At 36.2% G+C, this 71,667-nt stretch overlaps 7 protein-coding genes across 7 annotated transcripts; 4 read left to right on the top strand and 3 right to left on the bottom strand.

Annotated features, from left to right (window-relative positions):
* The first annotated feature begins 17,787 nt into the window (after nt 1–17,787).
* On the top strand, nt 17,788–21,722 carry LOC108347523 (probable GTP diphosphokinase RSH2, chloroplastic). Its single transcript, XM_017586811.2, has 6 exons — nt 17,788–19,000; nt 19,110–19,295; nt 19,755–20,215; nt 20,598–20,756; nt 20,838–21,189; nt 21,270–21,722. Exons 1-6 carry the CDS (start codon nt 18,320–18,322, stop codon nt 21,579–21,581), a joined length of 2,151 nt encoding a protein of 716 aa, XP_017442300.1. The 5' UTR covers nt 17,788–18,319; the 3' UTR covers nt 21,582–21,722.
* Nucleotides 21,723–26,479: 4,757 nt separating this feature from the next.
* LOC108347311 (uncharacterized) lies at nt 26,480–26,989 on the bottom strand. Its single transcript, XM_017586477.2, has one exon. The coding sequence runs from the start codon at nt 26,945–26,947 to the stop codon at nt 26,561–26,563; it is 387 nt and encodes a 128-aa protein (XP_017441966.1). The 5' UTR covers nt 26,948–26,989; the 3' UTR covers nt 26,480–26,560.
* A 659-nt stretch (nt 26,990–27,648) lies between these two features.
* On the top strand, nt 27,649–36,551 carry LOC108347589 (E3 ubiquitin-protein ligase SPL2). The gene is made up of 6 exons (XM_017586935.2): nt 27,649–28,098; nt 29,843–29,944; nt 34,480–34,653; nt 34,845–34,966; nt 35,431–35,550; nt 35,855–36,551. Exons 1-6 carry the CDS (start codon nt 27,733–27,735, stop codon nt 36,135–36,137), a joined length of 1,167 nt encoding a protein of 388 aa, XP_017442424.1. The 5' UTR covers nt 27,649–27,732; the 3' UTR covers nt 36,138–36,551.
* A 291-nt stretch (nt 36,552–36,842) lies between these two features.
* LOC108347302 (protein NODULATION SIGNALING PATHWAY 1) lies at nt 36,843–39,445 on the bottom strand. The gene has a single exon (XM_052868499.1). The coding sequence runs from the start codon at nt 38,762–38,764 to the stop codon at nt 37,145–37,147; it is 1,620 nt and encodes a 539-aa protein (XP_052724459.1). The 5' UTR covers nt 38,765–39,445; the 3' UTR covers nt 36,843–37,144.
* Nucleotides 39,446–42,291: 2,846 nt separating this feature from the next.
* Nucleotides 42,292–45,369, top strand: LOC108347030 (mitochondrial intermembrane space import and assembly protein 40 homolog). Its single transcript, XM_017586133.2, has 4 exons — nt 42,292–42,543; nt 42,648–42,679; nt 42,767–42,892; nt 45,018–45,369. Exons 1-4 carry the CDS (start codon nt 42,444–42,446, stop codon nt 45,195–45,197), a joined length of 438 nt encoding a protein of 145 aa, XP_017441622.1. The 5' UTR covers nt 42,292–42,443; the 3' UTR covers nt 45,198–45,369.
* Nucleotides 45,370–62,053: 16,684 nt separating this feature from the next.
* Nucleotides 62,054–62,683, bottom strand: LOC108346417 (germin-like protein 1). Its single transcript, XM_017585500.1, has one exon. It carries the CDS (start codon nt 62,681–62,683, stop codon nt 62,054–62,056), a length of 630 nt encoding a protein of 209 aa, XP_017440989.1.
* Nucleotides 62,684–67,015: 4,332 nt separating this feature from the next.
* LOC128194023 (uncharacterized) lies at nt 67,016–69,772 on the top strand. Its single transcript, XM_052868498.1, has 4 exons — nt 67,016–68,938; nt 69,019–69,242; nt 69,320–69,577; nt 69,647–69,772. The coding sequence occupies exons 1-4, from the start codon at nt 67,139–67,141 to the stop codon at nt 69,657–69,659; spliced, it is 2,295 nt and encodes a 764-aa protein (XP_052724458.1). The 5' UTR covers nt 67,016–67,138; the 3' UTR covers nt 69,660–69,772.
* The last annotated feature ends 1,895 nt before the right edge of the window (nt 69,773–71,667 follow it).

The following is a 71,667-nucleotide window of genomic DNA, read 5'->3' as shown; positions in this document are numbered from 1 at the left end:
GAGTTAACGAGTCTTTCACCTTTCTATAATATTCTACTTTCTCATTTTATCAAATGCGGGATTTAGACTCACACTTGGATTCCTACCAGTTTCATGTATTGATATTTTTAAAGGAAGTCATGATGAATATGTATATATTTTTAAAACTTTTTAGAGATAAAAACTTTTATTTATATTGAGTTTATAAGATCATTTATACTGTAGAGTATTTTTGGAGGGAGTACTTTCAAAGACTTTGGTTGAAAATTGATTCTTTTCTGGGTTGTCATGATTTTTTGAATTAATGAGTGATTTTTTTGAGTTTTAAAAAAGAATATAGCATCGTACTTGAATTTTTATATGTATACTTAATTCAAAGTTTCTCATATTTTCATAAAGAAAATGAATGTACTAATAAGTTAACTAATTTAACTTATTCACAACAATATAAGTGATTTCATATTTTACATATAAGTGATTTCATATTTTACCTCAATGTATTTATTAATAGTTTTTTATAATAAATATAGTTTATCAATGTTTAACGAAATATCAATTTTATTATGTTAGATTTGTTCCTTCATACTTTGTATTCTTTTTGTTTTTATTAGTGTTTTAATAATTGACAAGCTTTTCAAATATCATCATAACTAACATGTGAAAATTCATAATAATATCTAACATTATTGTTTTGATTTATTGGATCGAGGTCAACCGTTTTCTAAACTTTGTTTGTCCAACTCTTAACATGTTCAGTTCTAACCTAACCTATACAGTACAATTATCTTATCGAAATTAATACCATTTTACTATAATCTTTATAATAATTATTTAACATAATTTTTTTAATTTTTTTCTCAATATTTTTTGTATTAATTAAAAAAAAATTTATAATATCTTTTATTAAATTGAAATTAATATTATTTAAAAGATAATAATTTGAAAAATGGACATGATAAATAACAAATGCTTTAAAATAGTACTTTTAGGGTGCACATGAATGTCATTTCTCTAACTTTTTCTAGGTGGGGATTATTTTTTATTTTCTTTTTCTCTTCTCATTCTCTGTAAAAGTTTTGCACCTCCTGCAGAAAAATAATTATCCATAGAAGAAACTTTGTTTTCAAACTTTATAAACAACAACTTTATTTGCTTAAATATTGCAATTGTTATCAATTTTTTCACCACTGTACAAAGTTTGCTTCCCACATAAATTTTGTCATCCATTACAAAAATTTCACTTCAAAATTTTGCAAACATTTAGTTAACTGGTTTCTAAATCTCGCATTTGTTAGAATTTTTTTCATCTATCACTCAAATATTGCTTCCAAACTTTCTGAAGTGTTTAATGAATAAACCAATTACATAATTATGAAGTCGCGTTAATCTTGAAAATTAAGTAAAAAAAAAAAAATACTTAACTGAAAGAACCTACAATGAGAAATCTACAATTATCAATAGCCATAACACAAATTTAGTCTTCAAATCTCTCATATATTCCATCTGAAAAAAAAAAACCTATTTTATTATTATTTTCAATCTTCATAAAAAAAAATATTTTTACCTCAGACAAGTGAATACACAACTCATACAATATTCACCAAAATATAAAATGTCACATGAAAAATATTGAGGAACTACATTTAAATAATTATAATAAATTTGAAACTAAAGGTGTTATTAACTTTTTTTTAAATAGAATTTAATGAGATTAGAAGATAATTGGTAGTCAAACATATGAAGAATGTTATAAAAAATTAATTATTTTCATGGAATGGGATTGAGTTATAGTTTCACATGGTTAAATTAAAATATAATTTTAATTAAATTAAATTTAATAAATATCACGAAGCCACTGATCGGCTTCATCTGGTGAGCACTTGCCATCAAACTTGGCGGGATGATGCTGCAAGAAATTTTCCAAACTCCATTCTTGAGTTGGAGCAGCCGAAAAAGAAGGACCGGTGGGAATCCTGCCACTAGTCATCACATCCAAGAACTGTCTTTGGGTGGTATCGGCCGACGCTCTGGCGTTCTCAGCAGACACTCTTGCAGCTTCCAGATTCTGCAAGGCTATGGAATTCTGCTGAACTAGTGTAACATTTTGTTGTTGCAACGCCTGAAGCACAGCATTCAACATCTGATTAGAGTCAGACGGATCGACATCGGAGGGAGGAGGAGATCTTGATGCCATCTTCTGTTCAGAAAGAAAGACTATCAGTCCAACTTAACCAACACAACTCCCAACACGAAACCAGAGTACACAAACATAAACGAATCACACCCACAACCTACAGGTTTCTAAGGAAGAACTGCTCTGATACCATTAATGTAACATCCCATATATATAATAGCCATTATTATATATTAAAGACGTTAACATCCAAATATAGAGAACAGTCGGAGTATGACGTGTAATAAAATGTGAAATTACAGTCATCCAGAAATAAAAGAAAACGGAAATTCAAACTTAAACAGTTGAAAGGATTAAACACTACAAGTGTTCAATCAGGAAATTCTAAGAAGACTACTCCGCAACATCAGCAATCTCCAGCTCTTGCTCCAAGGGAATCTCTTCGACAACGTCTGCTCCCATCCCAAAGGATGATCATTGCCAAAGAAACATACCCAAACAGCACATAACAAGAACAATGCAAGGGTGAGCTAGATATAAAAAGCATATTATACATATAGCATAGGTAATTCCTATAATCATACTTAGATTCGTATGAAAGAACAATTAGAGCATACTTATTAAACCACAATTCACCTACTTGCACAACATGCAAAAAATCATTCAAACATGATAGACTAACATTACAATACTTGTTACTTTATAGACCGACTCGTCCGGACTAGAATGTATGTAGAGCTGGGGCGGGTTGTGCACTTGTGATGGACTCTACTGCTTTGCAAAGCCATTGCCGAGGGGTTTCACCCGACCATACACAAGGTTAGTCCGTTACCGCGGAATAGACCTCCAGTGATAGCGTCTACCCTGGGACCTCCCTCTACTCCCACCACACGCGTCAATCCTCTCTAAGTGAGAATGAAAGACCGTTGGAGTGTAGGGATAACCCCCCATATGGAAGCCTCTTACATTCATTCTATACATTAACTGATCCCACCGAGAGATCTAAATTTCCGATTTAATCCCACCATTTAAAACTCATGATATTTCTTTTGGAACCATGTGCCTCATAAACCACCATATTATCCCAACAATTCCAACATATTTCATACATTCACATAATTCATGTCATAGATAATATTCCAAACATTGGTACACATAATTCAATCCAAAAGCAAAGGAAATTAAAATTCAACATATTTGTAAAATACTATTTGGACGAGCACTATTCACTGGACACTATTTGGACGAACGCTCACTCACTGTTTGGACGAACGCTCAACTTGCAACTCAAGGACGAACGCTCACTATTCGGGCGAACGCCAACTATTTGGACGAACGCTCAACTTGCAACTCAAGGACGAACGCTCACTCTTTATTTGGACGAACGCTCAACTTGCAACTCAAGGACGAACGCTCACTCACTATTTGGACGAACGCTCAACTTGCAACTCAAGGACGAACGCTCACTCACTATTTGGACGAACGCTCAACTTGCAACTCAAGGACGAACGCTCACTCACTATTTGGACGAACGCTCAACTTGCAACTCAAGGACGAACGCTCACTCACTATTTGGACGAACGCTCACTTTGCAACTCAAGGACGAACGCTCACTCAGATCAAATAACCGAACGTATATAGGCAAACCGAACATACGAATACTGTTTGGACGAACGTTCATTCAGTCAGAAATAACGTACATAGATAAAGAAACTCAATATGTAAACAGTGTTTTGGACGAACGCACATACAGCCAATACTAAGAGACCGATCGCTCACCATTACTTTTACATCAAAACCGAACGTTTAATATAACTATTTCAAAAGACCGAACGCTATTCTTAAATTGAAGGACGAGCGCTATACTATGATAGAAGGACGAACGCCAATGCTGAACACAAAACCGAACGCTCTTAATAATGGGACGAACGTCCCATTTTCACTCCAACAATTTGGACGCACGCGTAAATCTGCAGAATTATGCAGATTTGCAGGTTTTTCCAGAAACCCAGAAAAATCCCAATTTTCATCCCCTTCTACCCAGATTTTCTTCAACAACATAATTTTACTACCAGGCATACAGATTCATGCATAAAAAGTCATTCTAAGTACGAAATTTGTTCATCAACAACATTATATCATAAATCTCAGTACACACATACATGGTTCATACAATCCAAAGAAAAGGATCTAGCTCCCCTTACCTCTTGAAGACTTCCTTAGCAAAAGCTTTGAATATCCCTCCCACGGTCTCCTTGCAAAACTAGAGCTCTCAACCTCTCCTTTCAGATTTTGTAGCCTAAAACTCTATTTTCTCTTCTCTGCAGTTTTAAAGCCATGCCTCAGCTCCCTTGTTGCTCTTGGACGGTGCAGGTTGAAAGAAAGAGACCCTCTGAGTGCTGCTCCCCATTAGCAATAAAAAAAAGAAACCCACTTCAGATATTGGGGCGGCTGGTGCTTCTAAATATGATGACTGCCGCCCCCCCCCTTCCACTGAGAACGTGCGGCTCTTACATTCTCCCCAACAACAAAATTTTCGTCCTCGAAAATTAGGACATACCAGAAAACAAGTGAGGATATGACTTCTTCATCTCTTCCTCCTTCTCCCAGGTAGAATCGCCATTTCTACCGTCCCAAATGACTTTGATCAGTCTGGTAGCTTTCCCATCTGGTCGTTTGGATAGCCTCTCGTCTACCTTGACCGGTTGCATCTCTATAGAGAGATCTTCCTTGACTTGTACAGTGTCAGCTTCTAACACATGAGAAGGGTCGGGAACATACCTCCGAAGCTGAGAAACATGAAAGACTGGATGGAGATTAGCTAGCTGGGGCGGCATAGCTATCTCATATGCGACTGGTCCGATGCGTCTAGAAATTTGATATGGTCCAAGGTATCTGGGAGAAAGCTTCTTAGCTCGAATAGCCTTTCCTACTCCAGTAGTAGGCGTCACACGAAGAAACACATGATTACCGGCCTCAAACTCCAAAGGCCTGCGTCTCCTATCAGCATAAGATTTTTGCCTACTCTGTGAGGCTCTCATCCTCTCTTGAATCACTCTCACTTTCTCAGTCGTTTGTTGCACTATTTCTGGCCCAGTCAGCACAAACTCCCCATCTTGGAACCAGCATAAAGGTGTCCTGCAACGCCTCCCATAAAGAGCTTCGAACGGTGCCATTCCAATACTGGTCTGAAAGCTATTATTATATGAGAATTCCACCAATGGCAACACTTCATCCCAGACTCCCATATGATCAAGTATACACGTCCTAAGCAGATCCTCCAATGACTGTATAGTCCGCTCTGACTGACCATCAGTCTGAGGATGGTAAGCAGAACTCATCTGAAGTTTACTGCCCATCTCATTCTGTAAAGTCTGCCAGAAACGAGAAGTGAAGCGGGGGTCTCTGTCCGATATGATGCTGGAAGGCACACCATGCAATCTAACAATTTCCTTGATGTACAACTGAGCTAATTTCTGCATAGACATCTTCAAATTAATTGCCAAGAAGTGAGCACTCTTGGTCAATCTATCAACTATTACCCAGATGGCATCATGCTTTCGGATAGTGTGTGGCAAATGGGTTACGAAATCCATAGCAATGCTGTCCCATTTCCACTCAGGAACATCAGGTTGTTGTAACATACCACCTGGCCTCTGGTGTTCTATCTTAGCCTTTTGACAAGTAAGGCAAGATGAAACAAATCGAGCTACATCACCTTTCATACCCGACCACCAAAAAGATTCCTTAAGATCTTGGTACATTTTAGTCATGCCTGGATGCATGCTAAAGCGACTCCGGTGACCTTCTTCCAATATCAATCTCTTCAGCTCTCCATTATTTGGTACACAGGTTCTTCCTCCGAATCGTAGAAGACCGTCTGTACCCGTGTTAAAGTCTTTTCCTTGCTCAGTACCTATCAAAGCCCTTGACTTCTGAAGCTCGGGGTCTAAGAGTTGCCCTGCTCTGATTCGCTCAAGGAGTCCATTAGATACCACTAATTTGCAGCATCTTATACCATGAGGTTCAAACTCCACATTCAACTTCAAATCACTGAAGCTTTCTACTAACTCTAGTTCTCTTACCATCAAAGCTGAGATATGCACGGTCTTCCTGCTCAAAGCATCAGCAACCACATTGGCCTTCCCTGGATGGTAGAGAAGATCAAAGTCATAGTCTTTCAAGAACTCCATCCACCTTCTTTGTCTCATATTAAGTTCCTTTTGATCAAACAGATACTTCAGGCTCTTGTTATCACTGAACACCTGAAATTGAGCTCCATACAAATAATGTCTCCATATCTTGAGAGCAAACACCACTGCAGCTAATTCCAAATCATGTGTAGGGTAGTTTCTCTCATGAATCTTTAGTTGTCTTGAGGCATACGCAACAACTCTTCTTTCTTGCATCAAGACACATCCTAGTCCCTGATAGGAAGCATCACAGAAAACCTCAAAAGGTTTACCTGTGTCAGGAATGGCCAATACTGGAGCGCTAGTCAATCTCTGCTTCAACTCCTGAAAGCTAGCCTCACAACGGTCTGTCCATGCAAATGGAGTGTCTTTCCTAGTCAGCTGTGTTAAAGAGGTTACAATCTTAGAAAAGTCTTCAATAAAGCGACGATAGTAGCCTGCTAACCCAACAAAGCTTCTAACCTCAGTGACTGACTTCGGTCTTTCCCATTGCAACACGGCTTGAATCTTGGCCGGATCTACAGAAATCCCATCAGCTGAAATAATATGACCAAGGAACTGCACTTCTCTCATCCAGAACTCACATTTTGAGAGCTTGGCAAACAACTTTCTTTCTCGCAATATCCTCAACACTGCTCTAAGATGATCGGCATGTTCTTCTTCACTCTTAGAATATATTAGAATGTCATCTATGAAGACGACAACGAAATTATCTAAGAAAGGTCGAAAAATCCTATTCATGTAATCCATGAATATGGCAGGGGCATTAGTCACACCAAAGGGCATGACCACATACTCATAATGGCCATACCTAGATCTAAAGGCTGTCTTCTGGACATCGTCAGCCTTAACTAATATTTGGTGATAGCCGGACCGTAGATCAATCTTGGAAAACACAACTGCCCCATGTAGCTGATCCATCAAATCATCAATTCTAGGCAACGGATACTTATTCTTGATGGTTAATTTGTTAAGTTGCCTATAATCCACACACAATCTTGAACTGCCATCCTTCTTCTTTACGAGTAATACAGGCGCACCCCAAGGAGAAACACTAGGCCGGATGAACTGCTTCTCCAACAACTCTTCAATCTGCTTTTTCAATTCGGCCAATTCGGCTGGCGCCATGCGATAAGGGGCTATAGAGATAGGCCCTGCTCCAGACACAAGGTCAATGGAAAACTCTACCTCTCTTGGAGGAGGTAAGCCAGGAATCTCCTCAGGAAATACATCTAGAAATTCACTGACTACCGAGAGGTCTACGCTCGAATCTCCTTGCTTCACTTCCATGTGTGATAGTATCAGGAAACAGCATGCACCTTCTATCAGGTCTTGTCTCAACACACCAGGAGTCAGAGGTGTGTAATCCTCTTCATTGGGAAATACTAGCTTTTTCTCTCCACAATCAAGGAGAATACGATTAACAGACAGCCAATCCATCCCTAGGATGACATCCAAACCTTGCAAAGGTAAACAGATCAAGTTTACCTTGTACTGACGCCCCTCAACCACTACTGAACATCTAACACAAACTGTAGATGTCTTCACTATCCCAGAAGTAGGAGTAGATACAGTCAAGTCATACTGTAACTCTCTCACTGGTAACCCCAACTCTCTAGCACAAGTCTCAGACACAAAAGAGTGTGTCGCTCCAGAGTCAAACAATACCATGCAAGATTGACCACCCAAAATACATTTACCGAAAATCAAATCACCTGAGTTAGCTGCTTCTGTCCCTGTCAGTGCATAGACGCGTCCAGTGGCCTGAGGTCTGATGCCACCTCTGTGCTGAAATCTCCCTGCATGCTGCGGCTGGGAAGTAGCTCTTCTACCCATAGGGCAATCACGTTCATAGTGGCCCTCCTTGTGGCATCGGTTGCACCTCCGAAAATTAGTCCTATGGGGACATGAAGACAAGTAGTGCGGACCGCCACATTCATAGCATCTCACGTTACTCAAAGATGACGACTGGCTTGGCTGAACAGAAGGCTGAGAAGATCTTCCGGAACTACGAGAAGAAGAAGATCTGGAGTACGGTGTCATCCTGGAACTGGACCCGCCTCTAGACATGGCTGGTCCCCCAACCCTCAGTGGCTGGACCTGACGACTCGGGTATCCCTCAGCTTCTCTCTTCGTCTTCTCCATATCCCTAGCCATCTCCACAAGAGCTGGAAACTCCCTCAGACGGTGACCTCTCACCAGGAGCTTGATGTCACCGCGCAACCCGTTTTCAAACTTGCGGCATTGCCACTCTTCATCCACTTTCATGGTGTTAAATCTAAGAAGATGTTTGAAACGATCAGTATACTCAGATACCGACATATTTCCCTGCACTAGCTCCAAAAATTCCACTTCCTTAGCATATCTAAGAGTGTCAGGGAAGTATTCCTTATAGAACTTCTTCTTAAATAAGTCCCATGTGATAGGGGTTCCAGTTCCCTCTAAGATCATCCGTGCACTGCTCCACCAGTGGCTTGCCCCTCCAGTCAATAGATACTCAGTATAGGACAACCTGTTTTCATCAGGACACCTCTTGGCGTTGTAGACTCTCTCCATATCACGAAGCCACTGATCGGCTTCATCTGGTGAGCACTTGCCATCAAACTTGGCGGGATGATGCTGCAAGAAATTTTCCAAACTCCATTCTTGAGTTGGAGCAGCCGAAAAAGAAGGACCGGTGGGAATCCTGCCACTAGTCATCACATCCAAGAACTGTCTTTGGGTGGTATCGGCCGACGCTCTGGCGTTCTCAGCAGACACTCTTGCAGCTTCCAGATTCTGCAAGGCTATGGAATTCTGCTGAACTAGTGTAACATTTTGTTGTTGCAACGCCTGAAGCACAGCATTCAACATCTGATTAGAGTCAGACGGATCGACATCGGAGGGAGGAGGAGATCTTGATGCCATCTTCTGTTCAGAAAGAAAGACTATCAGTCCAACTTAACCAACACAACTCCCAACACGAAACCAGAGTACACAAACATAAACGAATCACACCCACAACCTACAGGTTTCTAAGGAAGAACTGCTCTGATACCATTAATGTAACATCCCATATATATAATAGCCATTATTATATATTAAAGACGTTAACATCCAAATATAGAGAACAGTCGGAGTATGACGTGTAATAAAATGTGAAATTACAGTCATCCAGAAATAAAAGAAAACGGAAATTCAAACTTAAACAGTTGAAAGGATTAAACACTACAAGTGTTCAATCAGGAAATTCTAAGAAGACTACTCCGCAACATCAGCAATCTCCAGCTCTTGCTCCAAGGGAATCTCTTCGACAACGTCTGCTCCCATCCCAAAGGATGATCATTGCCAAAGAAACATACCCAAACAGCACATAACAAGAACAATGCAAGGGTGAGCTAGATATAAAAAGCATATTATACATATAGCATAGGTAATTCCTATAATCATACTTAGATTCGTATGAAAGAACAATTAGAGCATACTTATTAAACCACAATTCACCTACTTGCACAACATGCAAAAAATCATTCAAACATGATAGACTAACATTACAATACTTGTTACTTTATAGACCGACTCGTCCGGACTAGAATGTATGTAGAGCTGGGGCGGGTTGTGCACTTGTGATGGACTCTACTGCTTTGCAAAGCCATTGCCGAGGGGTTTCACCCGACCATACACAAGGTTAGTCCGTTACCGCGGAATAGACCTCCAGTGATAGCGTCTACCCTGGGACCTCCCTCTACTCCCACCACACGCGTCAATCCTCTCTAAGTGAGAATGAAAGACCGTTGGAGTGTAGGGATAACCCCCCATATGGAAGCCTCTTACATTCATTCTATACATTAACTGATCCCACCGAGAGATCTAAATTTCCGATTTAATCCCACCATTTAAAACTCATGATATTTCTTTTGGAACCATGTGCCTCATAAACCACCATATTATCCCAACAATTCCAACATATTTCATACATTCACATAATTCATGTCATAGATAATATTCCAAACATTGGTACACATAATTCAATCCAAAAGCAAAGGAAATTAAAATTCAACATATTTGTAAAATACTATTTGGACGAGCACTATTCACTGGACACTATTTGGACGAACGCTCACTCACTGTTTGGACGAACGCTCAACTTGCAACTCAAGGACGAACGCTCACTATTCGGGCGAACGCCAACTATTTGGACGAACGCTCAACTTGCAACTCAAGGACGAACGCTCACTCTTTATTTGGACGAACGCTCAACTTGCAACTCAAGGACGAACGCTCACTCACTATTTGGACGAACGCTCAACTTGCAACTCAAGGACGAACGCTCACTCACTATTTGGACGAACGCTCAACTTGCAACTCAAGGACGAACGCTCACTCACTATTTGGACGAACGCTCACTTTGCAACTCAAGGACGAACGCTCACTCAGATCAAATAACCGAACGTATATAGGCAAACCGAACATACGAATACTGTTTGGACGAACGTTCATTCAGTCAGAAATAACGTACATAGATAAAGAAACTCAATATGTAAACAGTGTTTTGGACGAACGCACATACAGCCAATACTAAGAGACCGATCGCTCACCATTACTTTTACATCAAAACCGAACGTTTAATATAACTATTTCAAAAGACCGAACGCTATTCTTAAATTGAAGGACGAGCGCTATACTATGATAGAAGGACGAACGCCAATGCTGAACACAAAACCGAACGCTCTTAATAATGGGACGAACGTCCCATTTTCACTCCAACAATTTGGACGCACGCGTAAATCTGCAGAATTATGCAGATTTGCAGGTTTTTCCAGAAACCCAGAAAAATCCCAATTTTCATCCCCTTCTACCCAGATTTTCTTCAACAACATAATTTTACTACCAGGCATACAGATTCATGCATAAAAAGTCATTCTAAGTACGAAATTTGTTCATCAACAACATTATATCATAAATCTCAGTACACACATACATGGTTCATACAATCCAAAGAAAAGGATCTAGCTCCCCTTACCTCTTGAAGACTTCCTTAGCAAAAGCTTTGAATATCCCTCCCACGGTCTCCTTGCAAAACTAGAGCTCTCAACCTCTCCTTTCAGATTTTGTAGCCTAAAACTCTATTTTCTCTTCTCTGCAGTTTTAAAGCCATGCCTCAGCTCCCTTGTTGCTCTTGGACGGTGCAGGTTGAAAGAAAGAGACCCTCTGAGTGCTGCTCCCCATTAGCAATAAAAAAAAGAAACCCACTTCAGATATTGGGGCGGCTGGTGCTTCTAAATATGATGACTGCCGCCCCCCCCCCCCCTTCCACTGAGAACGTGCGGCTCTTACAGTCGATCCACTGTATTAATGTTAGATCATAATTGAACCGACGTTTAAGTTATTATTGTTTAAATCATTATTAGGCCAAAAGTTTAGCACACGATTAAAATAATCAAAGATATCTGATTAAAGATATTGATAAAACCGTTGATGAATAACTAACTGAATCTCTAGTTAATTTTGTTATTATTTGGTTTATGAAACACTTATAAATACATGACCAAAAGTCAGGTACGTTCCACTTACATTCTATTTACGTTCTACCTACACTCCATTATGTCCAAATACTCAATAGTAATAACAATTACTTCCCATTCGATCAAGAGTAACACCAATCAAAATCGATGACGAGCGATCCACACTGAAAGCAAGCGGTTCTAATTATCAAAACTAGTGATCAAACAATCTAAACGTTCAAAAATAAGGAAGACACCTTGGAAATGTTAGACTCTCGATCTAACTAGTCCCTACCCAAACAAATATAAAATGTTTTTCAATACAATATTTTATAAAGGAGTATATATTTAATAAAAATATTTAATTTAATTTAATGTATACGAAGTGTTATCGGCTTTTTAAAATAATAGTTGGAATCATCGTATGGAAAGAAAGAAGACAAAACTGAAACATAATCTTATCATATAAAATTCGACCGAGACACTATCTATTTCACTAGTTACTTGTCTGAGTGTGGAAGTTTAATTATGATGTCTGCAACAGTGTGTGGAATTAAGATGCACATATCTACTTGAAATGATACCAAATTGTGGAATACATATATTCTATAAGTGACACCCAAAAAGTTTTATGGATACGCTATGATATATGCTGCATTAAATTAAAACTTTTATTTCATTTTCTCAACAATCATTCAAATCTAACATTCATGTACTACTTTTGCATTTTTTTTATCATAAATATATTAAAATGAAGCAATTTATGATGTTCTGATAGATCAATAAATGGTGCTGAAATTTATTTTTGTGTCTGAAATATGATGGAGAGAATTCTGCAGGTGTTGACGGATTCAGAAGCTCCAGAAGTCAATTCTTGGAGATACAATTATGGAAGTTATCTCTGTATTTTAAATATACAAATGATGATTGAAGAGTAAAATATATATGTAACTAAGTTAAAAAAATAATAATAATAAATAATAATGGTGTTAATTAAAGATTTATAGAGGATAAGTACGAAAATATAATAATGTTAAATGAAGAACTTGGGTGGTAGAAGATAAGAAAGTGGGAAGTGATTGGATGTACGTCTCAATTGCGTAATGCATTGTATTGACTCAAAATTGTCCCCACTTGCCCCTCGACATTGATGAGACTACCAACCTTCAAAGATTTTTTATATTCAATTTTTCACTGTTCTACGTGATTCATGTCCATATAATATATTCCTATCACTTAATACTTTCGTATTATTTATCAATTAACGTTAATTATAGTTTAAATATTTATTTTTTTAATTATTTGCTGAGACGTAACTGTAACTGTAATGAATAAAATTATAAAACGAACCATATTTATAATACTTAATTTTAACAATATCATTTCACGAATTTAAGACTACAACAATTTATCGTAGATTTGATAATAAAATATTCGATAAATTTTTAGAAATAACGAAATAATTTTTTTAAGCTCGGTTCATTTCTAAAGAAAATTTTGTTTACACAAATAGATTAAAATTAAAATTTTCGTTTAGATAAATTGTTAAAAAAAAATATAGAAGTATGTAAAAACGGGGAAGAAGTCAGTTCTAGAAGAGGACACATGACAGTAGATAATGAGATTGGATATTTAAAATAAAATAATTTTAACATAAGAACTATGGACTCAAGATCACTCCATTATCTGAGGAAAACCTTGTCACTCTCTAAAGCTCTTTCTCCCTTTTCTGCCTTCTTTCTTCAATTTATTCTCACTAAGCCATCAGATTGTTGATCAGGTGGTGTTCGAGCATTCCCAGCGTAGAGGGCTCCGTTTTGAACTGATCACTTTCTTCTTTCTCACCGGTAAGTAGTTCTTCCTTTCTCCTTGTTGCTTTGGAACCTAGGGCATGCGACTCTACTGGTTGCATATAACTAGAAACACTTTTCTTCAAATCTTTGTCAAATTCTAGCTCTAAGAGCTGTTTTCTGCCATCAATGTGGTGGTTTGTAGGGTTTGGTTAGGTCCTTGCTGTGTGAGGAACTATAGAGAAGTGTTCTTGTGAGCTGGGCAGTTCAACTCTGAGGTAAGGAGAGCTAGTTGTTTGTTTGAATCTGTTTTATAAGTATGCATGCATATTGAATCCTGAACTGGTGTGCTATTTTGGACTGCATTTTGGTTTTAATTATATTGGATGTTATAGATTGAAACGTGCAGTTGATGAAACTGTAATGGCTTGCTTATGAATTGAATTGGATGAACTTAGTTACTATAAATTGAGCATGTAGAAAGTGTTTGGGGGTAAGATTTCTGTTGTAGTATTAATTAGATGGACAGTTTAGTAATTAGGAAGTATTTTAGGTCATTTGAGAGAAAGTGGGATAGTGATTCTGAGCATATGAGGTCTAGAGTGTTTTTGGAGGGTTAGAACAGCTTAGATAGGCCAAATGGGACTTGCTGGGAACATAAAATTGGTTTGGAATATGTTAAAAATGGTAGAATTGGATTTAAGCCTTTTAGTTGAGGAAATTAGTGTTTTAAGAAGGAAATTTGGGTCTTAATCACTTAATAATCACATTATGAATGTGTAAAACCAATTAGATAAGTTTAATTAGGTTTATATCATCAATTAGAGGTCTTAGAAGTTGGGAAAGATCATTGGAAATGGTAAAAGGGTGTGAGCGTGCATAATTCTGTAGAACCGACATTCTGCCAAGTATGCAGACTTGCTATGCGAACGGTTTAGCATAGCGAGTCCTTGCAAGGGGTGCTCTCTGCCAGGGTCATTCGCTGTGCGAGCTGGTGCGCTTCACGAATGATCAAAGAGTGCTGCTCTCTGCCTGGTGGATTCGCCTCGAATCCTGTCGCTATGCGACTGGTGGTGGCCTGGAGTCACTGCCATTTTAATTAGAAAAGCGAATGGGGCGCAAGGCGAGAAGGTTTGGGGGGTTGGTCTCTGTCTAGACTCTCGCTGTGCGACTTGGTAGTGCTATGCGAGAGACCTAATGTCTGTCACCTATGCGAAGTAATTCGCAAGACGAGTGTGGTGCGCTATGCGAGCCACTCTGGTTTCGCCATGCGAGCAGTGTGCGCTGTGCGAGAAGCCCTAAGTTTAGTTGTTTAATTTCCTTTGGTTTTATGATTGATTAAGTGGTTTGTTACACTGTTTGTGAAGCATGTTTTAATATATATGGCCTTATCTAAAGGAGCTTAAACCTGTATGTTGATTCTAATTAAAAATATATGAGTTGAAAAGGAAAGTGGTATGATCTCAAGGTTGCAAGTATAAGTTTCAAAGTTTAGAATCTCTTGGTGAGATTCTTAGTTCTTTAGAATGAGAGTGAGAGCTCAGTCTTGGGGGTCATCCTGAAACTCCAATGGGCAATCATTCTCAAATAGAGAGGATTGAACCATGTCGTGAGGAGTAGCAGGAGGTCTTAGTCTTGAGGGCTTCCAGTATGTCTCAAGGCCCGGAACAGGCTAACCTCATGAGTGTGGTAGGGTGAAACCTATTGTCAATGGTTTTGCAAAGTAGTAGAGGCCACCACGAGTGCACGACCCGCCATAACTCGACTATCATTCTAAGTCCGGACGAGTCAAGTCTAGTACACAACATGTTAAGATGTATGATTTAGCTTGCTTTGATTGAAATTGAATCTGGTATGTCACACACTGTTATATTATATGTTTTTGTTTACTAGCTCACCCTTCTGCTTGTTGCTGTGTCTACTTGTGTGTGGTGTTTTCTTTTGCAATGATTATCCATCGGATGTGAGTAGAGTTAGATGAGGTGCCTTTGGAGTAGGTTTTAGAGGGAGAAGAGAGTGCTGCTTAGTGTAGTTAAGATGCATATCTACTTTTGTATATTTGGAAATACTCTTTGTACTTAAAGATTTAAATTTATAGCCATTTTATATAACTATAAGTTAAATACTTTATTTTACAGGTTCTTAACTGCTTTATAATATTATATCTGATGACGTCTATATTATATATTTGTCCTAAAATAAAATGTTATAGAGTAAATATTTTTTTTATTATCCTATAAAAGACATAATTTGTAGGAATGTTGAAATAATTATCATATTTATTCTTATCAAAATTCATAATTCTTAATATACATACTTTATACTTTATTAGATTCTAATTTGTTATCCAGATATTTTCATAATTAATTTTAATTATATTTCTTATAATAATAATAATACAATTTTTTTCGTGTTAAAAATTAATTTTAATTTTTTCCTTTAATATTAATTTTTACAATCATATATAATTTTATATAATATTAATTTTTATTAACTAAATTACTTTTTTATTTATTATAATAATTAAATTCTATACTAATTTTTATAATTTTACTTCTAAATAAACTTTTACTCATTTTCATATCCTTTAAAAAAATAATCAATTCACTCTCAAATTTCTTTTTAAATTCTTTAAAAAACATCTTTTAAGTTTGATTCTAGAAAACACTTAACAAGTGCATGTTTTAATTATATAAGCAACACCCATCCGATCTGAATATATGTCGGTGCTGTTTATGCTTCTTTTACTGTAAAATAATTAAATAATGGCGTTCCGTTTTAATTTAACCACCGAACAATTAATATTTAATTTTTTAAACGTACTATTTAAACATTAGTAGCATTAATACTTCCACACGCAACAAAAACTATCACATTATTATAGATTACAATTCTTAATTTTAGAAACAATACGATTTATCTATTTATTAAATTTTCATATACTTTTATACTTTCTTCGGAGTCATTTTGATGTTGGTGTGGAGTATTCATTATTTTCTAAATATTAATATGTGTTGAAAAATATATTGGCAAAACTATTAGTCAAAATTTGGTTCCTAAATTATAACAATGTTTTTTTAACTAACAATATTTTAGTTAAAAAATTTGAACAGAAATTCTATGTAAACCAATAACGTGAAGGTAGCTATGCAGCCATTTTAAAATACGTTGGAAAAGTTTGAAATAGAGTTGAAATTAAACTTTTTAACTAGTAAATCGTAATATCATTTTTAAATTTTAGTACAATATTAATTATCAATTTATCGTTATAAATTATATAATAATAAGTTATAAAGAGTCTATAATATATTTTTTAATTCTCTATGATTCACATTATCTGCAAACTTAACCTCATATGCTATACAAAATAAGGGCACCGTTAAATAATAAAAAAAGACCTTTTATTTTAAATTATACGATAATGTATTAAAATAAAATACTTTATGTATTTTATTTTTTGCTTATAATTTATTTACCTGTGATCTTGATTAATATTTTTTCAAATAAAAATAATAAAGTACTTTGAATAGACAAATGTTTGATGCCTAACAAAACAACACTAAAAAGTCAATCAAATACACATTTTAGCTTGCTTAGGAAATTTGACGGTGAGAGAAATTTAGGTTAGAGAAAAATATATAAATAGACAAAATTTCTAGAGAGAAGGATTTGGCAATAAACATTTCAAAAATAAAACAATAAATGCAAAACACATTTTATAACTAAACACTTTAGAAATTAATGTACACCATAAATACTGGGTATTATGATCACGTTAATTAATTAATAATCTTTGAGTTCCAGATAATAGAGATATTATTGATTTTTTTTCTGAATTAATTATATTTCTGGATAGTCCTACTAGATTGACGCAAAACTAAAATAACGTGTCTAGGAAAAATAAAAAGTGAGAGGAATAAAAGAAAATGAAAATTAAGTCCAGATTTTATTGTGATAAATATAGAGTTTTGACGGTATTTATGGCGTGGATTTCTCTGAACACAATAGCCGTCTAGATTCAATGGGGCCCGCATCAAGCCAAATTGGGCATAGCAGAAATAAATATCTTCTTTTGCAACAATCTCTCTCTGTTTTACCTTAAATCAATCTCTCACTACATTAAAAAACACAAATTAATCTCAAACACACCTTGCCATTACCATAATCTTCTGAGGACACAACCGTCATTTCACCTTTCTCTTCCATAGCTTCTGAGCCATTCCTCTCACATAAACAAACTCAGAGGGTAGTTTCTGCGAAAATCTTCTTCCAAGAACAACAGCTCGCTTTATCTCTCTCTCTCTCCGTCTCTCTCTCCTGCTTCCATTTCCAAACGTATTTGACTCTCTCACCTTCAATCCCAGGGTTATCTCTTGTAAATTCTTATCTATTTAGGGTTCTTTTCTCCACCCTTCCGTAGAAAAGTTCTGTATATAAGCAACACCCATCCCAATACAAAGAAAAGTTTTTAAATTCCTGAATTCTTCAATCGAGCAATTTCCATTTGCAATTCTTTTTTTCCCCTCTCTGTACAGACATAGGGAAAACTATTTCCTCTGTATGAGTCTTGGGTTCTTTCTTTTCTGAAATTGGCATCCCCAGAAAATTCTAATTATCCTCATATTCTTTTCTTCTTAGATTTCCCAAAGGGTACTTAAAAAATTGTGACTTTACCATTTGTTTCCGTGCTTGGGATTGAATTTCTGAAAACCCTAATTGTGATTTCCTAACCTCTTTTCCATGGCGGTTTCAACTATAGCCTTGTACGCGAGTCCGCCGAGCAGCGTGTGTTCCACGCCTCACCCTTGCCAGATCAACGCTCACGCTTCCTACGACTTCGAATTGGGGTCGCGATCTTCGTCGCCGGCGGCTTCGACGGCTCCTCCGTCGACGTCGCAGAAGCCTGTGATGGGCGGACTTTCGTGCCTGTTCTCGTCTCCGGCGGCGGCGATGAAACACGCGGCGTTGTCGTCGAACTTTACCGGTGAGGAGGACGATTTGAAGGAGTTGGGCAGTTCCTTCTCGTATTCTCCAAGCAAGTTTGGTGGGTCTTCTTGGAAGAGGGATCAGAGTCCCGTGTCTGTTTTTCATGGTCCTGTTTCGTGTAGTGGTAGCAGCAGAAGCCCCATTAGTTCTACCTCTGTGAGAAGTATCAGGGGTGGGACTAGTGGGTTGTTTCATGGGTTCGTGAGGAATGCGTTGGGGTCTTGTTTGGATTATGACTTAGATGCGGGTGATTCATCTGCCGCGCTTGTGGATGAGTTGACCTTCAATTTAGAGGATAATTTGGTGGAAGGTGGGTTTCATTTTGAGCCCTATGCTAGAAAGTTGCTGCTGGGGGCGCAGTTGAGACACAAGATCTTCTGCGAGGAGTTTGTCATCAAGGCCTTTTGTGAAGCTGAGAAGGCACACAGAGGGCAGGTACACGGAATTATGGAATGGAGCTTTATTTTGTGTGTTTTGGAGTTGGAAGGTGTGTAAGTGGTTTTGGACTTTTGGTGAATTGATTTTTTGTCTGTGTTTTTTTTAGATGCGGGCTAGTGGGGATCCTTACTTGCAGCATTGTTTGGAGACCGCCGTGTTGCTGGCTTTGATTGGTGCCAATTCCACCGTTGTGGCTGCGGGGCTCTTACATGACACGCTGGATGATGCTTTTCTGACTTACGATTATATATGTGGAGCATTTGGCGCTGGAGTTGCTGATTTAGTCGAAGGGGTGAGGAACTAGTCTCTTGTCGATTGATGAATGCATGTGGTTTAGGATTTTGGGAATTGATGCTTGTGATCTGCAAGATCATTTTAATCAGCACGTAATATTTAAGATATTAATAAACTTTACACTTCAGATCTAGTGTTAGATTCTATGGCCTAGTGTATCATAGGACTTTTTCACAGTTTAATGAACCTTGATCTTGGAGCAAAATATAGTCGTGTTTAGTATACAGATCACGAATGGCAGGTTTATCGTTCTGTAGGTTGGTGTCTTGTAAGTGGCAGTGTAATAACTTCATAACTGTCATTGTTGTGTTTTTGTTGCTGAAATTTTATTTTCAACTTTGTAGGAATGAATTGCCATATTACCCATTCGATGCCCTGGATTCGTGTAATATAGACATATCTGATTTTTTTATAATGGTTGTCTTCAAGATTCTAACTAATTGTTATGGCATTTTAGGTATCTAAACTGAGCCACTTAAGCAAACTGGCTCGAGAAAATAATACAGCTTGCAAGTCAGTTGAAGCGGACCGCTTGCACACTATGTTCCTTGCCATGGCAGATGCAAGAGCTGTCCTCATTAAACTGGCAGATCGGTTGCATAATATGATGACACTAGATGCATTGCCTGTGACCAAGCGGCAGAGGTTTGCAAAGGAGACTTTGGAGATTTTTGCACCATTGGCCAATCGCTTAGGAATCTCTAGCTGGAAAGAACAATTGGAGAATTTGTGTTTTAAGCATCTCAACCCAAGCCAGCACGAGGAGCTTTCTTCAAAGCTTGTGGAGTCGTACGATGATGCAATGATTACTTGTGCGATAGAGAGATTAGAGCAAGCCCTTAAAGATGAAGGCATATCTTATAATGTCATTTCTGGGCGGCACAAGAGCTTGTATAGCGTTTACTGCAAAATGTTGAAGTATGCTTTACCATCCCTTACTTTTTATATAGTTTCTGAATTTTAAATTCTGTTTTTTTTTTCCTGAAATGCAAATACAGTACTAGAAATTTCTTTGTGGGTAGGGGGAGGTAAGATTCCTTGAAGAGTATTATTTACACAAAAAATGGGTGTCATATCAAAGGCAGTTGCTCTTACTGCAAACACACGAAAACATCAGAATGGATGTTGAGTTGTTTACGGGGCATCAACAATGTTGCTATTTTTATGGTGATATTGCTGTGAAAATACTGATGAAGTATCATTGTATAAAACTACTAAGACACAAAGTGTTTTGCCTGACATGGATTGTACTGTTTGTAGTACACTTCAATTTCTCACAATTCCTTCTTTGTCGGTGTAGGAAGAAACTTACCATTGATGATATCCATGACATTTATGGACTGCGCTTGATTGTTGACAAAGAAGAAGACTGTTATAAAGCCTTAACAACTGTCCATCGGTTATGGTCTGAGGTGCCTGGAAAGCTGAAAGATTACATATGTCGCCCCAAGTTCAATGGGTATGTTGTGGTTCTGTAGTTGGGATGTATATTTTCAGTTTACAATCTCATATAGTCTGATTTTGGTTTTATAATTCACAGATACCAATCTCTGCATACTGTGGTGATGGGTGAAGGCAACGTTCCCCTGGAAGTGCAAATTCGAACAAAAGATATGCACTTGCAAGCAGAATTTGGATTTGCAGCTCACTGGAGATACAAAGAAGATGATTGCCAGCATTCGTCATTTGTGCTTCAGATGGTGGAGTGGGCTCGGTGGGTTGTTACCTGGCAGTGCGAAGCAATGAGTGGAGACTGTTCATCTGTTAGATATGCTGATTCAGTGAAGCCTCCATGCAAGTTCCCTTCCCATGCTGCCGATTGCCCATATTCCTATAGGCCCGATTGTGGTCAGAACGGGCCCGTGTTCGTCATCATGATCGAGAATGACAAGGTTTGTGGTCGTAATTTATGTAATACTCAATTTTGTGCAACCAAAGTTGGATTTGTTGGATTGACTGTGTGTGTGTGCAGATGTCTGTTCAAGAATTCAGTGCAAACTCAACGATATTGGATTTGTTGGAGAGAGCTGGGCGTGCAAGCTCTAGGTTGACAACATATAGGTTCCCATTGAAGGAAGAGCTGAGGCCAAGGCTGAATCACAAGCCTGTGAGTGATCCGAAAAGCAAGTTGAAGATGGGAGATGTTATTGAACTTACACCAGCCATACCTGATAAGTATCTTACAGAATACAGGGAAGAAATCCAGCGTATGTATGATCGAGGGCTAACCGTATCAACCATGGGAACTTCTTCTTCAAGTACCATGGTTGGCTCAAGAAGTTGATCCCACCTTCGATTCCCTTTCTATTCATCAAACAAATTTAGCAACAGCTATGTATATATACAAATATTTGTACAGAACAACTGTGTCACTACCATGAACTTGCTAACTCCATTCAATTATGTGCTCAAATGATTTATTTTATGTTCTTGCTCCTCCTGCATTTATTACATCCCTCCTATTTCGATTATAGACTTCTGGTTTTATTTAGTCATCATGAACTCATCTACAAAATGTCAGGCGTTTCTTCCAAGGAACTTGTTAGCAAGAACGAAATAAATCTTCCAGATTTTTTAGACCAGTTTCGAAATGGGAATTGCAGTTTAAAATTTGTTGATTGAAAGATTTAACTTTGACGGTAGCTCAGTCTACGAAAAATTTACCATTTAGACGAAAGACAATGAAAAATTGGATGAAGATTAATTCTTGTATATTATTATTGTGTTTACTAATCAGGACACCGATAAATCAGTTTTCTTGAAATTTTGTTTCAACTTTTTGTTTTCATTATTATTTATTATAGGAATATAAAAATGCATTATTTATATTTTTTTTCTTGTCCTTTATTATTGGATTTCTTTGATGGTGAACAAGTCAACTAGAAAAGAAACCACGTTGTAAATAGCGTACTGAGAGCGGCATGTACAGTAACAGATGCTTTTTAGCATGTATAAATGTCGTATTCGATTTAAATTCTACTGTAATTTTCACAATTTAAGTTTTGTTGAATCTTTCAAGTTATGTTGTTGAAATTGAACTATTTTTTGTAACATTTCAAAAGGCAAAAGGATGTCAAAAACACTTATTGATTAGGGATTAAGTAAATTGGAACCTCTAAAATATGTGATTTGGAATATAAAATTTTGTCACGAATTTATTTTTAAAAATAAAAAAAATATTTAAATTGTTTTTTCCTTTAATTTTTAAATGATATAAGATTAATAGATATGCCAAAATATTTATCAATTATAATAATTAATAGTTTATTTCGGAAACCTGTGTCGAATCAAGTGTGCCAAACTTTACATTATTATAAGGACAACTTTAACAGAAGAACAGCACTTTAAGATATGCAACTAAATATCTAAGTCTTATCATAACATTAATCTTTTTGGCATTGGATTAATAGCACTAGGTCCAGCTATGGTTTTGGACAATGATAGGACTGTGCATGCTTTAATTTTATTTAGTAAATCAAATTAAAAGGTTATAATATTATATTCAAATATAATAAAAACAAAAAATAAGTAAAAATATTTATTTTTCAAAATTGTCTTGTTTTTTAAATCATTTTTAGAAGTATTACGTGTTAAAAAATAGTGTTAAAAAATAGTGTTATTTTCTCTTTAAGTGAAAGATAAACTATATAAAGAGCATCCGTTTTATTTATTTTTATTTCCATAATTTTAAGTAATGGTTTATGCATTTAAAAAAATTAAATATACTTTTCATAATTAAAAACTCGTTAGGTTAGGTCAGATGTAAAAAGTAAAAGTAAACGAAGGTATAAAAACTAAAGACTTATGTAAACTATAAAATAAATACAATAGCAGTGTTTTATGTTCAACGATATCATACACATACCTAAAAGAAAAATTTAAAACATATTTAACCTAAAATTTTTAAACTATTTTTAACATAAAATTCAAGATTTGTAATGAAAACATTATTGTTATTAAATGATTGGAAATTGAGTTGTGTTGTGAATATTTTCCACTATGACGAATGAGGTAAAGATTCCAAAGCTCTACAAACTGAAGAATAAACTAAACCTAACTCCACTTTGACAGTTGTTTCCTTCACCATCATTGAACGCTCCATGTATCAATCTATATCTATTTTGCCTTTGTTTTAAAACAGATATCAATATCCGTTTCACCTTCAATGATTGTTGACATCCGTAAACGAATGTTAAAATCTGTTTACATATTTTATATTATAGTTTATTATTTTTATTTAAAAGAAAAAATCTTCAACGGATGTGGACACATCCATTTTAATAAAATTTTTAAATATATTTTAATTATTATTTAAATAATAATACATAAATTAAATTAATAATAATTATTTTATTAAATAAAATAAAATTAATTTATAAATAATTAAGTAATAATTTAAAAAAAAATTAAATAATATTTATATATTAATTTAAAATATAACAAATTAAAAAATAAAAAACTAAAAAAAACTATAACGAATGTCACTACATCCGTTTTAATAAATTTTTTAAAAATATTTTGATTATTATTTAAATAATAATACATAAATTAAATTAATAATAATTATTTTATTAAATAAAATAAAATTAATTTAAAAATAATTAAATAATAATTTTAAAAAAATTAAATAATATTTATATATTAATTTAAAATATAATAAATTAAAAAACAAAAACTTAAAAAAGAATTGCAACGGATGTCACCACAGTGACACATCCATTTTAATAAAAATTTTAAAAATATTTTAATTATTATTTAAATAATAATACATAAATTAAATTAATAATAATTATTTTATTAAATTAAATTAATTTATAAATAATTATTTAATAATTTTAAACAAATTAAATAATATTTATATATTAATTTAAAATATAATAAATTAAAATACTAAAAACTAAAAAAACTCAACGTATGTCGCAGATTCGTAGGCTTGGGCACCTTCACTTTCAATTTTCAAAAGTTACATAAATTTTTTTTGGTCATTGCGATTGTGATATTCTTTGCACCCACACCACATCTTCTACCCTCACTTTCATTCTCATCAATTCAGTTTTCCTTCAGTGCTTGAGTTTCATTCCAAATAACTTTATAGTAGTAAAAAAGTTATGATTTTTTTCATCTATTCAATTATTCATACCACATGTGATTTTTCTAGTCTTATTTAATATTCAAATGCTTATTAAATACTAAATTCATAAAACTATTGTTTTTAAAATGTCATAAACCAATATTAATTTGGTTATAATTAAATAATTTAAATAAATTTTAACTCTTTGTAAATTTGATTATTTTTAATTAAGTTCATATTAAATTTTCTGGTTAAGTATTCAAAAAATTTATATATTTTAATTGAATTTTGTCATTAATTGGATGACATGATTATTATTTTATCTTTTTATCTTGTTTCTTATTTTTTAATATGTGGAGAAAAAAAAGATAGAATAATAGTCACATTATCCCATTAAAAAAAATTAAACATGATTCAATTAAAAAATATATAAATTTAAAATGCATAACAGAGATAAAAAATTAATAAGAATTTAGTTATAATATTTAAGTTTACGATAAACTTAAAACTTAATTAAATATAAATAAATTCAATAAGTGAAGTTCCAACCTTTCTTTTATGACTAATCAAATTCCAATTTTTAACTAGGTATATTTTTTTTAACTATTGGGCTTGACAGGGTAAATCATGAATAAATTAAATTGTGAGTGTTTTCTGCATCATCTCACATTTCTTTTTTATTTCCACATTTCAAAAATAATTTTTTTCAATAAATTTTGAAATTTGTTGAATTTTTTTTAAAGTTTTAACGGATTTTTTTTAATTTTTTTTTTAAAACTTTTGAGATCAGTTTTAAAATATGTTTTTTAGCTAATTTGAAATCGGTTGAAGAAAAAAAGAAAATGTAATGTTTTTTGAAATGCAAGAGAATAATTTTGAAATTTAGAAAAAATATGGGACGCAGGAAAAAATGTAAGATAATATAAGGAAAAACACTCTTGAATTGTAGAAATCCACGTCACGGATCCAATAATAACAAAAATCGGAGTCATATCCTTCTGGGATGTTGCTTCCTGCACTCTCTAATTGTTTTTTATATTCCTTCTGTCCTAAAATGACTATTTTATACTTTATTATTTTGTAATAACATGACTTATTTTATTTTTTAAAAAATTGGACATCAATGGACAAATTTTAAATGAGACGAAGATATTACACAAACTAAAATCCTTATAATAATATGTTTTATATTTTTTTGTATTATTAACTTTGTTATTTGTATTCAAACTCGTATTTGAAATATTAAAAAAAAATATTTTCTCATATTTTTAAATATTTTATTCCCTTCTATATTTATGTTTTTAGTCTAATTAAACCTTCATCGTTTTGTAATCGATTTAATGTAATTTGTTTTTAAATTAGTAAAATAACATATTTTAAAAAATTACATTAATAGATGGTGTTTGGGGTTCTTGGGTTCTTAACTTCTTCATGTTGAAGTAGTTATGATAGTAATTTGAGTATATATATATATATATATATATATATATATATATATATATATATATATATATATATATATATTATCAAAGTTTATTGTATAAAAATTATAAATAATATTTTAATTTATTAAGTAGAAAAAAAAAGAATCAACATAAGTTACACAAACATACATTTTTGCTTTATGTTCTAAGAAAATTGAAAATTATTTAATTAAAAAAAATTATTGCGCATTACTTAACACAAAATTTTCAACTTTTGGTTTGTTTTTTTTTACACATAAAACTCATGTACATTGAAAACAAATTTATAATTTGATTAATTCTTTTAATTAATGTATTATAAAGTTGTGCATCACAGAGACTATTTCAATTTTTTTTAAACCGAACTCTTGCATATCAAACATAATTTCAACTTTTTTAGTTTCCAACAAAACTTAAAATTTTGCATTACTTCAATTAAAAAAAATTAAAAATTATCTTTACCATCCAATGCACAAAGTAATTTTAAAAAATTACTTTTAAAAGTCATGTTCTAACACACTAAGTACTTGTTATTTTAATATTTTATAAATCTACCTATTGTCTTGATTTCTTTAAGTAATTGAAGCAAATGGTTAAAATCCTTTCACGAGAGTAGCATAACATTCAGGTAATAACAATGACAAGTAATAAACTAAAGATAAAACATTTATACTATCAGTTTAAACTTTTAAGGTATCAAAAATACAGAAACAAATAAACTAGATGCTTCTATCTCCAAAAGAATTCTTGAACTGAGGTCTGGCAGTGAAGAAGAAGCATAAGCATGACCAAAATCCCTCCCAAACCCCAGGAAGAGCTTCCAACTCTGAACACCCATGAAGGCTCAGGAGATGGTAGAAAGGAAGCTCTTGCAGTTGATGATGATGACGATGACACAGAAGAAGAGGTTGTTCTGATGGCAATTATGAGACCAGCAAGAAACATAGGCAGAACAAAACCAGCAGAGCTCCATTTTGACTCATAGTACTTTCTGTCACTCCTTGAATTCCCATACAAGGGAGACAACACCACTGCTGAGACCAAAGCCAACACCATGGCCAATGATCTTTGTGATGATGATGACGAAGAAGAAGCATAGGTGGTGGTGTTGGCCATAACTTGAAGCTGAAGCAAAGAGTGAGTTTGTTTTTGTGAATGATGAAAATTTGAGGTTATGAATATATAGTGGGAGGAAAAGGTGATCAGGCTAAGGAATTAATAATGTATGTGAGATTGAATGATGGAGAAAGAGCCGGCCAAAAAGTGAGGAGGATTAAAGAATTTGACACAAAAGAAAAAAGAAAATATAAAGGTGAAAAGGATGGTAGAAAAAGGAGATTCAGCTTATGGAAGTAAGGTATTTTTCTTAGCTTTTTGTTTGTGTTCACATTGTTTTGTGTTGTTGAGGAAGAAAGTATAGCTGTAAGCCATGTTTTATAGATTGGAGATGGAGAGTAACTGTAATCAAAGTGGCATGCACAACATAATTAGCAAGAACAATTTAATATAGAGTAGTTGGTTTAAACAGTTTAATTGAACTTGTTTTTTTTTTTTTTTATATATACCTTGGTTTTACATTTCAATATTCATTTTACTGAGTACAATAATATGAGATGTTTGTGAATTAAGTTATAAATTGTACTAAAAGCTAAAAAAGAAATGTTTATAACAAATTTTATTTAGTAAGTCATTTGTTAATATATTAAACATTAAGGGGTAAATAATATCTACAAATTAAAATAAAACAAAATTAACATATGACCATAAACAACTCTACTGTTATTTTATTTCATTAAATATACATTGATACTTTTAATTTTCTTTTAGAAGCTGAAGGATGAAGTGGATTTAGCGATATTGCAGAAAACGTAGAGTGTGTTGGTGTGAGGAATGAATGATCAATGTCCCATCAGGAGCAAGCCTTAGTGTCCCTTCTCTCCCAAATCGCCCTTTCCTTCGACGGCGCCGTTTTGGGCTTCGCCTTGGCCTACGCCGCTATTCGCACCCTCTTCAAATTCTCCGCCACCTCTGCCGCCCTCCGCAAGCTCCGCCGCGCACCTTCCTTATCTGTATCCGACCTCCGATCACTCCTCGCCGATACTCCCTCTGATGCTGACTCTACCTCTGACGGTGGTACAATCGTAATTGTTCGCGGCACCGTTAATGCCAAGTCTGCCGTTGACGGTTCCTGGAAAACTCTCAGACCGGGCGTCTTGGTCTCTCGAGAGTCCGGTGACAAAGGCGTCATCCTTCAAAGAACTCAAACGGTAATCTCTTTTTTTCTTGCTCGAATTTATTGAGATTAATGTGTTATTGAGAAGAGGGATTTGCATGTTTCTTGAAAATTCGCTGTCGTGGAGGGTTTTATTCGAAACTTTGGGTGTATGTCAAGTGGTTAGTAGTGTTTTTAGAACAGTGGTCGACCTGTAATTTTGTATGCTTTAATTTAGGAAGCGAAAAGTTGAAATTCTGGTGTACTGTCAGTTTACACTTGATTCAGAACAAAAATACGTAAAGGTGGAAAATAAAAAGGAACTTAGTTTGTTTGTACCTTCAAAGTGGGTTGGTTGAATGCCAGTCCAACATTTTCTTTCTTCAACTATCAGTTGCACACTATTAGAGAATGTGTTCATAAAGAACTAGAATGAACCAAATTAGAATTCAATTGAGTGGAGTTAGACTTAAAGTCCACTTTGGTGGGGTGTGTTGTTCTTTCTAAGTTCTTTTCATGCATATATGTTTAGGAGATAGTCTTTTATTATATCCTCCATCTTGAGAAGGATTTGTCCTCAAATTCATACCACTTGAAGATTTCTTATCAAATTGTAAAATGGACCATGCAACTAAATTGAACTGACTTTGCTTCGCTCTGACTGCTTTGAACCGAATTGTCTTAGATCCATAAACTGATTTTGAAAAATGAAGTTTAAAGTTAGATAGCAATGCATATAAGTTTTCTTTTATATTAATTATTTTCTCAATAATCACGCAAAATACCCAATGCATATATAGTGGTTATTAATATTACACCATCCATTGTAAAAGTGTTTGTATGTCTGCAGAAATGACTAGATAATTGGGAGTTTAAAACATCCTATATTAGTTAGTAGAGTTTTCCATCTCCTATAATATGAAATGAAGAGACAAGAACTTTTCCTAAAAGTATTCATCTTCCGTATTCCAGAATTACTAGTTAATCAGTAACCAAAAAAAGCTATTGAATCAAATGGTTTGTAGTTTAAAAATAAATGGGTACAACGATATTGCATATATCCACATAAAGATAGATTTAATACAGAAACACGACAAAATAAGTGGGAGAACCAAATAAAAAGTGGTTAATTCATTTGAGCATATTTGTTTATTTTTCTTTACATGAAATTACACATCATAAGTTGGACACCAAGTCATGAACGAGGGTACTTTACAAAAATCAGAGGAAATCCTTTGAAACCAACAACATAAACTACTTTCTTCTAGCACTGAACTTTTTTCTATAACGGTACTCTTCAGTATTAAAACTGATTTTGAAAGAGTTTAGATTCAATTTATTTTAAAACAGTTTAGTTATTTTGAAGTTAATTTAGTTCGGTTGTTAAAGTTAGTTTAGATTAGTTACTTTTAGACAATCTTACATTTTGGATTGGCAATCGGCAAAAAGAAAGGATTTATCAAGCACATCATCAATTGTGTGCTACTTTTTGGAAACGTGAGTCCATCTCTCTTAGTTTGTTGGTGTTAGCATGGCTCAATGACTTTTCAAACACACGATTACTTTGATGGATAGTGTACTTTGATGTTTTGGCCATAAGATGTTATTTGATATTAAGTATTGACATGCCTCTTCTTGTTCTCGGTTAACTTATATGAACAGCTTTTATGTCTTAAAGGAGTAGTATCTTTTTCGTTGTTGTAGAAAATATAAATTTAATATCTGTTTTAATGTCTTGCAACTTAGTTATTTCTGAATTAGAGGTCTAATTTATTTATTTTGTGTTGATCATTATGAAGTGTATATACAATGAATGGAAAGGATTATTTGGATGGACTTCTGATCTTCGGGCCTTATTTGCAAGATCTTGGAGACAGCAAGAGTCTACATCTTTAAGGAAGGTAATGGGTGCATAACTTTGTTACATATTGAGGTTCATAATTTATAAAGAGAATTCTGGTATGATATGGTCAATTGATTTGTATTTCATGAGGTTAAATCTGATACTAGTAGGTATATATAATTGAGTAGGTTTGACAACAACTCTCTAGCTTATGTGGTAAATATATCCTAGTAGATTATTTTATATCCATAATCAATTACTGGTTTTATTTTATTTTTTTAATAATATATAGTACAATCTCTTGCTGCAAAACGATTGTGCACCATGTAGATGCTTCAGTTGATCTTGGCCTAGGTTAGTAAAAACAGCTCAGCATTTCAAACAGGATGCACTTTCAGTTGCAATGACTAGAACACAAGCTAATTAATAGTAATGAAAGAATTTGATCATAGTTAAATTACTGCAGTTAACAAATACAAAGTTACCCCTCTCCTGTTTTTTGAGCTGCAATGCAAGAGGTTGGAGAGGTAGAGTGTTAGAGAATGGAGGGTTTATGAGAGAAGAAAGGAGAAACCGAGGACGTAAAGGTGAGACCGTTAAGTGAGTTGGACTTAATTGTGAGACAGTTAAGTCAGTTGGGGTTTAACTGTAATGGGAGTTGGGGAAAGAGGCCTTTATAAGGACCTCTTTGTTGTATCAGTAGACAGTTTTTACCTTTGAGTTTGTAGACCGGTTTCGACCTGGTGAAGGAGGTTAAGCTCCTAGATTTTCCTAGTTGTATTCTTGATTCTTTGATGTGAATACAGTTCAATTCATTACCATTTCTTGTTGTGAGTTTTACTGAGGTGTGCGAGTGAATTAGAAAGTTAGGATTCTTACAAAGGTTCCTAACAAAGTGGTCCGACCTGCCGGATCGAAATCGGAGAGAGAACGCGATGGAGGGGAAGCTACATGCTTTGGAGAACAGAATTGAAGGAAAAATGAACGTCGTTGAAGGGCGAATGGAACACCTGGAGATGGCAGTAGACGGGTTGAAGGCGGAATCAACGGCCAACCGGCAAGACTCGATAGCGATGCGTAAAGACATCCAAGAACTGTTACGATTGATGGGTGTGCGAAGCAAGCCAAACGGGGAGAGTTCTGACGGGAGCCATGGTTCAGTCAATGATAATGGGGGTGGCCGGTGAGAGGAAGCCGAAGGAGAAAGATAAGGGGAACGATCAGAGAATCAACCCAATTGGAGGCGACGGGTGGAGTTACCCATGTTTGAAGGAGCCGATCCGTTGAACTGGATTAATAGGGCCGAAAAATTCTTTGAGATACAGAAGGTGGCGGAGGCGGAGAAGATCGAACTGGCTCACATCAGTATGGAGGGAAGCGCCGGTTATTGGCTTAAATTTTGGAAGGAAAAGGCGAGCGACCGATCATGGGAGGGGATTCTTGGGTCTCACCGGATATTACCGGCGATTCATCCAAGACTATGGGAAGATAGCCAAGCCCCTGACCGAGATGTTGAAAAAGGGGAATTTTGTGTGGACGGAGATTGCCCGGGAAGCGATGGGAAGATTGAAAACAGCGGTGACCACAACACCAGTGTTGGCGTTGCCAGATTTCTCGCAACCCTTCCAGGTAGAATGCGACGCGGCGGGCACGGGACTTGGGGCGGTGCTCACCCAGAAAGGAGACCGATCGCTTATTTTAGCAAAGCATTATCGGAAGTGACGTTGGGCAAGTCGATCTACGAGAAAGAGTTGATGGCGGTGGCCCTAGCGGTGCAACATTGGCGTCCGTATTTGTTGGGCCACAAATTCGTGGTGTATACGGATCAGAGAAGTCTAAAGTTTTTGTTGGAACAGAGGGTGACGACCCAAGTGCAGCAACATTGGATAGCCAAACTGCTCGGCTACGATTTCGACATAGTGTATAAACCGGGCGCCAGTAACCGGGTGGCGGACGCGCTATCATGGAAAGGTAGCGAGGAGTTGGAGAACAAGGCTGAGAGTGAAGGAGACGACGGGGGTGGTGAATTGATGGGGATAATGAGACCGTATTGGAAAGATTTTCCGGACGTGATGAGAGAAGTGGAGGAAGATGATAACTTGAATAAAATCCGAGAAGGAGTCATCCAGGATCCCAACAAATACCCGGCATACACCCTTGAGAACGGACGATTGCACTACAAGGGGGGGCTGGTTATTCCGACACAGTCAGAGTGGGTACAGAAATTGTTGGCCGAGTTTCATACCACCCCGACGGGGGGCCATTCGGGGGTCTATAGAACTTACCGGAGATTGGCACAGTCGCTGCACTGGGAAGGGATGAAGAAATCCGTGACGGAGTATGTCAGTCGCTGTTTGGTGTGCCAACAGCATAAATACATGACGGCGTCCCCACAGGGATTATTGCAACCACTGCCTATTCCACAAGCTATATGGGAGGACATCAGCATGGACTTTATTGTGCGACTCCCAAAATCCAAGGGCCAGGACGCTATATTGGTAGTTGTCGACCGACTGAGTAAATACGGGCATTTCATACCGCTCAGACATCCCTATACGGCCAGAACGGTCGCAAAAGCTTTTGTAAGAGAGGTAGTGAAGCTTCATGGGATTCCCAAGACCATAGTGAGTGATCGTGACCCCTTATTTCTCAGTGCCTTTTGGAGAGAGATGTTTAAGATGCAGGGAACCCATCTCCAGATGAGCACAGCATACCATCCGGAGACGGATGGCCAAACAGAGGTGCTAAATAGGGTGTTGGAGGGGTACTTACGATGCTTCTGTTCCGAGCAGCCTAAGACATGGACCGTGGTCCTTCCATGGGCAGAATACTGGTACAACACCAGTTACCAAGGAGCTGCCAAATGCACGCCGTTTGAAGTGGTGTATGGGAGGGCACCACCGCTGCTGTCAAGGTTCATTCTGGGGGAAACAATGGTAGAAGCAGTGGCTCAAGAACTACAAACAAGAGATGAAGCATTGTAGCAGCTGCGATATCATTTGTCAAAGGCGCAAGACGCGATGGTAAAGCAAGCAAATCGTAAGAGGAGACCAATAACCATCAAGGTAGAAGATTAGGTATTTTTAAAGATAAGGCCCCACCGACAAACATCTATGGCAGTAAAATTGCATCCGAAGTTAGCGGCTAGATACTATGGGCCGTTCAAAGTGATCCAGAAGATAGGGGAGGTGGCGTTCAGATTAGAATTACCAGCAACCGCCAGGATTCACCCGATTTTCCACGTGTCTCAGTTGAAGTTGGCGATTGGGACAAAGCAGGTGGAAGCTGAGCTGCCAGCAGACTTGCAAGTAGGGGGATATACATGCTGGCCAACTAAGGTGTTGAATAGAAGGATCCAGCAGCGTGAGGGGGAACAACGTGAACCGGTTTTGGTCGAATGGCAAGATGGAGGGGCAGACAGTGCAACGTGGGAGGATCGGAGTTTGATGCAGGAACAGTTCCCCGAGTTTGACCTTGGGGACAAGGTCGATTTTCAGGAGGGGAGTAATGTTAGAGAATGGAGGGTTTATGAGAGAAGAAAGGAGAAACCGAGGACGTAAAGGTGAGACCGTTAAGTGAGTTGGACTTAACTGTGAGACAGTTAAGTCAGTTGGGGTTTAACTGTAATGGGAGTTGGGGAAAGAGGCCTTTATAAGGACCTCTTTGTTGTATCAGTAGACAGTTTTTTACCTTTGAGTTTGTAGACCGGTTCCGACCTGGTGAAGGTGGTTAAGCTCCTAGATTTTCCTAGTTGTATTCTTGATTCTTTGATGTGAATACAGTTCAATTCATTACCATTTCTTGTTGTGAGTTTTACTGAGGTGTGCGAGTGAATTAGAACTTTCTAATTCACTCGCACACCTCAGTAAAACTCACAACAAGAAATGGTAATGAATTGAACTGTATTCACATCAAAGAATCAAGAATACAACTAGGAAAATCTAGGAGCTTAACCTCCTTCACCAGGTCGGAACCGGTCTACAAACTCAAAGGTAAAAAACTGTCTACTGATACAACAAAGAGGTCCTTATAAAGGCCTCTTTCCCCAACTCCCATTACAGTTAAACCCCAACTGACTTAACTGTCTCACAGTTAAGTCCAACTCACTTAACGGTCTCACCTTTACGTCCTCGGTTTCTCCTTTCTTCTCTCATAAACCCTCCATTCTCTAACATTACTCCCCTCCTGGAAATCGACCTTGTCCCCAAGGTCAAATAAGTGATTATTAAGAAAATGCTTATTTAAAAAATACTTACTTTAAGTGTAAACAAATTGGCCCATTATATATTCAAATTACAGCACATTGGAGGAAAAAAGAGTTCAAGCTCAAATTTAAAAAAAAATGAATATTAATTTACTTTATGTATTGTAATGGTACTTTACAAAATAAAAAGCAGTAAGTTTTGTTTACACTATACTAGACTCATAATCTTACCGAAATAGGAAGAAATCATGAAATATATTTATTGAAATATGAAAATATAACAACTAAAGTACTGGTCCACTAAGAAAGGATCATGTAAGATATGGTAAATAGTTTTAGATACAATAGTATGAAATGTATTCTAGATATTCTGATTATCTTTGTTGTAGGTGCCTTTTGTTCTGATTGATGTTGGACGGCAACCATCTACTCCTGAGTATGTTGTTGTCAACATGGATGGCTCAAGGCACCCGTTACCTCTGACAACGGTTTATCATAAATTGCAACCAATAAATGCTTCTCCTTATACTTTCTTGCAAGCGCTTTTTGGGCATGAATATCCGGTGAGTTGATATTCTCATTACTTATTTGCTGTGCATAGCATAATCATGAGTAATTTTAAAGCTCAATAATTGTATTATTTCACTTCAAGAAGTCTATTATGGTGTTAACATATTTGACTATCTCTTGTGAAATTGTTGATCTTTGATGTATCACATTTGCTGAAATGTCATCATATGTTTCTTTTCTGCAGGTTGGACTGCTAGATGAAGAGAAAATACTTCCATTGGGGAAGGATATCACTGCTGTTGGCCTTGGCAGTTTAAATAATGGAGTTGCTGAAATTAAGTCATGCAAAGATCTACCATATTTTCTGTTAGTTTTAGTTGCAATAAATTATTGTTGATCATGAAAATATCCTACCAATCGGTATTGTTGGTTATAAAGTTAGTATAGTAGAGGGGATTTTTTCATTCCAGGATAGCATAACACTACACCTTTTTTTTACCTTCTGTGGTTACATTATAGGTGAAATGTCACTTTACTGGTATGATTAATTAATTAATTGACACTGGTTACCATGAATGACGAGTTGTCCATGAATGTGGTTTTGATTTTAATTTTCGTGCTAACAAGTAGAGGTGCACGTGCCATTTGTGAAGTATAAATAGTTATGATAAATGATAAACCTAATATTTTGTTTTGGTGGCGCATTCATATGAGTCTGAATTTCTTATTTTTCTCCTTAAGTTCATTATCTGATTGCACATATCTCGGTAAATATTTATTAGTGATTCAGCCTGTGGAAGTGCTGCTTATGGTTGTCTTCTCTTTTGTAGATCTGACTTGAGCAAAGATCAGATGATAGTGGATCTTTCCATCAAAACGAAAATTCTGTTTTGGGGTGGCATTACTCTCGGTTCAATGTCAATTGGGATCCTTGGCTATGCAGTTGTGAGGTATGTTGGTTTGGCTTATCTGTCCATTTATGATGTTACTTCTGTGATCTGCATTTTGTTAAGTATTGGTTGGCTTTAGAGTTTTCTGAAACAAATGGATTTTCCTGGTTTGGTAAACTGCCTTCATGATTATGTGTAATAAACTGACTGGGTCGTTGGTTAATATTGTTGGCACACTTTGATAACCTTAATTTTGATAATAATAAGAATACTGAAAATGATTTGAAATAATATTATTAGTAATTTTGGGTGATTAAAAAGACACAGTTGTATTGGGGACAATTACACACTGCTGATTTTTCAGGAACTGGAATAAGTGGAAACAGTGGAAGCTACAGAGGCAGCTCCAGCAACAAAGGCAAGCAGTGAATAATGTTGAACCTCAGGTGGATGATGAGATTGAAGATGTTCCAGATGGACAATTATGTGTCATATGTCTGATGAGGAGAAGGCGTTCTGCCTTCATCCCCTGTGGGCATCTTGTGTGTTGCCAAGGGTGTGCCATATCAGTTGAACGTGAAGTGGCACCTAAATGTCCTGTTTGTCGTCAGGAGATTCGAAATTCAGTGCGGATTTTTGAAACATGAACAGACACTGACTGAATGTTCTGTTCACTCCTGCGGCAGGAAACTTTAACACCTTCTAATGAGAAGAATGTGCTTTTTATTTTGATAAGATCTGTAATATGGAGCTTTTCGGAAAACTTGCCTTGCTCCTGTTTCCTGTGAAATCTGGGGTAGATAATTGGACATGGCTTAAATAGGTTGGTCGAGGTTAATTCGTAGCTTCCTTACTCTCACTCTGCCAGGTCTTTTTTGGGAAACCTTGCAAGATTTTCCAACTATTCCAGTTGCAGTGTACACATATAGAATGAGCTCTGATATGCTCTTCTGCATATCATGCTGCTTTCTAGCTATAGGTAATCTCACGAGTAAACTTGTAAATCCTACATTAAAAAGTAAAAACTCATGCTGGTAGTTATTAACCAGGTATTCAGTCAATTCAGCCTCTGGTTTCTTTGCTGAGCCTCATGCTCTTTTATTCATTGACAAATATTCGGGTTTATTGATTTGAGAAAATGATGTTGTTCTAGTTTTTAAATTTTAAACGTCAGTATAAAAATAGTAAATTTAAATATTTTAATGAAAATAATTTCACATGTTTTTGAAACTTACAAGGAAAAAGAAAACCAAGAGAATATTTTAGTGATTAAAAGTAAAATAAAAATGAAAATAGAACTGTTTTTAATTTTTTATTTTGATAAAACTCACTACTATTCAAATAAACTAAGCTCAAATTTACTATGAAGTTTTTCGTATACCCCATGTGCAATGTTTCTTTGCTTATGATCTAGATCTAACTTCAGATTTGTAACCGAAGAACAAACAGTAGATGGGAAACTCTGAAGTAGCACAATCTTGTTGACAGTTACCAGTCATTAAAAAGAACTGACAAAATGATTTGCATCCTTGTTTGTTACAAAAAGTTATACAATTAAGAATTTTACATGGTGGAGAAAATTAACAGTGGAAAATCTTTTCCTCACTAGAACCTGTTTGATACAAACTTGTGTTGAATTCCGAGTCATGAATCATCATGATGTGAATGTTGAGCTCTGATCATTCCCATCCAGCTTCCACAAGGTGCAGAAAGAAACAGGTTGCCCCTTCCACCATAGTCCTACACTTCTATTGTCATCTTCAACTTTCATCTCCCAATTAGTATCATACTTTCTCAGCAAAGCTCTACCTCCATCTATTGCATCCTCACCAAGTACTTCCCCCACAAACCCGGCTTCTTTCATTCTCTCACACCATTTTTCCTTCCCTTCATTCATCTCTCGCTGGTTTGTCAATGCCTTTGCTGCCTCACCTTCCATCACTCTCCTTTCATCACTGTCACGACCCTTAAACGCTGAGCTTGTCGAGTCCAAAAACTTCCACAAGTACTCCACCCTTCGAGAGAACCCCATGGCAAAATCCCCACAACCACTGCAACAACATTCCATGTTGTTATCACTTAGTATCACCCCTTTGGGCTCCATGTTCCTCAGCACTTTCAGAAACTCACTCTTTTCATCAGTGCTATTGTGACTTAACTGATGCAGCCTAAACTGCGCACAAACAACAAAGATTTCATCCGGGGAGGTGTCAACACTTTGAGCACTCAGTGTCTGTAATGGACAATTATCTAGCCTTTTAATCTGCAAATTCACGTTCATTAACTGAGCAAAACCAAGTAATCTAGATGAGAAGTTATCACCGGGAGGACCAATAGAAAATGGGGTGTCAATTTCAGTGGAAGAAGCCGTGACAACAGTGAGGCGAACCAGTGGAGGAGGTCCACCAGGTCTGCGACTCAAGGCCTCTAGAAATGTTGGCCATTGCATGCCATGAGAGGCTCCAATGTCAAGGATGTGAAGGGTGCGCGAATTGTCATTGTCTTCCCCAAGAACTTGAAGGATGGAAGCATTTGCTATGTTGTTTGGAAAAGAAAACCAAGGGCTAACCTCATAGAACTTGAGTAGTGTCTTTTGAAAGAACCGTGGCTCAGTAGATGCAAAAGTCATGTACCCTGTAGAGGTAGATACTAGAGAAGACGATAAGTGGTGTGTCAGTGCTTTAAGACCATGTGCTGCAAGCCTGTGGTTAGCATCACCCGTAGGTGAAGCTAACTCATGGAGAACATACAAGAGGTGTTGCACACGGGTCAGATTTCCACCAGTTATGGCTGCAGCACAAGGGTTGAGCAACTGTTCAGCCCACCTTCCTTCCTTGTTGTTGCAGTTATTTGCCACACCCTTAGCAGCACCTTTCTTGTTCCCACCAGGTTTTCTAACTGTGGTTGTCCCTTCTGCGTCTCCACTATCTGCTTCATTATTCAATGGTTTACTCTTGATTTTCTTGTGCTTGTGGTTCTGTGGTTGTCCGAGACTTGAATCATCAGTGGCACTTCTTTTCTTGGGCAAATCAGAGAGTGGAAGGTTGTTAGAAGCACAAGGCTCAGGGGGTGTTGTGGTAGTTGCAATGTTGGTGGCATTAGGGGAACTGGTATTAGCATCAGTTTGATAATGGCTGCTTATGTCTTGATCCCACAGTTGAATGTCACTACAGTTATATGGATCGTCTAAGAATGGAGGAAGTGGAAAGAAAGAAACAGAACCTTCAAACCAGTCCAAACTATGATCTGATGTTGGATTTGGTTCCATGATCATTGTAATGGGAGGGGCTGTTGTGAGATATTGAGGAAAGATTGAAAAGGGTTTTGAAAGCTTAGTACTGTATGATCATTGACTAAAAGGTAGGAGGAGGGTATAGGACATATGAGCCATAAAGTCTCACAAGTTTTTCCTAAAGAATTTAAAAATAAAGCATGGTGCAGTGATGCTTCCTAGTGGTGACAAATAAGGGAATTTTCTAATTGTTTGTGTGCTGTTCGTTTGGAAGATGTGATGTTTTATTGATGTTTAATATTGGTTACATAGGCAACTAGGAGACGATAATGTCTCTTCTTTATGTTGGGTGGTTAACTTGTTCCTTTGTATTATATGGCGAATGAAATCTGCTTACTGTTTATGATTTAATTAAGGAATTTCAATGAGTTTGAGGATTGTGATAGGTTCATCCAAAACTCTGGCCGGCACATACTGTTTGACTAATTGAAATTTGGTGAAAAGTTTGTATCTGGCAATGCCTTAGCAACTTTTTGTGCTGTATTTTGTTCTTATCTGTTTTCCTTTTTTCAGTCATCTTCTCCAACTCTACTTTCTCTCTGTTACTGATTCACTCACTCTCTCCAATTGATACCATGCAAAGGAAAATTTGTAGTTGCATCTTCTTAAAACTCTGCATGTCTGAGTCCAGAACTCCAATTTTCTCTTATTCTAGTTCTGTTTGATTAACTGGAACATGATTGATTGCTTTGAGATTATTATCAATATTAATCTTACTATCACTACTGCTAATACTATTCTTATTGTTAATATATATATATATATATATATATATATATATTAACAGAAATATCTGGGAATGTAGTTTGGTCGCTAAAAAGTATCAAATATGATCATAAAAATATTAATTATTCTCTAAAACGACGATTTGGCGTAAATAACAAGAACCTGATGCCGTGTTAAAAGTAACGTCCGAAATAAAAATAAAGTGTGCATTTAAAAATACCACGATAAGACAAATCCTTTTCAGGAATGCGATCGAGGAAGAGAAATAACACTTACATAGAAAGTTTAACTATTGTTTAAATATTCGCATACACATTGGTAGATTGAGGACCTTGAGTCAAAATTGCACAATTTGATAAATACATTTAAATCTGTAAAATTATTATTATAAAATAAATATACAAACAGGTACTAAAATCGTATGAAATTTAAATATGCCTGATTAAATAAATTACGCATCTTGCATTTTTTTTTAAATGCAATCTTTAAATAATGTTTTGTGTAAGACTTAAGGAAAATTAAATATTTGAAAATTATGATAGTTATAAGAATTTTTATTTAAAATAAGAAAATATAATTATTATAAGAGTGAATAGTACTTCAGTTGGTTAGAGTTGTTTATTATAATTTTAAGTAATTCTATTAGGTTTTATCATATGAAAATATAAGAATAAGATATTTTTATTTTTTTTGTATATTTTAGGAGATGAAATTTGTTTTTATAGGGTCTGGGATTCTATACATTTTAATAATTAGAAAAATATATAAATGTGATTAACTATTTTAAATAAAAGATAAAATAGTTTGTTATTTTTATTTAAAGGATTTATTTTAAACGATTTTCTAAAAATTTAGGTTTGGTGAAGAAAAATCACTATCATATATTATTAGATATTTTAAAAGATATTCTTAGATATTATTATATACTTGATATATTTACAAATTAAAAAATATTTTGAGATATCATATATTATTAGATATTATTATTAGATAATAATAAGAAAATAAAATGTATTATTTAAGACTTTATCATAATCAATTAGAATAAAAATATTAAGATAAAATATATTATCTAGAGATTTATCAGAATTAATTTTATTATATTATGAAAATAATGAGCTTGTTTTTAGAAAATAAATTCAATTGAGTTAGGTATGTCTTCTGTTAGATAGATTATTATTAGATATCTTAGACATATATCTTATTTTTATCTTTTATCTTTAGTCAGTTTCTTATTATTTTTTATTGGTATCTTGAACTTAACTCATTTATTTTATTATAAATAGAATATCTTATGTGTATATTGAAGAAAAATTAGTCTCATATAGTTGGTACTATATTAAACACGTGACCATTAGGAAAAGAGACAAAAACTTTGAGGGTAAAAGTGAAAGTGAGAGTTTGATTGAGTGAAAGCCTCTTAGAGCTTAGGGTGCTCTTGAAAGACATTGTTTATTCTAGGAAAAAAATCTTAGCGAAAAACTTAAGTAAAGGAGTTTACATTCTTGATTTATTGTTTTCTTGTTTTCTTTTCTTGTCTTATTTGTATGTATACATGAATAATTGAGTAAAATTGTTGTTTGTTTTGGTATTATTATGAATGCATTAATCAATTTATGACGATGTTGTAAGGGAGAACTTACATTCTTTATTCTTTTTTTTTTATTTCTTGATTTTTGTTTTCTTGTTTTTCTTTGTATGTGTATGTGTTTGATCGAGTTGTTTGTGATTATTATTGAATAATAGGTGTTGTTGGCTGGTTGTTGTGATATTTGAACATGAATGTATTTCTTATTGTTGGTGGTATGTGTGCTAGGATAAGATAGATTATTGTAGGATTGTCTCGTTGTACCTAGTAAATTTAAGGATGATTCTTTTAACTGTGTCATGCTGGAAAGAGATCTTTTTAACCGCGTGATGCGGGAAAATAATAACTGAAACTGATCATTTGTGATGAACAAGTGGTATAGTCCAGTAAGATATATTTGTGAAAAAACAGTATGAATTTTTTTGAAATCTTTTAGAAAAGTAAAAGAGATTATGTTTATATTTTTGTAATATTATAAATTGTAATTTAATTAATTATTATTTTTGCATGAATTTAATTATTTTCACAATAAAATATTTTATTTTTATTTTTTATTATTCCATGATAGTATAAGCAATCATTTTTTTAACTTAATTTAATAATACTGACATCCTGAAATGCTAGATTTTGTCTTGGAACATGTAGATTGAAAAGTTTTTATTCCAAACGTGTATAACGCGTATCTGAAAATCACTTTTTTATAGGTTTCTCTAAATTGTACCCTGCTCCCCATTCCTTTACCAACATTCCACAATTTAAATTAAATTGTTGATTGGGGTAATGATTAATTGATTGTATAAAGGGATACAACTTAGTATCAAATTGATTTTAAACATTAATAACAAAACGACTCTACTAATTTTATATGCAATTGTCACGCTTTTTATATATTTAAAACTTAATCAATTTTATAGACCAAAATGATCACTTACATATTGAGATGAAGGATATTTAAACTTACTTTGAGAAATGAAATGCATTTCTTCATGTTGGTGAACGTGTTTAATTTTTCAATATGTAAATTTGAATTATTATTTTTTTAATTCTTAAGTTCCTTTTATCATTTTTATGATTAAGTTGCTTTCATGATTTTACTCTCTCGTAAATTAATGATAAACTATTTATAGTTGATGTTAATTGTTTAAAATGCTAATTATTCATTTATATAAGTACAATTTCATAGAAGACTATAACTAATTACAATTAAGTTTATAGAGAAGCAATCTCAGAATTTCACTTTCCGTGTAGAGAGGAGATACCAATTCAGAATTGGCTTCAAAGTTTGAATTTTTAACGCACCAGAAAACCAGAGGTTCAGAATTGAGGACTCAGAAATTAGGATTCACGATGGGTCAAATTGAAAGCGCAGAAGCTGCGGCGGAGACTCAAACCACCATCATCACCACCGACACCTCCAAACCAACTTCCTTGGAATCCGCGCTCGCAGGTTGTTTTTCCGTGTTTCATTCCTCGCGTACTTCAACTGTTTGTGTAAATGTGCGGCTGAAACGAAATCTCAATTTGTGTCGTGTTTTTATTTTAACATTGCAGAAGCTGCAGAATATGGAAGTCAACATACTGAGGTTTGCACTAACTTGCTTTGGTTATTTGCTTTCAACTGTGAAATTGAGTGAATGAATGAAAACAATAGAAAATTCTGGATTTTTCAGTCCATCGAGGCAATGGCTCAGAAAGCTCTCGAATGCCCCTGCATTGCTGATTTGCGAACTGGTTCCTGTGGCTCTCAGTTCTCAGAGGCATTTCTGTGTTTTCTCAAGAGTACCTCTGAAGAAAAGGTATATCTTACTTCATAATTCTCTTTCATTACTGTTAGTGATAGCTTCGTTTCCTGAAGCAAGATGTAGCTACAATTACAAGTATGAAGTGAACTGGTTTATAGCCGTTTGTAGGTCACAACTTCAGCGTATATCTACCTTGATCAGACTTTTAACGTATCCTGTTTGATATTAGATTAGTGAACTCAACGTTGTGTTCTTTCAACTATTTGTAGTTTTGGAGATTTCTCATTGACTTGAGTGAAAGACAAAGCTAGCTCTATAAAACGAGATAGGTTTGGATAGAGCTTTAACAATACTTCAGTAAACTTTTTGCAGAACAGTCCATTAGACGATGTAAGGAGGTCATCTGATTCTGTATAAATGCATTCAAAATGTTTTCATTACCTTACTGTCAAGAGCAAATCCAGACGTGTAATAGACAGCAGCATGAATGCATAAATTTTATACTAGTTCATTTCAAACTTCAGCTATGTCCAATTACCCTTTGCAAATTGCAATGTGTTCCACTCTACAATAAAGATTACAAGTATTTTTATTACTACTTCTGCCTTACAGCAAGTACACGAAGTCATTATTGACACAACGCTTTCCCGGTTAAATATACTTAAAGCTCTTCAGTCTATATGCAATCTTCCCTTGTGATTAAGCCTGAGTGGTACACAAAGCTTTCCATACCAAGTATCCAAAGCCTTTCCAGGTTAAGTATACAAAATCTCTCCAGGCTATACAACAGAAGTTATTTGATACAAGGTTCACACCCAAAAGAGTGGATATCAAATAAAAGTTTCTTGTTCTAGCGATATAATTTCTCAACAGTGAAGGATACACAGAATATTCACTCTCTAAATTGTTTAGAAGATGAACTATGTCTAAGAACTTAGAAGCTTTTTTCTGATTTTGTCACAAGCACGCAAAAATCACTTGTATTTTGGATACTTCACTTTTATTGCGTGGGAAAACTTCCTTTTATAGACGTCTAGAAATGAGCATTGCAGGTTGCATGCTTTAGAGGATCTTCTATTATAGCTTTATCAAAAGATCACGACTTTATGCTAACATCTTTTACTATTGTAGTACAAAGAGATGTGTAAGCCACATTCTTTATCTATGTAAGGTTTCCGCTTTTTGTTGACAATACCATGTTAATCATATGACATCAATGAATCTTATTTGAAAGACATTCTTGGTCAACTTTGTTGTCATTAGACTCTACTACAATGTTTAATTCTACTTGACTTTCTCTTGAACACTTCTTCATCTTCATAAGAATCTTCTAGACTTGCACACTTTGTCTTGCTGAACTTGCGTTCGATGCTTCTACAAGTCTTTCTTTGGTCTTGTGTACATGCATTAGCAATACTTGCATTTTGTACTATGCCGGTTACGTCTTATCTATATAGGACTTGCATCTAGAGCTTTAAGCTCGTCTGTCTTATCAACATATTGACATTTTGATCATACTTTAAGATACATCCATTTAGCATATTGCATGTCGTCTAATACCTGTTTCACACTGAGCAGATACATTAGATGTACCGATTAATTTAATTGTTATGATTAAAACATGGGTGTTTTAGACATAACTTTAAGATTAAGACCTACGTCTTATCGTAACTAAATTTGTTTGTCATATTATAGAGACATGACTAATTATAGTATATAAATGAATATAAACCTAATTTTATAATTAAGATCCACTTTCTAAATATGAGAGTCTATCTTAGATCCATTAAAAATGGTCAGTCACCAAGTTATGTATATACCAAACACAATGGTACTAGACGTGAGGTATCTTCGAATCTCATGTCATGACTAAATTATATAATATATAAATAAATATAAATCTCATTTTTTACATATTGGTTTTATGAGATTGAGTTAAACTTAAATTTATTCATTTACATCCTTAAAACCTAGCTATAAAGATTATACGTGCTCTTTCAATATAATGTTTTGATTAAGAATTTAGTGTAATGTGCAAGTCTGTCTTACTGAAAGGTCGCATATACTCTGTAATAGCAATTAACAACCACTATGGGCAAATTTAAAGTATTATTTTTTTGAATCTTGATTTCTGTATTATTGTATGGGTTGCTATGTGAAATTTGTTCCATATATGTAGGGCTCAGACTGCGTACACCCGTTCATTGCTCTGCAGAGCTGCATCAAGGCCAATCCAGATGCATTCTCTAAGGACATTTTAGGCGAAGAAGAAAGCAATGAGTTGGGGCCAGTCCTAGAATATGAAATACTTCCTCCCAGATGGGCTAAGGAATCTGAAAGACCAAAATCCAATCTTTAAGGGAAAAGTTGGACTCTCGTTCGGCAACTTCTTGGAGAAGGTTGTGTTAGATTAATAATGAATTTGTATTAGTGTTGCCTGCTTAGAAAAGTGACATGATGTATCTCTTCCACAAAATGCTTCATCTCGTGCAATGGCTTTATACCACAAAATATAATTTATTTTCTATATAGTTTTGGGAATACACTCAAATGCTTGCATCTTTCTTTCTATCTACTGGAAACCTTTAAAAGAGAGCTTCTTTCTGCTTCTAAAAAATACGTCTATATGCAAACTACCCAAATTTTAAACTCATCCCTCCTTTCGATCTGTTTAAATTTTAAAATAAAAGGAACTTAAGTAATATTCCGATGCTGAAAAGATGCATAATTTTTTTTCATGCATGATAAAATCTAAATAATTTTAACCACTGCAGCATGTTGTTTTTGTCTTTTACTGTCTAGTTTTTAAGGGAGAAGAACCAAACTACTTAAGAGTCGATGTCTCACTTCACTCCTCAGAATTCTTCATAGGTTACTTTTTCTAAGACATGATCAACTTTGGTACCAATTAATAAACATTCATGTGTGGTCTTACCACACCCAATGATATCTTAGAAGTCGAAATATAAAAATCGCGACTGGAAAAGGTTTCAAAGTGACATTGCCTTTAAAGTGAGAAATAATGGAGAAAAAAAGACTGTCCTTGAAGTGAGAAATAATGGAGAAAAAAATCTGCTAATTATCCTTAATGTTGTGACAATGTAATAGTATTGTATTATTTGCTTGAATTTTAATAGAGTAGATTAGATAATTACTGACTCCAAATGAAGAGCGGGACATCTTTACTTGTTTTATTTTGTTCTACGATTTGTTTGCCTTAAGGTAGTAGTCGTGTAAGTTAACAGTTCAAAAGTAACAATGCAATTATTCCGTGATGTACAGAAATTGGTCCATGAATTGTTTATAATGTGAAGAATGAAGTCCCACATTGGTGGGAACTTCTAAAGTGGTATGGCAAGGTGGTTATAAAAGAAACCCCTTGCCCCCTTTGTAACACATCCCATTCTCTCATTTCTTCTCTCCTTTCTTGAATTCTCATAATTTTGAGAAGTTCTTTAGTGAAAGAGAGAGGTGCTGTAAATTTATACTTTCAGTAGTATAAAATTTCCATTTTGTCTATCATCGGTATTTTTCTCTTCTCTATTTTAGTTGTGTGTGCTGTGCTGTATGACTGATACCCAACAGTGGTATCAGAGCTATTGGTTAGTATTCCGCTGCTATTGTCATTAGAATAGTGTTGGTAAAATTCTGAGTATGCTCTGTGGTTGCGGTTTAATCCGATCTTCCACATCAGAAAAGAGTTATTACTGGAAACATTTGGTAGTGTGAAAGTGCTGTCTGGGACAGTTCTGGCTAGGAAAGACTTGGTACTTAAGAGTGTCCGTTTGTGACCCACCTCTCTTTCCTGGGAACTTCTTGGTGCTTTACTTCACGGTCTACCTGTACTGTTCCAGTAGGCAATACTATTCATAGTGAGAAGTGCATAAGCCGGTTCTTAAAAACCATGACAACAAAATACGAGTTAGAGAGGTTCAACGGCAACAATTTCGCGTTGTGGAAATTGAAGATGAAGACAATTTTGAGAAAGGACAATTGCATAGCTGCAATTGAAGGAAAACCCGCAGAAATGACGGAGCAGAAGTGGAAAGAAATTGACAATAACGCCATCGCGAATTTGCACCTATCAATGGCAGATTCAGTGTTATCCAGTGTGGCGGAAAAAGAAACAGCAAGGGAGATTTGGGATGCCCTCATAAAATTATATGAGGTGAAGTCTCTCCACACAAGAATATTCGTGAAGAGGAAACTCTACACTCTCCGGATGAGTGAGTCCACAACGGTGACGGACCACATCAACCATCTGAACACTTTGTTTGCCCAACTATCAGCGGCTGATTTCAACATAGTTGAAAATGAACGCGCGGAGCTTCTACTGCAGAGTTTACCCGACTCGTATGATCAACTCATCATGAATATTACGAATAATAATATTGAAGGTAGTCTACACTTTGAGGATGTTGCCGGAGCAATTCTTGAAGAAGAATCCAGGCGAAGGAACAAAGAAGACATGCTGGAAAGTTCAAAGCAAACACAAGCTTTGGTGATGATGAGAGGAAAATCAACGAAATATGGGTCTAGTGGGAGTCAGTCCCATGATATATCTCAAAGTAAGAAGCATCTCAAATGCTACAATTGTGGTAAGAGGGGGCATGTCAAGAAAGAATGTTGGCACGGGAAGAGTGGAAGAAAGAACTCTGAGGCATCAACCTCACAAGGTTGTATGGCAAATACCTCAGAGGATGAAAATATTCTGTGAGAAAGAAGGGAGGTCTGGTAAGTCATAAAAGCTCAGAAGATCATGGCATATGCTTATCGGAGATACGTTGCAAAAGGCTAATGCAATGGTTACATCGACAAGTCAAGAAGAAGCGGTGTTGACGTGACATCGTACCTGGACAAATGTCAGAGTGAAGTTTGCAAGGCAGAACGTAATCTGTACCCGGGCTTAAACATAGATCGAGGTTTACTAGTTTGACTACCAGAAAAGAAAACACAAGAAGACTTGGTTCATTCTGATGTAAGGGAATCACCGGAGTTATTCCTAGGAGAAGCAAAGTTTATTCCAGGAGTTTGAGTGTATTACATCAAGAGGAAGTCAAATGTGTTGTTACCAGTTCAAGGAAACTAAAGCACAAGCTTGAAACTGGAGAAAGAATTAAGTGCTTGGATATGCTAACAATGTGAAGGGGTATTGCCTGTGAGTTTCACCGTTCACAAGGTTATTGTTAAGCAAGAATAAAATGATGCTCCAACCAGAAGGCTTTGAAGAACAAGAAAACTTGGTTTGTAGGTTGAACAATGGCTAGGGAGTTTGATATGAAAGACTTGGAACCGACAAACAAGATTTTAGGGATGCAAATTTACCGAGACAGAAAAAGATAGGAAGATTTGGCTTTCTCAGAAGTAAAACTTACTGAAAGTCTTGCGGCGCTTCAACATGCAAGAGTGCAAGCCAGTTTTACCCCATCTCCTATCAATTATGTTAATACATTGTTATTTTGGAACAATGTTAATACAGAAATCTAAGTGCGGCAGTTTGGGAAGAGCATGGACATCCTTCATAATGTCGCAAATAAAAAGCCTTAACTTATTCTGAAACTTAAAAGTTTGGAATGCTTGGGAAAGGCATCAAGCAACAAGATAACTAAAACATCAATTTACCAATACCATCAGCAATTTTCATCTGCTTTATTATGATGCACATTGCAAAAATGAGCGCAAACCTGAGACAAATTGCAATGAAAAGAGGTGTAGGGAAAAGCATGCCTGTTCATATAAAGAGCGAGATCCAGAGATATTATCCATCAATCATAATCGATCCCTACATCATCCAACAATGTTTTCTTACGATTAAGTTGCCTTTCATGGATGGCTTTGGCATTTTATGTAACTTAATCAAGCGAAGAGTCTTCAAATGCTTCAACCCAGGAGGAAATTCCAGTTTTCCACAGAATCGGACTTCAAATTTCATGAGGCTTGACATTGGTCCTTCCTTCACATCCCATTCTTGAAGGTCCCTTAAATTCCAGAATCTTAGCACTTGAAGTTGTGGAAACCATGCTTTCTCCCAAGAGTCAGCGTAAAATCAGAATGATTTGAGTTTGGGCAGGCTCTGCAATTCTGGCACAGGATCATCTGACAATTTTTTTTTTCCGAGAAGGTAAGATCAGTAACTTATCTAAGATACTGGATGTGGATTAACTTATGTTTTGGTGTAGATGTTTTTCGATGTGTCTTTGTTGCTCCTGGCTGTCTGGGACGCTTGCCTTTCTCCAATTGTTGTTGTTCATACTCGCCAAAAGAGGGGGAGGTACCTGCAAAGATACTCCGACGCTCAAGTCATATGTGACGCTCAAGTCATATGTGAGTTATGGAACCTCAGCTCTCAAGAGAGTGATTATAATACTGCTCTGAAATATTATTTAGGGTCTCTAGCACATAGAGAGAACGTACCTGAACTTTTGCCCTGTCATTGTATTTATAAGCCAAATAAAAAGAACCTTACCTAAAAATGTGGTTAGTTACTTATAAATATCTTAACCGTTTAAAATATCTAAGATATTTTATGTAATAAATATCTTACTACATAACATGCCCCCCAAGTCCGAGTTAATCGATGATTTATGGACGTGGTAACTATAGGACTTATGAGTTTGAGGGAGACTGTATTCGCTGTATTAGAGAGCGTGTTTCTGGTTGTTGCTCATGTGTGGACTGAACGTTTCAAACCAAGGATGACCGAGCGGTTGAGTTTGAAGGACCAAAAAGATGCGAAGCCGAACGGCAAAATGCTGGAACGAGTGAGGCCGAACGTGAGGACATGTATGGCCGAGCGGTAGAGGCTGTATAGCCGAAGGTTATAGAAGCTAAATGCTTGAGGCCACGGACGGTAGAGGCCGAGTGGCATGTGAGGCCGAATGATTCACTACAAGAAATTGGCGTATTACCGAAGGGTTTTTACAGACGGCCTTTTGGCCTTCGGTAAAAGTGAGTTACCGACGGTCAGATAAATGATTACCGAAGGCCATAGTGAAATGTGCTCATTACCGAAGGTTTGTTTCCGAAGATCTTTAAGCCGTCGGTATTGGTTTTGGTGAATTAACTTACCGAAGGATATATGACCCTCGGTAAGGTGCTGGTGTAATTAACCCCATCAGACTTGGGTTTCCCTCTGCTAACTTTCATTTCTCGAGCCAAAAGTTTCCCTTTCTTTCTTCGAGACCCTCACCAGCATTCCCCTTTGTTCGAGCCATCAAACCCTCACCAGCTTTCCCCTTTCTTCGATCCATCTTACCGTCAGCAACATTCCCCAAATTTGCGAGGTTTTGTTGAGGGACGTGGTCTTTGTCGTTGGCGCAAGCATTCTGCGGTGGCGGTTGGTTCTGTGATTGCAGGGGCTGCTCGACAAATTAGTTGTCGCTGCGTCAGGAGGGCTTCGTGGAGGAGGCGACAACGGTGAGGAGGGGCTGTGTGGCAAATTTGTTGTCGCTGCATCAGGAGGGCTTCGTGGAGGAGGCGACAACGGTGAGGAGGGGCTTCCTGGTGCGTTGAGAGCGGTGTGGGGTTCGTGTAGGAGGCAACAACCGAAGACAACACAGGTGGTCGACTTCTCTCGCGTCCATATGTAAGTCTCTTCAATCCTCATTTTTCCTATTTTTCATGTTCTGTTCATTGTTTTCATTTACTTTTTAGCTTTTGTAATTTGTTCTGAACTTGTTCTAAAGCATTTAACCATGGAAAATATTAGTTGGAGCATTTTGTGTAAAGCTCCTTGATTAGTTGATTGTGTGGTTTTTTTTGAGAATTCAGTAACATTGGAGCTACAAAAACAACACACGTTTTTTCCCCTCATTTACTTCTTTTCATTTTGAGAACTTCTAGGACAGATTGTGGTACATAGTAAGCAATAGCTTGAACCATGACCATTGGATTCACTCCCAATAGCTAGAACAAGCCTGCTCTGTCAAACTTGAACACAGTGTCACCATTGTTGGTTTTTAGTCCATATACAAAGGGTCATTTTTCTTAGTGAATGTTGCACTTTTAGAGATATTAATGAACGTGAGATATTTTGCTTTCACCTTTATCATCATGCTGCTTTTGTGCTTCTTTTAATTTCTTAGTCATGGTGCAACTCTTTGTTCTTGGCGGATGAATAAAAGTAGTATTCCCTTTATATCCTTTTCTCATATAAAGCATATTATTCTCTGTTTTTTATTACATTGTTTCTGCCATAAGCTAACACCTTATATTATCATTTTATTTTATAATACATGAATTATGTAGTCTTTATAATACAAGAATAAATCAAAGTTGATTAGGATTACATTAATGTTTAAATAAATTGTAAAGTTATTTTGACAGTTGAAAACCCTTCAGATATAGTAATGTTTTGAATAGAAGGTTTTACTCCATAAGGCACTTGGTGCTTTGATTTGACAATATAACAGAGATTTGCATTATACTTCTAAGTGATTTGCTCTTGCAGCCTTTTATGATTGAAATAATTCTTTTGTTCCATATTATCTTTTGCAAGAAAAAATGTCTTATAAAGTCAATGTATTTCTGTGCTGAGTAAGTAAAGATGCATTCAGCTTTGATTTCTCATGATTGTAGACCATGATTCACTTTAAATTAAGTCTTTGAATCTTTGAGTAAAATATTGGGTGGTGGAGTTGCTTAATTTGAGAAATATAGGGGTTGGCTAAGTCTAATTCTGGAATATTACATTTCTGCATCCATTTGTTCTGCAAACAAGTTAGTTTTAGTGATTTGAACCTAATGATGGAAAGAAACTACGAGTTTTAGCTGCCTATGCTTTTTCACTCTTTAAACCACCAAAGGGCTGGCATTTTGTCATAGACAAGTTGTTGTTTCAGTGCTGCATTTTTTAATTTCTGAATTTGGTGCATTTGAACTTGTGTAAGAATTTGGTGCATTTGAATTAGGTGCTGAAAGTGGTTTCTGTGTACATTGGCTACATCTTACTTTATGCATGGGCCCTTATGTCCCTATTTTGGAGTGATTGTTGCATTTTATCTGTTTCTACCTCTGGCATTAGAGGTTGCTTTCACTGTTTGTTGCATGCTTCTCTGTACACTTTTGCCTTAAATTATTTGTTCGTTATATTCTCCAAACACTACACATGTTACTTCTTGTCCAAACCAATTATTGTCTGTGACATCTGTGTATTTAGAACCATTTATTTTGTCATTCGGTTTTGTACTTGGGTGATAGAAGCATAGAATATGCTCATAAGTTAGCTATATTTAGGAGATGATTGTAATGAGAAGTGAGGAAGAAGTGATATAGAGATGCATTTCTAAGAAGATAGAGTCAAAATAAAAGCATGTCTCTAGATAATGTCAAAATAAAAGCATGTTTGTGGATAGTGTATAATAAACAAGACAACCCAGAAGCTAAAGTAGTAAGAATAAGACAACCCAGAAGCTCAAATTTGACTATTGAGCACTTAAAGTTACACTAGAATAGGGTGAAATAGATTAGGATGCAAATGTGCTTTCTGTTTTAGACACCTAAAACTATCTACACCAGTTCTAATGGACTAGAAATGACAAAGAATTGAGTGAAGTTTTGATTCCTAAGACAACTTCTAAAAATCACTAATGAAATCTCTAAATTTGGCACTTAAAACATAAAAAAGTGTACTAAATAGGTGATAAATTAGACATCCACCTAAAGTAACCTTAGAATGTGTAATCTTCATATTCTACCAAGTTTAAACTAGTTAAATGAAGGTAAGAAAGAAGTGAAATTGGTAGTGTACCTAAAACTGAAAATTGGACTACTTAAAACCTACAAAAGTGTACTAAATAGGTGAGAAATTGGGAACTCACCTAAATTAGCATAAGATTGTGTGTTCTACTAATCCTAACAAGTTTAAAGTTGTTAAGTGAAGTTAAGAAACATGTCAAATTATATGAAGTAGCTAAATCTCACAGTTTGGGTACTTGAAACCTTAAAAAGTCAAGTAAAAGGCTGAGAAAGTGGCAATTCACCTAAAGTAGACTAACAATAACTAATGTGACTATCCTAACAACTCTAAAATAGTGAAATGAAGCTAGGAAACTACTAAAAATCAAACAACTACCTAAAACTCAAAGTTTGAGTACCTAGAACCTAAAAAAGTGTACTAAAAGGGTGATTACTTTTCATTTTTCGTTCTGCTGTGATTCTCTGGTGTTTGGAAGTTTAAACAACTCCAAATTGATGTATTAAAGCTGTTAGAACCATTCATATAAAGTTAAAATGAGATGTATGCAATTGAATATGTCAAACCATCATATTTAAGGCATTTTTCGAACTTGGAAATTGAATTTGAGTTGTTGATCTATTTTGTGCCTAATTAGAGTTCAAACTACTGTATTTTGATGAATTAAAATTGTTCAAATGATTACCAAAGTGTTAGAATAGCTTAGGCACAAAATCACTTCCAAAACCACCAATTATGAGTCAATTTTGGGAAGTAGAAAGGTGATTTTGAGTAGCAATTTGGTTTTGAGTTAAAATTGAGTTTTAACATGTTTCAATTCATCAATAAAAGTTGCTAAAGTAGTTAGTTTTGATCTACAGTTGTTATTGTGCAATTTTGACATTTCTTCTGTTTGGCATGATGAACCATGGCTGAACATGTTGCAATTTTATTTCCTTGCAGATACAAAGTTATCAAACCTATAGCGCACCTAGAAAAGTCTACTAAAGAGGTGAGTATTGAACTTGTTTTATAAATTTCACAGTTTGAGCAATTTCAGCATGTATGAATTGTCTGTTTTGCTTATTATAGCCTTCATGAGAATTAAATTCTGCAAATTGAGCATGGAAACTTATGTACATGCTTTATTTTAGTTTGTTGCCGATTGATGTGTGTAAAAGCCTATACATTGAAGACACTTTTGTGTTCTCTATTTTCAAAAACTATAACAATTGATAACAAACCTATTGAAAAAGGAGATAAAGTACACGCTTTAGGGTTGCCAACAACAATAAGAATGTGTATTGTACACTTCTTCTCATCTTTGCCTTTTATTTCTTTCTTCATTCTGCTGCTGCCAGGAGCATGCCACCCCCCCACCCCCCACTCCCGACCATGGTCCTTCCTTTCTCATTTAACTTCCACCCAAAAATCATAGGCCAGCAATAATTTGGTGGTTTAAAACAGGAAATGTCATAGCAGTGGCTGTAGGTCAAAACATTGTTTCTTTCCTCCATCATGGGGTGCCAAAACATCACTTTCCTCCACTAAAACACCAGGACCAGCCTAAGACAAGATCAAAAGTGCTTAAAACTCACTTATTTTAACAATGGTGACCCTTGTTCACCTGACTGAGAACCTGTGTTGGACTTTCTGTACAAAATCCAATTTTCTCTCGGGTAATCGTTTACAGTGTCCTTGTAATCGATTACAGTGTCAAAGAAGGTATAAATTTGATTTCTAAGGCATAATTTGAAAGGTCTTTGAGTATAGATTCCAACAAAACAAGAATCAACTCATTTGGAGTTCGGTGGAGAAAGTTATGAGCAAAAGAACAAGCAAAGGTCAGAGTTGGCAAAAATATATGAAACGCTAACTTGAAACAATAAACTGTACCAACTCAAATGTCCAAAAATTACAAAATAGTAGTCATTGGAAAGATGTTTGAGTCTAGTTTCTAATAAAAAAAGAATCACATCATTTGGAGGTCGGTGGGAAAAGTTATCAGTAAAATACACAGCAAAGGTCAAAGTTGACAGCATGTTAACTCACTCAAGTTGCTCATCTCATAAACATTGTTTCTTTCCTCCATCATGGGGTGCCAAAACATCACTTTCCTCCATCATTGGGACATAATCACATCACTAACCTCCCTCTCCCACCACTGAAACATAAGGAACAGCCTAAGACAAGTGCAAAAGTGCCTAAAAGTCACTTTTTTTTCAATGGTGACCCCTGTTCACCTGACTGAGTACCTGTGTTGGACTTTCTGTACAAATTCCAATTTTCTCTCGGGTAATCGTTTACAGGGTTGGTGTAAACGATTACCAGACCCTTGACTGAGTACCCTCCATTATACTTTTTTTTTCAGCTATTCGGTAATTACCGAAGGCTTTTGGCCCTCGGTAATTACCGAAGGCTTTTGGACTTCGGTAATTACCGAAGGCTTTTGGCCCTCGGTAATTACCGCAGAAGCCCTCGGTAATTACCGAAGGGCAGAAGCCCTCGGTAATGGTTAGCGACAAGGGATTTACCGAAGGATTTTTGGCCGTCGATAGGCCTTCGGTAAACATCCATTATCGACGGCTTTTGGCAATTTCCGAGGGCTTATGGCCTTCGGTAATGCCCTACTTTTTTGTAGTGATTGAAGCCACGCGGACGAACGTCATTGAGGCCGAATTGACAACATCAGTGGCGTCGAACGGCCGAATACTTGAGCGCTCGTGGCCATGACGAGCGGTTGAAGCCAAGGGGACAAATACCTTTGAGGCCGAAAGGTCGAATATCAGTAGGGTCGAACGGCCGACTGCTTGAGTGCTCGTGGCGATGGTCGAGCGGTTGAGACCAAAGGGCGAATACCTTTGAGGCCGAACGGTCGAATGTTCGAACGCTTGTGGCCATTGATGGTCGAATGGTTGAAACGAAAGGGCGAATACTTTTGAGGATGAACGGCCGAATGTTTGAACGCTCGTGGCCATGTATGGTCGAGCGGTTCAAACCAAATGACGAACGCTTTTGAGGTCGAACGGCAGAATGCTTGAACGCTCGTTGACCTGGATGGTCGAGCGGTTGAAATCAAAGGGCGGATACCTTTGAGGCCGTACGGCCAATTGTTTGAACGCTCGTGGACATGGATTGTCGAGCGGTTGAAATCAAAAGGCGAATACCTTTGAGGCCGAACGGCCGACTGTTTGAACGCTCGTGGGCATGGATTGTCGAGCGGTTGAAATCAAAGTGCGAATACCTTTGAGGCCGAACGACCGACTGTTTGAACGCTCGTGGACATGGATTGTCGAGCGGTTGAAATCAAAGTGCGAATACCTTTAAGGCCGAACGGCCGACTGTTTGAACGCTCGTGGACATGGATTGTCGAGCGCTTGAAATCAAAGTGCGAATACCTTTGAGGCCGAACGGCCGACTGTTTGAACACTCGTGGACATAGATTGTCGAGCGGTTGATGTTTTGGGTGTTCTAGGGCGAACATCTACCAGAGGAAGTGTATCCCTATGTTTTGGGTGTTCTAGGGCGAACATCTACCAGAGGGAGTGTATCCCTTTTTTCAATGCTCCTAGGTGTTCTAGGGCGAACATCTACCAGGTCTAGGAGTGTTTTCCCGGTTTTGAGTGCTTCAGCATGGACGAATCTCTGGTGTCCGCCTATGCATGTAAGATGTGCTTATTTGCGCTGTAGAATTAGAGAAAAAGAGTAGCGAGACAAACCAATGCATTTACAAGGTTTGGAAAATTTAGTAAAAAACAGATTATGTTGTAAGGTCGATCGGTTTAGATAGTAGATCGTTCGGTCTTCGGTTTGACCGTCTACTGTGACCTGCGTAAGATATATAATATATAAAATATAGGTGAGACCGTTCGATCGAGATTTAAACCTGGCGGTCGAACGTCAGTAGGATCGAATGGTGGAGCGGTCGTGTCGATGGATGGTCGAGCGGTAGAGGCCGAAAGGCCGAAAGTTAGTAAGGGAAAGTGTTGGACACTTGAGGCCGAACGTCAATTGCACCGAATGGCTGAACATCAGTAGGGTCGAACGTCCGTGAGATCGAAATTCTGGAACGTTAGAAATCAAGGAGACTGAGTGGTGGACGCTTGAGGCTAAGCTGCCGAACGTCAGTGAGAGCGAAGTGCCGAACGGTTAAGGTCAAGGTGCCGAACGTCACGGAGGCCGAGGCGCCAAATAGTTAAGGCCCAGGTGCCGAACGTCAGGAGGCCGAACATGAGTATGGCCGAATGTTGGAGCGCTCGTGTTGATGTGTGGTCGAGCGGTAGAGGCCGAAAGGCCGAGAGTCAATGAGGCTGAGTGGTCGAAAGCAGGAACGTTCGAGGTGGAATGTTTGAACACATAAGACCATGTGTGGCCGAGCGCTAGAGACCAAACGTCAATGATGAGCGAAATGCCGAACGCTTTAGGCCGAACGGCCGCGAGAACGAATGCTGGAACGTGTGAGACGCAAATGGCCGAGCGGTAGAGGCAAAAGGATGGAGGCCAAGCGGCCGAACGTCATTGAGTCCGAATGACCGAATTCTGAAACGCTTCATGCTGAAATTGCTGAACGGCAATGAGACCGAATGGCCAACGGTTGAGTGTTGTGAGACCATGCATGGCCGAGCGCTAAAGACCGAACGTCAATAAGAAAGGCTGAACAGTCAAGGCCAAGCTGTCGAACGTCGATGAGACGGATGGTCGAACGATTGAGTCCAAGCATCCGAACGTCATTAAGGCCGAATGGACAAATGATTGAGCACTCGTGGCCATGGATTGGTCGAACGGTTGAAGCCGAAGGGCAAGTACCTTTGAGGACGAACGACCGAATGCTTGAAAATTTGAGACCACGAATGGCCTGGTGGTTGAGGTCGAACGAATGGTCGAACGGTTGAGGCTACGGATGGCCGAACGATATAGGCCGAAAAGGCCAAACGTCAATGAGGCTGAGTGGCCGAAATGCAAGAGGCCGAACGTTCGTGAGAACGAATGCTGGAACGCTTGAGACGCAGATGGTCGAGCGTCAACGAGGCTGTGTTTTGGACGCTTGAGACCGAACGTCAGTTAGGCCAAATGGCTGATAAACCGAATGGCCGAACGTCATGGAGGCTCAATAACCGAGCATCATTTTGGTCGAATGACCGAACGCTGGTGGAGCCGAGTGTCCGCATGTTGGAGTATTTGAGGACGAAGAACCGACAATATGTGAGACCGGACGGACGAGCGGTGGAACGCTTGTGGCCACGGAATGGTAGTGAGGCCCGGTCAGAGGGGCGAGCGGCCAAGGATATCAATCCTAGGTGGGGAGCCACTCGGTTTTGCCGATCGGTCACGATACACACTCGGTTTTGCCGATCGGTCACGATACACACTCGGTCTTGTCGGTCGACTTAGATGGACGACCTTGGAGTGCGGCTCGTTCTTGACGGTCGATCTGGAAATTGTCGAACGGTAATGAGGAAGGTTTGTCCAATCGATCACGATACACACTCGGTCTTGTCGGTCGACCTAGATGGACGACCTTGGAGTGCAGATCGTTCTTGACGGTCGACCTGGAAATTGTCGAACGACAATGAGGAAGGTTTTGCCGATCGGTCACGATACACACTCGGTCTTGTCGGTCGACCTAGATGGACGACCTTGGAGTGCGGCTCGTTCTTGACGGTCGACCTGGAAATTGTCGAACGACAATGATTAAGGTTTTGCCGATCGGTCACGATACACACTCGGTCTTGTCGGTCAACCTAGATGGACGACCTTGGAGCATCGTTGAGTCCATGTGTCGGACAGATCGGACAGTTCAGTAAAAATAAGGTTCAGGCCAAGTTAGTTGTTGCGTTCACAATGGATGACGGTCACATCGAGTTTGCACAAGAGGCCTGGGCACGACGGATGACGCGGAGGCCGTACTAGACGGTTTGGCGGGTGATTTGAGACTGGATCGGATGGCGCCGCGGGTGTGGAGCCAAAGTAGTAGCATGAGAACTGCCTAAAGATAGCGTAGCTCCAGCTTTCTCTGGCGCCCTCGATGAGGGTCTGTGGACGGTGCTGGAGGGTTTTCTGAATGAGGATGACGCACGTGATGAGAAGGGAAGGAACAGAGCGGTGATGAAAGAAAGGGTTTGTCTCTGGTTTGGGTCTGACCCGCAAAGGGGTGTGATTTCTCAGAGGTATTCACTGGCGCGATTTCGCAGAGGTGCTCGCGGTGGAGTCAATGGCTCACGGAGGAGAATCCTGGCAGTGATGCGGTGGCTTCATCTTGTTGGAGTAGCCTTATCCGAAGAAGTGATTCATCAAGGCCGAGTGCTCCTCTTGCGGCTTCTGTGAGATGACACTCGGCCCCACGGTGGGCGCCAAAATGTTTCGGTGTAGATGTTTTCCAGTGTGTCTTTGTTGCTCCTGGCTGTCTGGGACGCTTGCCTTTCTCCAATTGTTGTTGTTCATACTCGCCAAAGGAGGGGGAGGTATCTGCAAAGATACTCCGACGCTCAAGTCAGATGTGAGTTATGGAGCCTCAACTCTCAAGAGAGTGATTATAATACTGCTCTGAAATATTATTTAGGGTCTCTAGCCCATAGAGAGAACGTACCTGAACTTTTATCCTGTCATTGTATTTATAAGCCAAATAAAAATAACTTTACCTAAAAATATGGTTAATTACTTATAAATATCTTAACCATTTAAAATATCTAAGATATTTTATATAATAAATATCTTACTAGATAACAACTTACATACAGTGGGAGGCAACGGAGGTATGAATATGCGTTCAAGATCAATGACTCTAACATCCCTGAACTGCGCGCTTGCAATGCCTATTGAAAGAATCTTGTGATTAATTATTTAATTAGTGATACAAGTATTGCATTTCTGCTTTGGTAATCTCACATGTTAATTAGCATGTTATCTTGCAATGTGGTTTCATTTGTCTTTTAAATAACATATTATCCAATAATTAAACTTTTCATGCCGTGTTTTACTGTATCTTCATTTCCATATTGTTTGTAATAAGCGATTAAAAAAGGATCGGTGGACGTGAGGGAAAAGTGATTTAGATAAGTAAATATGTGAAGTAATGAATGAAAAGAAAAAAGAAATATTTTACATAAACTTGTACAAATAATTGATTTTATATTCCATATCAACAATATATTATGTTCTACAAAAAATTGATTATTTTGCTAAAATAAGATAGATAAGTGGTTTTTTATAATTATAATTAATTATGTGACGTCATATATTAATAATTTTTTATGTTTTTCTTTTTATTACAATTGTTATGAATACATTTGTAAGTTTGGTAGTCTCATTATTTTCTTCTCTGGCTTTCTATGTTTTGATTACTTTTACATTTCTTGTTATCAGCAGTCAGCTGATATTTTCAAGAATGGTCATAAAAGGTAAGTAATCATCATCTATTAAATAATTATATAAGTGTTAGGATTATAAGGATGGATTATGTGAATCGGTTCCTAAAATATTAGGACGGGTCGAGGTCCGTTGGCTTGTTTAGACTTTTATTGCATAATTAGCTCACTTAAAAAATTTAATTTATGTAATTAATTTAGTTAAATTCACCTACTATTTAATTTCTAACTTTCTTGTACTTAAAAATTAAAAGTTATAAAATTGTGAATATTATTTGTTTTAAAAAATAGATAATATAATTTATTATTTTTATTAATTTAATTAAATAATGTAAAGTTATTAAAATATTACATTCTAAAATTTTACATTCTAATTACAAAATAAATAATTCTTTTATGTAGATTGACCTAAATTGATATACAAGGTTGTAAACCAAATATTACATTGAATATACTAAAAAAATTAGTTTGCATTTTTTATATAAAACGGATTGGACCATTTCATTTCTTTTGAACCAAAATAGAACGAAACAGGTCAACCCACATTGCTAATTTGCTACTCCTACATGAAGTCATAATAAATGAAGGGTGCCTAACTACATCACTACAACTTTAATGCAATTAGTAAAGAGTATTAATGTAAGGACACTCAACTTAACTTATCAATATAATATAATAATTTTAATATTATTTATATTTAAATTAATATAAATATAATAAATTTAACTATATACTACTGAGTGATTTATAGAGTAATATAGATATAACACTAAAAGGACACCCTAAACCATATTTTAACATTTGATTTTAGGTTTTGATTTTCTTTAACAACCGAAGTTTAATGTTTTTCATTATTTAAAAAATGTCACCAGATTTTTATAATTTTCCTTTTCTAGAAAAGAAAACCTATAAGACGATTTTGAAAACTTATTTTCACGAGTGTAAGTAGGGATGACAACAGGTCGGGTCGGACACGAATAATGCCTACCTGAAATCCGACTCTACAAAAAAAATTCACCCGCTACCCGCACGGATACCTGCTTAAAAAATATCCGCGGATATTTTAAAACCCGCGGATACCCACAAATATTTTAAAAAAATATATTAATAAATTATTAAAATAAAATTTAAATATATAAAATATAATATAAGTTAAATTAAATATAAATTTAAATTCAATTTTAATTAAATTTAATCTTGTAAAATATAAATTAATGTTAATTTTAAGTAAATTTAACTTAATAAAATATAAATTAAATTTTTATTTTTATTTTTTACGGGTAATGGGTATCCACGGGTATGGATAGTATAATACCTGCATCCGACCCGTTTATAAGCGGGTATTAAAATATCCGCTACCCGTGGATTGCAGTAGTAAATATCTATGGATATCAACTATCCGGACGCGGATCTTTTTGCCATCCCTAAGGTCTTGTTCTTTTGAGTGGATTTAAGAGGATAGATTTGAGGGGATTTGAGAAAATTTGGAGATAATTTTTTTTGTCGTTTATTTGAGTGAATTTGAAGGTAAATAAAAGTGAATTTGGAAATAATTTTTTTTAATTTGTCATGTCAATACAATTCTATACTAATTCTCACAAATTTTATTTCCAAATTCACTCTCATTTACCTCCAAATTCATTCAAATAAACGACAAAAAAAATTATCTTCAAATCCTCTCAAATCCCCCCAAATCCATCCTCTCAAATTCCCTCAAAAGAACAGGGCCTAAGTGTAAGACATTTATTGGGTGAAACATTGCATACCAAAGTTAGCCTTATAAGAATTTATACATGCATGGACCATGATATTTCTTTATTTTATACAATTATCAAACAATTATTTACATTGCTATTTTATTTAAAAAAATTATTTTTATTCATTGTTATCATACTTATAAGATATTATATATATAATTAAAAAGGATGTAAAATGATTGTTTAAAGGAAAAGAATTAGTTTGATGCATTTGACACCTATTTTAATTTTTCTAACAAGAAAAAGAGTGAAATTAAAGATGTAGTATGGAAGTGGTAAGATTAAGAGAAGATATAAAAGAGGAAAAAGTGAAATTAACACAGTTGATTGCTGACAATGATTATTGGAAGAAATACAGAGACGAACGCAGAAATAAGTTTATTGTAGAAGACGATTCATTGTCAGAAGGAAAGCACAAAACCTAGCCGGTGCCATTGAAACGAGCCTTGAGCTTCCTGACTTGAGGGTCATCAAGGAAGGTAACTCGGGAAACGATGGGGCTAGGGACGTCGCTGGCGTACTTCTCTAGATGATCAAAATTGAAAGGAGGGCTGGGGCTACTATAAGCGGCAAAAGCAACGGCTTTCCCACGACCAGAATTGATAAGATAATGCGACATTCCTCGTGGAAAATATACAAACTCTCCGACTCTGAGTGTATTGGGATAAGCTTTCCGAGGTGCCATTAGTCCAACATTAAATGTACCTTTCATCACCATTAGTATTTCATTGGCACCATGTCTATGCAGGGGAAGAAATCCACCTTCCGCTATCTCTACGAGTCCTGCAGAAAGCCCACCACCATTGATAATAGGAATCTGGTTAACACCTGCAGGGTATAGTACACAGTTGGATGGGACTGGAATGCCTGGTTTTCCATCAAAGCTGTACTTAAAGTCGTTAGCTGTTGCGTTCTCAGAGGGCAGGCAGTGATAGCCAGTAGGGCTGTCTGGACCGCTGAGGTCAGCCTTGCAGAAATTTTGCAGAGTAGAAGCATGGGAAGTGGATGAAAAAAGAGCACAAAGCAAGAGAATCACAATACTGTTCGTCATCTCTTTTGATGAATTAATGAATCTATTAGAACAAAAGAGGAATGTGAGAATGGATATTCGCTAGTTAGCCCTATTTATAACCAAGTCAAGCTACTAAAGGTTTTCATTTTATAACCCATTTAATATTTTATATTTATTATTTTACTTTTTAATGTTTTTTATAAATATAAAAGTTCTTTTTTTTGTCTGTGATTATATCATCGTAAAAATGAGTTATTATAATTAAGTGATGTTTTCGCTGTAAAAAGTCAATTTTCATATATTTAAATTTAAAAAATGAAAAGACATAATTAAAATATTAATCTGTTGAATTATTATATATGGCTATTTTTCTAATTGATGGTGTTAAAATCTTATTTACTTTGTTATTTGAACTGGTTTGAAGAAACTTTTGTTTAATGCTTAATTATTTTCCAAAGTCCACTCAAAACTATTTGTCATTTGTTTCGGTTTAATCCTTTCGGACATCCCTATTTGTGTAGGGTTGTCTCAAATAAGTCCTCGTATTTATTTTTAACTCAATTAGGTCCCTATTTTTGTAAAATTGAGTCAATTGGAACCTTGCCGTTAATTTCAATAGACGGCGTTAAATTTTTTGAGTCGTGGCACGCTGACGAAGCAAATTTTAATGACGTGGATCAAATTCATTTGCACGTGGACCTACAGCACCGTCGAGTACTCTCCTTCTCTCCCCTCCTCCTCTCCCCCTCCCCCCGCCTTCGTCTTTCTTATCGATCTTTTCTCCCCCGACGACCAACTGCTCTCCCTCAAGAAGGACCTCCTCCTCCTCCACCACCACTTCCCCGATCACGCCCTCGTCGCTCTCCTCACCTTCGATGTTGTTTGCGATGGTGCTGTGGTGAAGATGATGGTGGTTCGAGATTCCCGAACTCGCGAAGAGAGACGCGATGAGGATCGCGATTCTGGGTGGCTGTTCTCGCGGTTTTGACGGAGGCTGGTGGCACTGTTTGAAGGTTGACGGTGGTCCGGGGTTGTGCGGTGGTCAGGCAAGGGCTCGCGTGAAGGAGATGGTGGCGAAATGAATTGGGATTCTGGCTTGGAGTTTGATTTCGGCGTTTAGGGTTCGAAGGATTTTTCAGATCGGATTGGGTTTTTGGATATGCAGGTCTTAGATGATGATTGGGAAAATGAATGGTGGCACGGTGATGATGACTTGTGGCTGGCGGTGCGGTGGCACGATGTTGTTTGCAGTGGTGCTGTGGCGAAGATGATGGTGGTTCGAGATTGCTGAACTCGCGAAGAGAGACGCAATGAGGATCGCGATTCTGGGTGGCTGTTCTCACGATTTTGATGGAGGCTGGTGGCACTGTTTGAAGGTTGACGGTGGTCCGGGGTTGTGCGGCGATGATGTTGCCGACGACGCTAGGGAGAAGATGGTAAGGAGACTAGGGTTTCAGTGGGTGGAAGATGGTGATGATGTGGTAGAGGTTTCAGTGGGTGCAAATGAATTTGATCCACGTCATTAAAATTTGCTTAGTCAGCGTGCCACGACTCAATAAATTTAACGCCGTCTATTGAAATTAACGGCAAGGTTCCAATTGACTCAATTTTACAAAAATAGGGACCTAATTGAGATAAAAATAAATACGAGGACCTATTTGAGACAACCCTACACAAATAGGGATGTCCGAAAGGATTAAACCTAATTTTTATTAATATATATAAAAACAAATTTCATTATAATTTAGAGAAAGAAAAAGACTTTTAAATTATTTTTAAATTGGATATTTGTTTTTCCTTATAATATTTTAAAAATACTTTATTAATTTTATGAACATTATTTATTCAAGATTTTAAAATTAATTTTTAAAATATTTTTATATTGGATATTTGTTTTTTGTTTATAGTTTTTTAGAAATATTTTATTAAATTTATGAACTTTATTTTATTCACGTTTTTTAAATTAATTGATGTTATGTTATTATGAAATTTAATTTATGTCTAATTATATAATATTATATATATATATATATAATATTATGTTTTTTATAAAAAATAATTAATGTTAAAATTGTAGAAAAACAAATATGGATATAAATACACACTACGTACTACTACTACATGTACACACGTTAACTCATACAATTAAAAATTAAAAAAAAAATTATATACTTGTTAATTGCGAAAAAATGATTAACATCAATTTTTTTCTCTAGAAATATGGATGAGGATAATGAATTTCATTCCAACTATAATTAAACGGAGAGAATTTCTCTGTTAATTTTTTTAAATAAAAATTATAATTTTTTTAAATAAAAAATTATATTTTTTTGGTAGTTTAAATTTAAATAGTTTCACTAAAAAATAATGTTAAACTTCAAAGACAATTCAAAATAAAAAATTAATACACAACTCAAATATAATCCAAAAACAAACTCAAAAATTGAATAAAATAAGTTTATAATATTGATAATTTTTTTGTTACTTGTCAATTTATAAGATTAAAGTCTTGAAGGAATACATTTATAATATTTTGATCTCTTAAAAAATATTTTTCTTTATTCTCATTTACAATAAAATAAAAAATGTTAATAATAATATTGAAACACAAAATAATAAATAATTAAATTAAACTAGGTGGATTGATGAACCAACCTGGCTCATCACGAGTTCAACTCGGGTGAGCCAACTCGTGATGAGTCGGATTCTAAGTAAACCAGGTTGAAAATTGATCCGTATTAAAAAAATTTATTTTTTTCAAATTCAACTCGGCTCGGACCCATGGTTGGCCAAGTTGACCCACTAGTTCTAATCCATGTTGACCGCACTAATCCCAACCCGTCATCTTAGTTTTTTATACAACAATAATTTTATCATCTAAAAATAATGTTTATTAAATAAATTTATCATCTAAAAATAATGTTTATTAATGGTGTTTACTCTTTCAATAAATATACTTCAATAAATAATTTAAAAAATAAAATAAAACAATTAATATTTTCTACAAATTAAAAACATAATCCATCTTTTGAGGTTAGAAGATCCAAATGCTCTTAGTGGCTGTATATAGTTAGTTGTTTAATAATTGAGTAAGTTTCTAATATAAGATTTTGATTTAATTCTTTTCATCTATTCGTTATGTTATTATTTCTTATATTTTTTTAACGACATGATTGATCGTATATTTAACTTTCCCTCTCTCTTTTTCTTTATATCTTTTTTATTTTTCCAACCACATAAATCACTTAATTTTGTTTATATTCAATTCTTGTAGAAAAAGCAATACTAATTATATTAAATGCTACCAGTTAATGGGATTTTTATTACGTACCTAATTAAGTTTGAATTTTAGTTAATATTCACATGATTGATGATGTCTTAAAAACAGGATTACCTCACGAAGAGGAAATTTTATTTGACAAAGAAATTAAATACAGCTTCTCAACACCCAATAGTAAATAAAAAAAAAGAGAATAATAATTAATGGTGGGTAAAAAAGATAAAATAATAACTATAATACCAAACACAATACTTTTGAAATATTAGTTTAATATAATAATAATTTAAATCAATATTATGCCAATAATTATAATCAATGTCTTGAATATTATTTTATCTATTTTTCTGTAAATCAAGACATTTTCTATAAATCAAGACATTTTCTTTTCATATTTTGTTCCTTGTCAATCAATTCTTAATTAAGACAAGATTGTCATAATATTACAATGTGGGTATATAATATACACCCGTGAAAGAAAAAAAGGGGAGCCGAAAAATAAAGAGACACTATGAAATAATAGAGAAAGACCCTATGAAATAATAGAAATAGAAAAAAGTACGAGAGAGAATAAAAAAAAAGTAAGTTCTCACGCTAAAGGTACCATTCTTTTTCTCTTTTCGTTGAAGATCTTTCTAAAGATATTATTTTTTAGGCTTAATACCTCTTTTTGTCCCTCTTTTTAAGGGAAATGTTCAATTTCGTCCTACCTTTTTCAAAAAGTTCAATGTGATCCCACGTTGTGAAAAAAAGTGTCCAAGTTAATCCTTTTTGGTCACGGCGTTAAAAATTTAACGATCCTGCTGACAGCATGGATTGATGTGTGCAACGTGGCTTTTTAACTTGGAAACGTGGCAGTGACAGTGTTTTTCACTAACTGAGAACGTGGCAGTGGGCAGTGATTAAAAATCTGAGTGTTAGGGTTTGGTTTGGGTAATTCAAAATCGCGATTTGGGGATAAGCATTTTGGAGGACCTGTAAATCCAAATTGGGTGATCTTAAAGGTGAAATCTGTAAAGGAAATCCAATTCCGCAAATCAAATCAGGTTAGGTTTTTCGAAAATGTTTTCATTGTTGTCGCGTTTGAGGGGGTTTAACTGTGGGTGAAATTGTTTTGTGTGAAAATTGTCTTCTTTTGATGCATGATAGTGGTCCCATAGGTCTTACTTTAACTGAAATTAGTGGTCCCCGTTTGCATTTGCAGGGTTCGGGTAGGGATGTCTGATGACATGTTTCGGGTAGTGGTCCACCATGGTGGGACCTTGATCAAAGAAGTCCCCTTTAATTATATAGGCGGAGATATAGTTAATTGGGACGTAGACCCCGATAAATGGTGTTATTTTGGAGTATTAGGTTCACTTAACCATATGGGATACATGCAAGTAGAAGAATTATATTACAGTGTCCAACATGTTCTACATAAGGTTGATGATGATAAAGGAGCTATGAACATGATGAATGTGGCTAAGTATTTAGGGGAAGTGAACCTGTATGTTGTGCATGGGGTGGACGAAGCAACTATCTTAGAAAATGATGAGAATGAGATTCTTTTGCTATGTGAAGGTCATGCAGAGAGTGGTGAGGATAGTGGCGTAGGAGGAGAAGCACAAGTTGAGGGTGGTGAGGAAGGAATGGAAGACGTAGTGGAGGGTGCAGTGGAGGTTGAGAATGAGTATGCAGTGGATGTTGAGAATGAGGATGCACGGGATGTTGAGAATGTAAGTGAAGGATTGGAGGTTCACAATGAGGATTTACTGGATGTTGACAATGAGGATTGGTTGGATGTTGAGCATGACGATGCATTGGAGGTTGAGAAGGAGGATTCAGTGTATAATGAGGATGTTCAGCATGAGGATGCAGAAGATGATGATGTTGCAGTGGAGGTTGAGAATGAGGATGAAGTTGAGGATGTAAGTGAAGAAGCATTAGAAGTGGATAATGAGGCTGAAATTGAGGTCGAAAGTGAAGAAGAAGTGGAAGTGAACAGTGATGATGCAGCAGGAATGGATGATCTGAGTGGTGATGAATACGTGGATGATGAAGACAGTGAAAAAGAAACCCAACAATGTAGGGGTTTGTCAGATGATGATTGGGAGTCTGATAAGCTTTTAACTCCTGAAAATAGTGCAAGTGAGGAGGATGACAATGATGATACAATAGATGTAGGTCCTTTCTCAAAATATGCAAAGCAGAAGTCCATGGCAGATTACAAGTGGGAAGTGGACACTATTTTTACTGACAGGGAAGAGTTTAAGGATGCTATTAGAAGGTATGCTGTTCATGCTGGGAGGGATCTAAAATTTATCAAAAATGATAACCGTAGGGTTAGGGTGACATGCATGGGTGGACAAGGTAAGTGCCCATGGCTAGCTTATTGTGGTTATTTGCCGTCACGAAAAATTTGGCAATTGAGGAAGATAATTGATACTCATAGTTGTAGTAGACAACTTAATATTAAACTGATGAATGCTAAGTGGTTAAGTCAGCAAATAGATAGATCTTTAGTTGAGAATCCTAGTTTAAAGGTGAATGATATTCGTACTAAAGCATTAAGAAAATGGAATACAAATGTTTCAATATCCAAGGCAAGAAGGGCAAAGTTAATTGCCACAAGACAGGTTGAAGGAGATTTCATAGAACAATATAAAAGGGTGTACGACTATGGACATGAGCTGTTGAGGTGTAATCCAGGATCAACAGTGCAAATTAAAGTTGACTCTCATAATGGTGACCCAATATTTCAAAGAATGTATGTTTGTCTCAAAGCTTGTAAAGATAGTTTCATAAGTTGTAGGCCCATTATATGTTTAGACGGATGTTTTTTGAAAGGTGTTTACAAGGGGGAGCTGCTGACTGCTGTTGGTAGGGACCCAAACGACCAAATGCTACCCCTTGCCTATGCAGTAGTAGAAGTGGAGAACAAAGACAGCTGGACATGGTTTTTGCAATTGTTAATTGAAGACCTCGGGGGCAATGAAGTATGTGGAGGGTGCACATGGATGTCAGACCAGCAGAAGGTATAATGTGCAACTTATTTTCATTTTTAGTTAATGATTTTGTATAGGATATGGTTTTATTACTAAACTTAATTGTGCAGGGGTTAGTCTTAGCTATCCAAGAGCTTTTGCCTCGGGCAGAACAAAGATACTGTGTAAGGCACCTCTATGCAAACTTTAGGAAAAGATTTGGTGGGCAGGTATTAAAAAATCTGATGTGGAGTGCTGCAACCACCACATATCCCCAGGCTTGGGAGAGAGAAATGCTGAAAATTAAAGAAGTCAATGTTGAAGCATATAAATACCTCATAGCCATTCCCCCAAGGTAACCCATTAGCCATTATATACACATTATTGTCCTAGATGCATTGTAACCCATTTGAGAATTCTTTTTTTGAACAGGTTTTGGTCAAGGTCTCGCTTCACAGCTCAACCAATGTGTGATACCCTTGATAACAACATCACTGAAGCTTTCAACAGTGTCCTCATTCATGCAAGAGGAAAACCAATTATCACAATGATGGAGGATATCAGAGTGTATCTCATGAAAAGGTGGGCCACCAACAGAAGCAAGGTGGCATCTATGGACTTCACAATATGCCCAAAGATAAAGAAGAGGCTTCAGAAAGAATGTAATTTGTCTAGATTTTGGCTGCCAAGGTAATCTTATCACCACAATTTATATACATTTTGTTATTTACGTTCATTGATGTGCTTTATTTCTTTCAGCTGGGCTGCATGAAAGATTTTTGAGGTTAGGCACACTTCATCTGTTGGGAACAAGTTCACAGTGGATCTGGACACTAAAGAGTGTAGCTGCAGAAAGTGGATGATCAGTGGCATCCCATGCTGTCATGCAATTGCAGCAATGAACTACTGTAATGTTCATCCAGAAAATTTTATACCCACTTGCTTCAGAAGATCCACATATGAAGAGGTGTATGCGTCCATAATTTTTTCACTCAATGGTCCCCAACTATGGCAAACCACAAATTTCAATGATGTACTACCACCACTGATGAGGAAGTTGCCTGGGAGGCCAAAAAAAAAACGCAAGTTGGAGGCATGGGAGTTAACTAAGGACGACAGTCAAATGCGTGTTGGAGGGCATTGGAAAAAGTGTACCATTTGCTGTCAGACAAAGCACAACAGGAATAACTGCCCTTTACGGCCCCAACTTCCAGAAGCAAACCAACCACCAGAAGCAAACCAGCCACCAGAAGCAACCCAGCCACCAGAAGCAACCCAGCCACCAGAACCAAGCCAGCCAACACAACCAACCCAGTCACCAGAAACAACACAACCAACCCAGCCACCTCCAACTTCCCAATCATCCCGTCCACCAAAATTCAGAGTCAGAAGAAAAGATAAATAGATGAATTGGTTTATTATGTATTGTACTGTCTTTATTTTGGTAACATACATGTTTTGTCTTTTTAGATGAATTGGATGTTATATGTATTCAATATCATGTACTTTGGTGACAAACCTGTACTGCCTTTATTTAATGAATCAAAGTGCTTTCATCATGTTTTGGTCAAAGCTTGTATTTAGATTTGTAATATGTGCCATTAGTCCTCAGTCATATGCATTATTGGGTTGACCTGTTTCAACATTTTTAAACCAAATGGGGGACTGATTCGAACATTTTCTACATTGCATTGCATAACTGATGTTACACCAACCAAAACACATTCGCATTGTGAACGTACTTTTTTCAACCATCCAAATACATAACAGCTATTAAGCCAACTTATAACAAACACCCAAATTCACGATCTAACTAAATCAACCTAACCACAACTTCAAAATTACAAGGTCAACCACAATACACACACAAAGCTACAACTAACAACTTCATAATTTTCTGGATTTTCTGCAAATCCTTCACTGCATTTTCCAGCTCACTTATTCTCTTCAAAATTGTGCTATCTTTTTCATCCATGTTGTCTTCACAACACCACTTGAAAAAGTTACAGCAGCTCCCAATTGAAGATCCACCCTGTTATTCACCATGTTAGGGAATCTATGAACAAATGCATCAAATCAACTCAAGAAAACATTAACTGAGAAGGGTATACTTCAAACCTTGTAATGAGGACAACCCCAAAAATTTCTCCCAGCATTCTTCGTAGTTCTGGCCACTTTCATTACTGCAATATCACCACAGTAACAAGTAGGGATTACCCCACCTCCCCTACAAGCACCACCATGGGACGAACAAGAAGATCCTTTGGCCTAACTTTTCGAAAACGAAGAACACCCTTGGGAACCCATTCTTAATCCTCAAAGACCAACTCGAATACCCAAACCAAACCCTAACACTCAGATTTTTAATCACTGCCCACTGCCACGTTCTCAGTTAGTGAAAAACACTGTCACTGCCACGTTTCCAAGTTAAAAAGCCACGTTGCACACATCAATCCATGCTGTCAGCAGGATCGTTAAATTTTTAACGCCGTGACCAAAAAGGATTAACTTGGATACTTTTTCACAACGTGGGACCACATTGAACTTTTTGAATAAGGTAGGACGAAATTGAACATTTCCCTTAAAAAGAGGGACAAAAAGAGGTATTAAGCCTATTTTTTACTACACACCAATAATGTTTTTCATAAAAAAAGTATCTTCTCTCCTTTATTTGGTATGGGTTATATTTCCTGCATCACGTGATATTTATTTATTTTATAAAAAAATAAACAAATTTAAAATAAATAAAAAATATTTCTTATCACTTATTTTCTCATAAT

This window comes from Vigna angularis, chromosome 9, assembly GCF_016808095.1.
Source record: "Vigna angularis cultivar LongXiaoDou No.4 chromosome 9, ASM1680809v1, whole genome shotgun sequence".
NCBI lineage: Eukaryota > Viridiplantae > Streptophyta > Magnoliopsida > Fabales > Fabaceae > Vigna > Vigna angularis.
This window is presented reverse-complemented; position numbering and strand designations above follow the sequence as displayed.

What these genes read in the sequence shown, in the direction of transcription:
- LOC108347523 (XM_017586811.2), top strand. Translation starts at nt 18,320, where the DNA reads ATGGCGGTTTCAACTATAGCCTTGTACGCGAGTCCGCCGAGCAGCGTG. An exon ending in AGAAGGCACACAGAGGGCAG is followed by an intron (nt 19,001 to 19,109) that starts GTACACGGAATT and finishes TGTTTTTTTTAG; the next exon opens with ATGCGGGCTAGTGGGGATCC. An exon ending in GTTTACTGCAAAATGTTGAA is followed by an intron (nt 20,216 to 20,597) that starts GTATGCTTTACC and finishes TTGTCGGTGTAG; the next exon opens with GAAGAAACTTACCATTGATG.
- LOC108347311 (XM_017586477.2), bottom strand. Translation starts at nt 26,947, where the DNA reads ATGGCCAACACCACCACCTATGCTTCTTCTTCGTCATCATCATCACAA.
- LOC108347589 (XM_017586935.2), top strand. Translation starts at nt 27,733, where the DNA reads ATGTCCCATCAGGAGCAAGCCTTAGTGTCCCTTCTCTCCCAAATCGCC. An exon ending in AGTCTACATCTTTAAGGAAG is followed by an intron (nt 29,945 to 34,479) that starts GTAATGGGTGCA and finishes TCTTTGTTGTAG; the next exon opens with GTGCCTTTTGTTCTGATTGA. An exon ending in TTTTTGGGCATGAATATCCG is followed by an intron (nt 34,654 to 34,844) that starts GTGAGTTGATAT and finishes TCTTTTCTGCAG; the next exon opens with GTTGGACTGCTAGATGAAGA.
- LOC108347302 (XM_052868499.1), bottom strand. Translation starts at nt 38,764, where the DNA reads ATGATCATGGAACCAAATCCAACATCAGATCATAGTTTGGACTGGTTT.
- LOC108347030 (XM_017586133.2), top strand. Translation starts at nt 42,444, where the DNA reads ATGGGTCAAATTGAAAGCGCAGAAGCTGCGGCGGAGACTCAAACCACC. An exon ending in CTTGGAATCCGCGCTCGCAG is followed by an intron (nt 42,544 to 42,647) that starts GTTGTTTTTCCG and finishes TTAACATTGCAG; the next exon opens with AAGCTGCAGAATATGGAAGT. An exon ending in ATGGAAGTCAACATACTGAG is followed by an intron (nt 42,680 to 42,766) that starts GTTTGCACTAAC and finishes TGGATTTTTCAG; the next exon opens with TCCATCGAGGCAATGGCTCA.
- LOC108346417 (XM_017585500.1), bottom strand. Translation starts at nt 62,683, where the DNA reads ATGACGAACAGTATTGTGATTCTCTTGCTTTGTGCTCTTTTTTCATCC.
- LOC128194023 (XM_052868498.1), top strand. Translation starts at nt 67,139, where the DNA reads ATGTCTGATGACATGTTTCGGGTAGTGGTCCACCATGGTGGGACCTTG. An exon ending in GGATGTCAGACCAGCAGAAG is followed by an intron (nt 68,939 to 69,018) that starts GTATAATGTGCA and finishes TTAATTGTGCAG; the next exon opens with GGGTTAGTCTTAGCTATCCA. An exon ending in CTCATAGCCATTCCCCCAAG is followed by an intron (nt 69,243 to 69,319) that starts GTAACCCATTAG and finishes TTTTTTGAACAG; the next exon opens with GTTTTGGTCAAGGTCTCGCT.